Raw genomic sequence first — 72,089 nt, forward strand, 5'->3', positions numbered from 1 at the left:
GAAAAAGGTTGATAAACGCTGTGAGAATTGGTCTGCAGAGAGAATTTCGCCGCGATCCCAACTGTCTGTTATCAGCCTGCAGCCAGGGAGGAGAAATCAGCAGAGCTGCTTGCACTGAGTTTGTGTTTGAGGAAGTCCGTAGATTGGTCAATTTGGACCAATCAGCGGGGGCTTAACGTAACGGCTCCGCGGACGTAATGTAACGGCTCCAAGGATTGATCCATTTCGTTCCGGGTACGGTTGACATCATGCGTACCCGGAAGAATCAAATGGACAATGACGTATCTCCAACGAGGCGTTTTGGGGAGGTATTTTCTGTAGAGTTTTACTCGCTACAGGGTGTACTTTGAGGGTTTGTGACTCTACAGACCGTTTACATGCATAAAAACCTTCATAACACAGAAGGGGACGGGTAATAACCAGAAAAGCATGACATGGGACCTTTAAAAAAACGTGATTAATCTTCAAGCTCTGGGATTGGATGTTGGAGTGGCAGTGTACCAAGGTTACAACGAGCGTCAAACAGCTCTTTTAAATCGACCAAAACCACGGCAGACTATCCAAAACTGGATTTGAACGCCCCCCCCCCCCATTGTTACTTTGTAATTCTACTCCACTACAATTCAGAGGTTAACTTGGTAACTACATTTATTTTAGTGACTTTGCAGATTCTGATTAATGATGTGAAATATAAACAACCCTTAAAGCAGACTTTAGTTACACATGAGTAAAATTCAGGGAAGGTTATTGTCAAGTGCCAACAATCAGACAAGATATTTGATAGTTGGTGCTTGAAAAGACAAAACATTTATCTGCAGATCCCTATAAAGCATTGTTACGTCCCCCTTCAAGGGTAGAGGAAAGTGACATACACCAGTATGGAATTGGTACAGTTACAAGCATTTATTTATACCACAAGTTAACAGAAGGGCAGACAAGCAGCCAGGAGCAAACAAGCGTGGCCAAAAGGCACAAATATATCTAATGAGCCAACAAAAGGAGGACTCTAACAAAGGGAGGACTCTATTAAATGAGCCTACTTAACTACAAAGGAATATACATAATAAGCAAAATAGTAATCACTAGGCCACTAGGGTGGGTGGAGGGGGTCCGGAGGACGGGATTTTGGGCTGACAGCCCAGGAGCACAGCGGAGAACCCGGAAGGGATATCGGGCGGGCGGAGAACCCGGAAGGGATATCGGGCGGACGGCCCGTGGGCAAGCCAGAAGCCGAGAAGGGGGACTCGGGCGGACGGCCCGGGGGCAAGGCAGAGTCCAAGGTGGGGGTCTCGGGCGGACGGCCCGGGGGCAAGGCAGAGTCCATGGTGGGGCGAAGGCCACTGCGGGCGAATTCAGGGGGCCGAGCATGAGGACGAAGGCAGCGGCAGGAAGAGTCAGGGGGCCGGGCCCGAGGGCGAGGACCGCGGCAGGAAGAATCTGGGGGCCGGGCCCGAGGGCGAAGACCGCGGCACTCAGGGGGCCGGGCTCGAGGGCAAAGACCGTGGCTCTCAGGGGTCCGTGCTCGAGGGCGAAGACCAGACAGCTCCGGAGGCCGGGCAGGACCCGGTGTCGGCCGAACAGGAACCAGTGCCGGTGGGACAGGCTTCGGCAGGATCCCCCACAGAAGAGGACCAGGAGTTGGCAGGACCCCCGGCGAGACAGGTGATGGCGGGGCCTCCAACGGAACAGGACAAGGGGTTGGCAGGACCCCCCGGCAGAAAAGTTGTCGGCGGGACCCCCAGAGGAACAGGACATTGGATTGGCAGGACCCCCGGCAGGAGAGTAGTCGGCGGGACCTCCAACGGGACTGGACATAGAGCTGGCAGGACCCCCAGCGGAACCTCCAACGGCACAGGACATAGGGTTGGCAGGACCCCCGGCAGAAGAGTAGTCGGCGGGACCCCCAACGGGACAGGACATGGGATTGGCAGGACCCCCGGCAGGAGAGTAGTCGGCGGGACCCCCAACGGGACAGGACATAGGATTGGCAGGACCCCCGGCAGAAGAGTAGTCGGCGGGGCCTCCAACGGCACAGGACACAGGGTTGGCAGGACCCCCGGCAGAGGAGCAGAATATCTCTATTCTCTAAGTAACTAAGTTCATAAACTCAACAAGTACTATACTTGGGCACAATTTTGAGATATTTGTACTTTATTTAAGTATTTCAATGTTTTGCTACTTTGTTCTTCTACTCCACTACAGTTCAGAGGTACATGGTGTACTTTGACTCCACTACATGTATTTAATACCTTTAGTTACTTCACAGATCTGGATTAATTAAGTGAAATATAATCAAGTGTTAAATCAGACTTTAGTTCCACCTGGAGTAAATCCACAAGCTACCCTGCAGTATACAAAGTCATTCAAACTAGCTGCACCTTTAGCAGCTTTGAGAACACTTTCATGATCAATCATTATAAAACATACCATATCTATTATTCTGAATGGACCAATCTGCACAATGACTACTTTTACTGTCGCTACTTTCACTATATTTTGATGATAATACTTTTCTACTTTTACTTGAGGAACATTTTGAATGCAGGACTTTTACTGTAACAGAGTATTCCTACACTCCGGGACTATTACTTTTACTCAAGTACAAGATCTGAGTACTTCTACTTTTACTCAAGTACAATATATATACTTATACCACCTCTGTTTATAGCCTATGAAAAAAACTATTAGAAATAGAAGGCTAAAGCTAACGTTAGCAGATAGTGACAATGTATGCTAGCTAGCTAGCTCAACGATTCCTTAAATAATATTGCCACAGAAAAACTTTTCAGTTCACATCACGCTCTGCCGCTCCGACAGGGAGCTCTGCTCTGAACACCTGAACGGCCCCGTTCTAACAGCTGTTCACCAGCGGTCCAGTCTGTGCCACAGTGACTCAGGACGCACAGTTAATATTAACGAACGCACCCGTAGGAAATGTAGCTGCTGAAGCTAGACCATCATCTCGGAGCAGCAGAGCCTTATTATACATCCATGAGCAGAGCCGACAGGCAGGAAGACTCGTGCACACAGCTCGTACTTCATTATAATATATAAAAAAAGAACACCATGCGTGTCACGATGGCACATAACAGCTCACGGCCGCAGATTAAAAAAATAAAAATAAAAAAATAAAATAAAAAATGCAATGTAATGTAATGTAACTTCCGTTCCGCAAAATTAATAATTCATTAATTCATTAATTATGAATTATTAAAAATTATTTTAGCCATGAACAGGCACAATGATATGTAAGGAATGAAACTGACATTTCATTTTGGTGGAAAAACATGCACTTCACTGGGTCTTTAACGACATGTTTGGTGTTGAAAATGTCAAAAAAAAGTGAAAGAATGGGAGATAAATATCCCCAAATCTCAAAATGTTATTATATTTTGTGTGTGTTTGTGGTCCTCTTTCAGTTGAGACACTGTAGGTGAAGGATGCTTCAGGAAAAGACCAAACACTGGATGTATTGCCAATATGTTTTTTCGTGACACTGATATTAACGGGGAAACCCTGCAGGACTCAAATGCCTCGGCTGAAGTCGAATAGTCCATTTAGCTTAGGAACCTTCCTAACGGAGTGACCCGAAGTCCCTCAGTGGCAGCCATGATAAGTGCCGTTCGAATTCTCTAGAATGATAGGAAAGGAGGTTTCAAACTTCTTTTATAACCTCCTTTAGCTTAGGAACCACTGGACCTCCCTAACCGAAAGGAAAGGAGAAAATGCTGCCCCACAAGGCCTTGCAGCCGCAGAATTTGCCGTCACACAACAGTTGGCCCTTCACGGAAACAAACGATTATGACGGAGAAGTTATATCATGAAAGTTACGGTGCTTATTAAGCATTTTGAAGCGTATGTGGTAAGTTGCCAAAGTGCTTTGTTTTGAACGTTCATCAGTATTATAATCAAAAAGATAAAAATGAACATTAATTTTTACTGAAATTATCAAATAAAGTCAACATTTCACTGAGCTGTGTGGGGTTTGTTCAACTTTTAAAAATATGTTTAAAAGGTGATATACACAGTGATAGATGTTAAGGACTAACATTTATAATAAATACCTTTGTATTTATTTGAAGATATTTTCATACAATCATACGTATTGGGATCATTTGTATTAATGTGGACCGGAGGGAGAGGGTGACGAGCATAAATTTGACTTTCCTTTTTTATTTAAATTACAACTTTGGTCATGAAGAATATGTTTCTCTGTTGTCCACGTTCATAAAGCATAAAACAACAGCATCAGAGCACGGTGCAGAGTCTCTAGATGAGTTTACAGTAGTCCCTCGTTCTTAATAAACATCCATGTAGTCCGTTGTATAGAACACTGTAGTTTCCATAGTTTCACCACAGCAGCAGATGCACACAATGACGACCGCTGGCGCATCATAAACACGTTGGATAGTGAAAGTGCATTCGGATTCTCTAAAGTACCGAGTCTCTTCTCCTAAGTCCTTTTGAATTGTCCTATCCACTAACCCAGGGGTCGGCAACCCGCGGCCCTTTAAGCCCTCTGCTCTGGCTCCCTTGAGCTTAGACAAAAATCAGAAGGAAATAAAATAAAAGTATTTGTAGGACTATTTATATTTTGTTGCATGGTTGAAAATGTTTCGTATCTTGTATTTTGAGGTGATACTGTGACACATAAATAAAAAACAAAACGGTTTTAATTAGGTCAACTCAAATATGCGTCACATCCTGCTAAGGTCCCGCGCGAGCGCCTTTTCTTGGAGGCGAATAACCTCCGACCCCCGGCTCGAAGAGCGAACTATGGATAAATCAAAGAAAAGTACCGGAGGAACACAGGATTTAATTCTGTGCGGACAGAGTTATCTGCTTTCACAGCAAACGATGCTGGTTTACCGGTATGTTTGATATTTAGAGAGAAGTTGTCAACGGTGCTGCAGCCTTTACGTATCGAGGAACAACAAGGGAGAGGAAGACAGCTGACAATCTTCAGTCATAATTCAATGGGGTATGTAATTTATTTCAGAAAACACTTTTTGTTATATTCCATGAAATGCTCTTAACGTCCCGATAGCAATGAATATATTAAATGCTTTGACAATAAATAAATACAAAAATTAATCTCTGGAAGCCGTTGCGCTGTAAAAAGCACGACCAATCATTTTAGCCGGCCCGGCTAAAATAACTGGATGGCCTACCTGCCTGTCAGCCTTCCATCTGTGCACAAACTTATCTCGTGCCCTCATTGGTCATGTGCGCGTTCGTGTGTGTTGGAGGAGGGACTCTGTAAGAAAGTCTGAAGGAAGAGGCACATTTTTTCCGGTTGTGTATTTTCTAAATCTAGCGCACTTCAGCTGGTTTCTCTATTCTTACCTCCCCTACCTTTAACTCTTTTTAGGGTGCAGCTATATGTTTTATTTATTTCAAAGTGGGCCCATTTTAATAATATTTTTTTTCCCTTCAAATGTACAGAGGACTCCCCAAGTGCTGTGTTTAATTTATTTTAAAGTAGGCCTGTGTATTATTTTTAATTCTCCTTATAGGAGTTCTTTGTTTCTTATCAGAGGTTAACAGTTCTATATAATGTAATAAATAGCCTAATAAATGCAACAAAACTGTAGTTTTTGTCTGATATAACAATAAATACAACTGTATTAGCTATCAAGCTATGAAATATGTTTAGCAGCTCCAGACAAAAAAAAATCGGGGAAAAAGGAGCAAAATGGCTCTTTTGGTCAAAAAGGTTGCAGACCCCTGCACTAACCCTTAACCCTGTGACGTTTCACTCAGAGGTCAAGGAATAGGAGATAGGGTTAGAAGTTAGGAGCTGATTTTTAAACTATCCGACCGCAACCCTCGTCTCTGTTCTCATATGGGAGTGATTACCCATCAGCCCCGGGGGTAACGCTGCCTTACCTCTGCGGTTATTGCTAGAAAGGATCCGTCTTGTGTAATACTCTCGCGAGAGTACAGAAACGCATTAGTTACTTAAAAAAAGGGCTCCCATTAATGCCCTTATAGCCTTCATTTCAGTACTGTTATTGCATTGGAGAATAATATAATCTGTTGATCAAGAAATAGCAATAGAAATAGTAGAAATAGCCTGCATGTGTTCTACAACATACCGTTCAATGGCTTTATCAACTTTTCCCTGACTAGCAGTCCCTCGGTTAAAATCCAGCCGCTGTTGCTTAGGTGGAGTGGCGTCGGATGAGTCTGGGTCTGTGGTCTTAGCTAGGCTACTAGCTTCGTCCCAGCATGTTGTTTCTGCAGATGTTTCAACCGATTTGAATTGCTGTTTGGGCAGTAGATAGGATCTTTGACCCGCCAAGACACAACTTACATTTAACTAAAATGTTCTTTTCTTTGTGCTCCACAAAAGTGAAATAGTGAGAATACCTCCTCTGAGGTCTAAAGGTTGGCAAGTATGGTTTCCGTGCCGCTCCGATTACAACGAGAGTTACAACGAGAACGTGACGTCATATTTACAAAAGACGGATCCTTTCTAGCCAAAACCTTCCTCGGCACAAAAGGCAGCGTTACCCCCGGTCTGCACATTGTTTCTCTTTCAGAAACACAGAGGACTGTTTGTATGATGGGATCAAAGACACGCTGCAAACGGTGTCCGCCAAAAGTCGAGTCCAGTGTCTATGTAGTGTCATTTTTATTTGTTATAGCAACACAATGGGCAGTCCTTGCAAGATGACATGGACGCGGGAAGGGGGGGTGCTGAGGGGGCTGCAGCACCCCCATCTGTTGGCGGAGAGTTGTGACTGCAACGCCAAAAAGTTCACTAAAATCAATTCAAAAGTTTTATTTTGAGTTAGCATTTTAGTGTAAGCTAAGCAGTCTATAAAAAGCTTCACTATGTAAGAGAAAGTGATAATGCGGTGTGCTTCTTCTGTTGCTCTGCCGAGAGAGTAAGACCTACGTCATTTCCGGGCGGAAATTACGGCCCCACTCACTTTTGGGGGAAAACAACGTTTTTGCCAATCCGATCAGACATTTTTGAAAAACGTGGATTTTTGGATCTTCAAAGAGCCCGATTACAATGGCCAGATAGGCAAACATTTACATTAAATCATTGAAAATTGACGATCGGGCTCGATATATGGTTAAATTAAAATCAGTAAGTGAGGCCGTAATTTCGCCAGCTGTTACTCTCATGAGCGAGGAGGAAAATAATTGTTTTATCATGCCAAAAAGCTGCTTAGTCATTTATTGCACCTCAAACATTAAAACAAATCCAGATTTCAGTGTTTCTGTACTTCCTCTAAGAAAAAAGGACAGGAAAAGAAGAGCTCTGTGGCTTCAGGCTTGATCGCCATTCAAATGACAGCGTTGGTTTCCCCCAAAAGTGGGCGGGGCCGTAAAGTGACGTAGATGTTACTCTCATCTATGGACATCGATCGCCTACTGCTATATTTAACCATATATCGAGCCCAATCGTCGATTTCAAATGATTGAATGTAATTACATTTCCATTGTAATCGGGCTCTTTGAAGATCCAAAAATCCAAGGTTTTCTTACATTTCTTATCGGATTGGCAAAAAATTCAGAATTTGTATTGACCGCCATTCAAATGACAGCTTTGTTTTCCCCCAAAAGTGGGCGGAGCCGTACTTTTTGCCCGGAAGTGACGCATGTGTTACTCTCATGTATAGAAAAGAAGCTCGTCAGTGCAGACAAGATCAGGGATGGGAGTTTTGTGAAAGCAGGGTTTAACAACTGGTGAAAGGCAGGGGAAACATTTAGGGAGCATAAGAAGTCCCATCAACACACAGGCCGTCAACAAACTGGCAGCATTAAAACGAACACCGATGAATGCGCTGCTCTCACAAGCGGTTGCTAAAGACCAAATGACTGCATTTAATATGACGTTATTATACAGGGCTGCCCCTCCCTACACGCAGATCACGCAGACTGCGTGGGGCCTCACCTTGCGGATTGGGCCTCATTTTGCGGAGGCAGCCTCACATCTGAAGCGCAAACGCGGCGCACCTACAGTGTATGCACCACAGTTTCGCAGCTGCAAGGCTCCACTAGCACCCCGCACCCCCAACTCTGACTGACTTCCCACGTCCCTGCAAGATGAGCACTTTTTATATACCATCTCCGCTTCATCTTCAGCATCCTCTGGCCCAGCCTCTGTTGTCTTAGTTGTGTATTCCTCAAATACAGAGATTGACACTCATGAACTGTCACCTGTTAGCGCAATTTACATGATGCGGTTTAAACAAATTTAAATAATTGGTTTAAAAGGCATAATAATAATGACGACCGTCCGTTCTGTGATTCTCCAGAACACACAGATGGCCAGTCCGCCCATGTATAGCATATTATGAGAGATGAGCAGATCGTCACTGGGCTTTCAACTAAAGCAGGGGTGGGGAACCTCTGGCCCCCGGGCCGTACACGGCCCTCGAGACCATTTGGTATGGCCCTCGAGGTAATTTATAAACACACGCAACAAATGTAAGAAATCTAAAAAATGAAAAAAGCAAGTGCCTGTTTTTCCTGGCCAAGGTCAGGGTCCTTGAACACACCACAAGCCAAACGTGTCATCACGTGGTATATGTCTCGTCGGACAGGGGTGCAGTTCTGACGGAGAGCACCAGAACGTCGCTCCGACACTTCCAAAAATGTCAGTACCCATAAGGAGCCGTTCACATGCCGCAGTTTTTGCGTGGCTGTGTCTTTAGTTGAAAGCCCAGTGGCAATCTGTTCATCTGACATACTGATCATACAGTCAATAACTTTGTTGTTATTAGCATCTGGTTAGCTAGCTATGCTAACTAATATAAGAAGCTTTTTCTCCAACCAGTGAGGTAAAGGCACGTCTTTAAATGATCATTATAGTTATAAAAAAATAAGAGAATAATGTAAACAGGTATAAAAATGTACTATATGACAGTAAAAAAAAGTTGTTATTAATAAACAAGAATACAGTTTGAAAGGGGAGTGATTTGTAAAATATCCATAAAGAAAAATAGATCTGCTTCCAGTTCTGTTTCATACACGTGGTGGGTATTGTAATATTGAGATTTGTTCGTTGTTCTCGAGTCCAGGAGGAAGTTAAAAAGAGACAATGTAGTCTCGAAAAGGTTTAAATAGGTAATTTAATGAAAGTAACATGGTTTTGAAACAGACAGAGCAAATCAGGAACACTGCGCCATGTTCGGAGGAAGAGGAAGAAGAGAGAGCCCGATTCTATGTGGAACGAGCCTATATCCAATTCCTGGCCCCTTCTCTCATTGGCGACTCCGACGAAGGGGGTCCTCCCTCCACTCGTTCTTCTGTGTCTGATATCGTGTAAATAAGAGGATTTAGACGTTGTGTGTTCATTGTATAACTCCACACTTCTTTTCTCCTCGTATTCTCATTCATGACTTTTTATTTAATGCATTTTAACTGCTCTAATCATTGATAACGTGAAGCCGGAAGTGACGTCATGTAGACAACAGGGATGACTTTCAATAAAGCTTTTCAAAATAAAACTGTACATTCATTTAACATTCAGCAATAACGTTAGCCACAAGCTAATGCTAACCGGAAATGAAGTATTTTCAGAATACAGTTTTCTTAATCTAAATTACGTAATATAAACATTGATTTAAATTTTTTACAGATATCACTGATATGTGAAAGTGAAACTACCTACATAGGTAGCCTATCAAAACGGTCCAGCGCAGCGCCAGCCAGCCCCCCCACACCCCACTCCCAGGGAGTGGCCGGAACACATACAAATGTGGGCCGGTAGGATTTAGGCAAAAAATAAAAAAAGATGGCCAGTCCGTCCATGGATCACACCAGAAAAGACAATATCCTGGACAAATGCTTTGTAAATGTAGACCATCAATACTGAACTCTGATCATGATGTTGTGAATATGATACCAGTGTATAATACCAAACTGAAAAGAAGTAGACCGGAAAAGAAAGTAATAAGGAGATGGACAGATTAAAGTAGGGAACAGTTTTGATTGTCAGATTGGGAAATTTTTAAGGAAGGTTCACCAGATGAAATAACTACTGTTACCAACGACTATATCAACTTCACTGTAGAAATTGTTCCCACTAAAGAAATACAAATCTATCCAAATAATAAATCATATGTGACTAAGGACATTAAAAAAGTTATAAATACCAGGAAAATATCTTTAAAAAACAAATACGGAGCACTGAAACAGATAGAGAAACTGAAAGTCAAATTGAGGGAATCAAAACTGCAACACAGAGAGCTTTTGGAAAATGCTTTTAAAGCCAAAAACACCCAAAAAGTGTGGGACACCATGAAACCCATGACAGGAATGCGTGCACCGAAATTCTCCAAACCATAATACCTGCTTCCTCTGACAAAATTACCATCAGTGTTGAAAAGGTCAGAAAAAACATTTCAGTACAACAACACCAAGAAAGCGGCTGGGTCGGATGGGTGCAACCTGGGTCAGGTGTTTTGTTGCTGAAAAATGTTGCTACTGATCTGGCTCCAGTGCGTCAACCCATCTTTCAGGCTGCCATTGACACGCAAACCATCCCTCTGTCATGGAAAACTTCACACATAAAACCACCACCCTAAATTCCATGCCCAAAAGAACATAAGGACTATGGAACAATAGCACTCACCTCAGTGATTATGAAATCACTAGAACGAATTCTGCTCCGATTTCTTATCAGTACAACACAAGACAAACTTGATCCTTACCAATTTGCCTATAAACAAGGTTGCGGTACGGACAACCCAGTCTCACAAAAAAAAGTGTAATAACTACGTTGGTCCACAACGTAGGACGTAGTATTCCAACAAAAACGCCTCTGAAATTGTAGGATCCCTATGTTTTTTTTTTACCATTCATTCCAATGGCTGTGTCACGTGATCTTCAAATCTCTCCCTGCAGAAAAAAAAAACATGGCCGAACTTCGTTTTATTCTCGGTGGAAAATGCCTATTTTAAAGTTAGTTTGGCCATTAAAATGCGTTTTGATGTCATTTGATGCGAGACATATGAGTTGTTATTTCAGATTATGTGTGCAGTGGATTTACATGATCTTTAATTTGCTAGTTATTACGAAGATTACTTCAGGAAATTGTGTCCATACAACGTTTTCATTGTTACCAAGGTGGTTGCTAGGGACGCTGCTATCGATATCATTTCTGCTATGTTGTGTAACTGTTTAATGGTGTTATCTTTATTGCTACCCCCTTCCCCGTCATGTATAGTGTTGGTCCACAGCGCAAAATCCGCATCTAAAATTGTGGCATAGATACGTTATTTTCCCCTGTGCAATTCCAGTCTCAAATCTCACATCACATTGTCATAAAAAAATACCGGAAACAGACCGAAAACGTTTTTTAAAAATAAAATATTACTTTATTCCGAGTGTGCTTGCTTTTCTCTTTGAAAGTCATCACACAACGGCATTGTAATACACGGTTCGGCTGCATTAAATATTACATATCTGCCGTACTTCTCTATTTATAGAGCCCTGATGAGAAGACTTCTAGACAAACATGAGGAACTGCCGCCAAAACTGAAAACGTGACGTGGATCATAAATATATCAGCAATTAAACAACATCTTACATTTCTTTTCACACAATACGTGTCCTTTTAGTATCAACACTAATTCAAATGACTTTTATATTTGATCCAATTGGTAGATAGGCTGTATTTACACCATAAATGTGCACAGCTGATATAAAGGGACACCAAGTGGTTAAAGCATGTTATTGAATTTCATTATTTGTATTATTAGAAATTAATAGGATCCCTATAAAGTATATTCATTACTCGTTATTCTCTACTAATAGTTCATTAAAGACTGTATATAATGACTATTTTGCACATCCCATTCAAGATTTCAAGATTTTCTAAGGTTTATTGACATATCATATTCACAAACGGTGTAGTTATGCAGTGAATGAAAAACTTGGGTCGCAGGTTCCTCAATAGTGCATTACAAGACATCTATCAATATTTGTGCATACCTCCAACAATGTTAACTATGTTGAAGCACATATTTTAACTGATATTATACATAATATTATACTCTTATAAGATGTATGTAGATATTTCTTCTCCGGCCTTGTCAGGTATTGAACAATTAATCAATAAAGAACACAGAATTATTAAATATAAAACACAGAATTTGTGTGATTATACTAAATGATTTACAAATAAACACCACTGCATTTGTACAACTGTTACACATGCTGATGTAACGCAAATGTTTCCAACTTGGGATCAATAAAGTATATCTTATCTTAAGATGATTGATGGCTACTGCCATATTTGCAAAATTTGCCTCTGAACCTTGACAAGTGCATGTATCAGGCTTATCAATGAACAACAGGAGGTTGTCACAGACATAAGACCAGCTGTTAAATAAAGCTGTTCTGACCTTAGCTGGCATGTGGATATATATATATTAATGCTGCCCATTATGGGCACAAGCAATTTTCACCCATTTATTAATTATATGTTTTAAATTTGAGTGTTTCCTATCCCCTAAACCTCCAGGGATGTACACAGGTTAATACTGGCAACTTCTTATTATGGGAAATACGAAAACGTCTTTTAAAACTACAACTCCCAGAAGAGACGTGCCAGAGATAGAGAACATGTTGCAAAACAGAATAGCCAGCATGTGTAGTTCTGGGGACGGGGTGGGGGAGGGGGGGACAGGGTGGACCCGTTCAAATCCAGTTTTGGACAGTCTGCCGTGGTTCCATCCCATTTCAAGTGCTGTTCGACGCTCGGCGTAACCATCGGAGTACACTCTCCAATCACAGAGCTTGAGGACTATCACGGGGTTTGTCAAGCGAAGCGGAGAGAATACTTACTTCCGGGTGTAATATTCTCTAAAGCAAATGAGCTGCTCAGACCCTCGGTCCTGACGGACTCCAACTTGTGTTTATTAATGAAACTAATAAATAAACACAAGGAAAATTATGTGTTATTGTTGAGTAAATGGAGAATTGCACAGTGGAAAATAACGTATCTATGCCACAATTTTAGATGCGGATTTTGTTAAACTAATACGTTTGCGCTGTGGACCAACACTAGAAATTGACGGGGAAGGGGGTAGCAATAAAGAGAACACCATTAAACAGTTACCCAACATAACAGAAATAATATCGATAGCATGCAGCGTCCCACCTTGGTAACAATGAAAACGTTGTATAGACACTATTTCCTGAAGTAGTCTTCGTAATAACTAGCAAACTAAAGATCATGTACATCCACTGCACACATAATCTGAAATAACAACTCATATTTCTGATGAAATATCAAAACGCATTTTAATGGCCAAACTAACTTTAAAATAGGCATTTTCCACCGAGAATAAAACGAAGTTCGGCCATGTTTTTTTAGACATAGACGCCAGCTGTTGGAATGAATGGTGAAAAAAAACGTAGGGATCCTACAATTTCAGAGGCGTTTTTGTAGAAATACTACGTCCCAAGTTGTGGACCAACGTAGTATTTCTACAACTGGGTTGGTACGGAAGATGCTGTGTTTACTTCATGTGGCATGGTTCATATCATTGCTAAACATTTAGATAAACGTAACACCTATGCAAGAGCCCTCTTCCTAGACTTCTCATCAACATTCAACACAATACAAACAGACATCTTGGGGTCAAAAATTGCCAAAATGGAAGTAGGGGGCCACACCCAAATCTGCAGATTTCAGGCCCAAGCAGGGGCGGTTCTATGGGAGGGGGAGGCAGTGCCCCCCTTACACTGACCTCTGACCCCCCTGTGGCCCCCCTAAAAATGAAAAGTGAAAAAAATGAAAAATGTATTATTTATTACACGATTTATTGAATGACGGAATAAGCGGAAGTAACGTTATTCGTCATTCTAGTCGGACCCATTAGAGCGGTGCACTCAGGACCCATTAGAGTGGTGCACTCACTTTCACTGTCCGGCTGAAGCGCGCGAAAAACAAACACTTTTCATCTCGGATCATCAGAGGCTGTTGCATCCAAGAAAGACTGATTGAAACCTACGTTTCGAGAGACTATCACGATAATTGAAGATGAGTTAAACTATTGTATCCGTGTAATTGTAGATGTAAAGTAGAGATGTAACTGTTCATCGCCTTTATTTTTATATAAATATGATATGGTGTTAGTGCAAAAATTGTACTATAACTTAAGCTGAAGCTAACAGTAATAACTGTAAGATATATCTGAAATAAATAAGTGTACTGAAACAAAGACCAATAACTATATTGCATTGTTTTCTTATGCGCAATTACTTCATACTGTCTAGTTCTCTTTTTCGTCCTGTATTTATTGTGCCCCCTTCAGAAAATAACTGGCCCCCCAGTGGCCCCCCCAGTCAAATTGGTCTAGAACCGCCACTGGGCCCAAGGAAAAGTGTTGATCTGTGGAGACCTAAAAGCACGTACTGAAACCCATCCACACTCATACTCAGAGAGTGGTAACAAACATATATTTGGACAAAACTTTCCACGCAACACCACAAATCTTCCTCGCCATAATTCTGACCCTCAGATAAACAAGAATGGGAGAAACCTGCTCCAACTCTGTCAAAGCCTCGGTCTGTACATTGTTAACGGTCTTCTGCTCATCTCTTGGCCTGAGTACCGTATATTACATGATAACAAATTTGGACCCGCTCTCTCTCAGTTCATTTATAGTCAAACCTCTAACACCTCTATCTGATCACAGCCAAATTACTGTGTTCATGAACATAACAGAAACTAACAGTCCACAATCTGAGCCCAATAATCTGTTTAACATTAAAAAAAAATACAAATGGGCTCCAGACAGTGCAAAAGAGTTCCAGAAAGCTATCGGAAACGAACAAATTCAAAGACTCTATATGACCACAATGAAGAAGGCATAGACCTGGCAGTTAGAAAAATTAACCAAATCTTCACGAGAACAGCTCATACATCCCAACTGAAGAAATGCAGCAACAAGCCCCCAAAACAAAAATAAATCAACTGGTTTGATGAAGAATGCCAACAAAAAAAGAAAGAACTTAGGAAAATCTCGAACCAAAAACATAGAGATCCAAGCAACGCAGACGTACGGCTCCTTTACTGCGACATGCTCAAACAATACAAACGTACTATCAAAACCAAGAAGGCTCAGTACACACAAAAACAACCAACAATAATCGAGGAATCTTTAAACACAAACAGATTCTGGGAAAATTGGAAAAATCTAAATAAAAGTAAGCACGATGACCCAGTTATACAGAATGGAGACGTCTGGACCAATCACTTCAAAAGATCTGTATGGTAACATTCCTCTCAATTCTGACTCAGAACACAATAATGTAAAAGTTCAACAAATTAGAATTGGTCATCAAGAATTCCCAGAACCCTTTGGACTTTCTAATTACTGAACAGGAACTTGAAAAAAAGTTGATTAACCTAAAACCAAAAAAAGCAAGTGGGCTTGATGGCATATTGAATGAGATGCTAAAACACACAAGTAAAAAGATCAGATTGGCTATACTCAAACTTTTCAATTTGATCCTGATTGTAGGTTACTTCCCTGACAGCTGGAATCGTGGTCTCATAACACCCATTTTTAAAAACAGCGATAAATCTGATCCTAATAACAGGGCTCAACGCTAACTTTTAAAAGTGGTTGCCAGGCTGGCAACTAGGCATCAGATTTTGGTTGCCAAAACTGAAAATACGGTTGCCATTTTTAGTCATCTTATATTTTAAATAATTAAGATACTATACAGTTATAAATCAACTTAATAGTGAACATGTGACACAAAAGAATGTTCAAATACTTTTATTATTATTATTATTTGAAACTAAAGTGCAGTAAAACATGTCCACCCTCAATTGCTGGTATACAAAATACCAGTAGTGCAGCTGTTCTTCACAGATCACTAGTTTCTTGGTCATCCGTTTTCTCCCTTTCAAAGGTGGATCTTCTTGACCTTTGTGCTGATGCCCAGAATAGATCCATTGGCCCTTCAGCATTGAAGTCTTTGATTGGCCAGACTAATACATTTCTAATGTTCAATAAATGAAAACCATTCCCAGTTAAGAATTAGATATTAATTATGAATGCTGTAAATTACCTTTAATATGTCTAACTATATTTAACATGTTACCTTTTTATAGAAGTGATTATATTTGTATGCCAATATTTTCCTATGGTAAAGTTTTGTTTTGCACTTTTATTTTGGTAGTAATAAGATCGGCACTCTTATTTTGAAGGAACTTTTACCGAAAGTGAATGGAAAACGGAGCAGAATGTCCATATATTTTGCCTCTCAAGACTTTACACATTTCCTCTTTGCTTTTTGTTCGGGTTCACCTTAAGCTTTATCAGTTGAATCACTTTGAACATTTGTTTGAGATGTTGACAGGTTGGCCAAACTTTTTACCCCACAGTCAAACAACTTAATTTGCTTCGCCATTTTTTGTAAAACAAACACACGGCGCCCCGCTCACGCGAGTAAAAGTGCATCGTTTTATGGCTCTGTAATCACACCAATGCACGTGCAACTTAAGTATCAGGTTCCGACTGGTCACAACAATAATTAAATATCACTCTTAATACAACAAATATTTAACATTTATCTATTTTGGGGTGCACATTTAGCTTTTTGCTGTCCTTATTTCTTCATGTTAAAAAGTGTTTGCCACTGATGACAATCAAAAGCCAAGAAGTGGTTGTTCTGAATGGTTGCCAATGGCAACCGTTACTGTCGAGCCTTGCTAATAATTACAGAGGCATTTGTGTGAACGGTAACCTGGGGAAGGTCTTTTGTAGTATTATAAATTCCCGGCTTATAGACTTCCTTACGAAACGCAATGTCCTGAGCAAAAGCCCAATTGGATTCTTACCAAATCACCGCAAATCAGACCACATTTACACCCTACACACCATAGTGGACAAATATTTTAATCAAAATAAAAGCAAAATATTTGCCTGTTTCATTGATTTCCAAAAAGCATTTGACTCGATTTGGCATGTTGGTCTATTCAACAAACTACTTCAAAGCGGTATAGGGGGTAAAACATTTGACCTAATAAAATCTATGTACACAAACAACATATGCAGCATCAAGATCGGACACAAGAGAACCACCTTCATGTCTCAAGAACGGGGAGTAAGACAAGGACGCTGTTTATCACCGGCCCTGTTCAACATCTATATTAACGAACTGGCCACTATCTTAGAACAGTCCACAGCACCTGAGGCCTGTATTACGAAGCTGGTTCAACTTAACCTGGATATGTTTGAGTTAGCCGGTTGGCCTAATCCAAAACATACGCGCTCTTGCTAAACTGTACTACGACGCGGGTTATCAAGCGGATCGCTCAAGCCAGCCGTGTCCTATCTAGTTAGGTGCACATTCACATGAAAGGGGTGGTATTTGGAGCATTCGACCAATCACAAACATGGAGAAGTGAAAAGTCAACTATAATATTAGACATATGAAGAAATTAAACTTTAAAGATCCATGACTTAAACGCTTTATTCGGGATAAAAGCCACATAGCTGCACCTGCAAGGTGAATACAGCTGGTAAAAGAAAAAGTGTTTGAATGCGTACATTAACAGGTTTATGATATCACTGCCCCTTCTAAGACACGAGTGGATATGACTTTAATTACATTTGTCTCGAGTGTTTCGTCAACTTAATGTGTTGCTTAAAATAATACTTCTGCATATAGTAGGCCTATGTGACACTGTGAGTGTTGCACGGCCAGATACGGCTCAGCTGACTCAGATATGGAAATATATGATACATTATGATGTGATATGCCGCGGACTGTACCTAATGTTTCTCTGATCCGGTTACTTATGTTGTGGCAGATATTTAGGTAAGCTTTCTTAAAGCTAATGTTATAATAGTCAGATTGCTCTGAAGATGGGAGGTGATATTCTATTAATTTTCACGTTCACACAGTCGGTGATTTTTGCCGGCCGTCTTTCCTGCAACGGCAGCTTTTCTGTATTTCCTTTCTCCTGTAATATGACTTGATCGCTTTAAACTCCGCACACTGAGCTCTGATTGGTCAGCATGCAGTGCTTTCACTGAGTTGAGCTCTTAGCCTGCAACGTATCCTGCTCCGGGGCAGGTTAGCCGCACAGCATAAGTTACCATGGAGATCTAGCCTGCTAAAAAGAGAAACAGCTTCGTAGGACCGGAAACCCAGAGTTTTCCCTGAAGTTAGCCGGCTAAGCGAAAATCCTGCTTCGTAGTATACCCCACTGGTCCCGACCAGGTTAGCCGCACAGCATAAGTTACCATGGAGATCGAGCCTGCTAAAAAGAAAACCAGCTTCTTAGGAGAGGAAACCCCAAGTTTTCCCTGAAGTAAGCAAAAATCCTGCTTCGTAGTACAGGCCTCTGGGCTCACACTTCACAAAACAGGGATCAGATTCCTGCTGTATGCAGATGATTTAATCCTGTTAAGCCCGACAAAATAAGGACTTCAAAAGAGTTTAAACATACTTGAATGTTACTGTCAGACCTGGGCCCTGGCAATTAACCAGGGATCAACGCAAACCTTTAAAAGTGGTTGCCTGGCAACCAGGCATCAGCTTTTGGTTGCCAAAACTGAAAATACGGTTGCCATTTTTAGTCACCTTATATTTTAAATAATTAAGATACTATACAGTTATACATCAACTTAATAATGAAAATGTGACACAAAAGAATGTTCAAATGCTTTACAATAAGTAATTAACACAATTATTTGAAACCTAAGTGGTAGTAAACTTGTCCACCCCAATTGCTGGTATACAAAATACCAGTAGTGCAGCTGTTGTCATGTTCTTCACAGATCCCTCAAAAATGAATTGAGCAAGTCACTAGTTTCTTGGTCATCCGCTGTCTCCCTTTCAAATATGGGTTTTCTTGACCTTTGTGCTGACCCCCACCATAGATCCATTGGCCCTTCAGCATCGAAGTCTTGATTGTGGTTCTGTCATTGGCCAGACTATTACATTAATGTTAAATAAATGAAAACCATTCACAGTTAAGAATTAGATATTAATTATTAATGCTGTAGATTACCTTTAATATGTCTAACTATATTTGAAATGTGTTACCTTTTTATAGAAGTGATTATATTTGTATGCCAATATTTTCCTATGGTAAAGTTTCGTTTAGCACTTTTATTTTGGTAGTAATAAGATCAGGACTCTTAATTTGAAGGAACTTTTACCGGAAGGGAATGCACAACGGAGCAGAATGTACATATATATTTCGCCTCCCAAGACTTTACACATTTCCTCTTTGCTTTCGTTCGGGTTCATCTTGCGCTTTATCAGTTGAATCACTTTGAACATTCGTTTGAGAAGTTGAGGTGTTGGCCGAACTTTTTACCCCACAGTCAAACAACTTCATTTGCTTCGCCATTTTTTGTAAAACAAACACACGGCCCACGCGAGTAAACGTGCATCGCTTTCTGGCTCCGTAATCACACCAATGCACGTGCAACTTAAGTATCAGGTTCCGACTGGTCACAACAATAATTAAATATCACTCTTAATACAACAAATAATTAACATTTATCTACTTTGGGGTGCACATTTTGCTGTTTGCTGTCCTTATTTCTTTATGTAAAAACTGGTTGCCACTGATGGCAACCAAAAGCCAAGAAGTGGTTGACATTTTTTCTGAATGGTTGCCAATGGCAACCGTTACTGTCGAGCCCTGTTAACATAAAAAAGACAAAAACAATGATATTTCAAAAAAGGTCCAGATGTCAGGCAAACAATATTGACTTTACAATTGGGACACATACAATAGAACATTTCTCAGAATATAATTATTTAGGCCTGAAAATAAGTTCTACTTGAATGTTTTAATCAAGCTGTCAATGAACTGAGAGAGAAAGCATGCAGGGCGTTTTATGCAATGAAAAGACAAATTCACAATCAAATTCCAATTTTAATTTGGCTTAAATGACTTCAATCAGTAATACAACCCATCCTACTCTATGGAAGCAAAGTGTGTGGCCCACAAACAAACCAAACACTTGACAAATGGGAAAATCATCCAATAGAAAATGCTCACAATGAGTTTTGCAAACGCATCCTACAGGTTCACACGAGAACAACTAACAACTCCTGCAGAGCGGAATTAGGCACATTTCCATTATTAAAGTTCCCATGTCATGGCCATTTCCACTGATCATAATTCCATTGTTGAGGTATACTAAAATAGATTTATACTGTGCAATTTTCCAAACTCACATTGGTTTCGCATACAGCATCTCTGTAAAGTATGTGTATTCACCGGTATTCACTCTCTGTCCTAAACGGCTCGTTGGAGCTCTTGCCCCCCCTCCCTGTGAGTCCAGTGTGCTCCAATTGGTCAGCTCGGCCACTCTGTTCTGATTAGTCAACTACCAGAGAGGCTCTGCCAATGTCTAATAGTGCTTTTTTCAGCTCGCTCTGAGCGGAACATCAGTACAATGGCGTCAGTACAGCCGTATATTTTATACGCTAACTAACCGAACTGTACCTACAACTGTTGTTATAGCAGAGTAAGTTATTTTTACCTGAAATAAACTACTACTGTTTGATGAAAAATCAAATCATGGTTTGCTATATGTATGAATGATATGTTATAGGAGCAAATCATTCAGGGAAGAAAGGCTACTAAGTATTTCCATCAAAGTTTATTTTTAGAAATGTACAAAATGAACATGTGTAAATATACATATATACACTGTATATCATCCATTCCTCCCCTTATAAGCGTTTTCGGCCTGAGAGAGAGAAAGAGAGAGGCCGTGCAGCATTTCCTGACCCTCATCACATCCCAAGCCACAGCCGTTGACCGGTCTTGACATACAATCTCGAGTCCTATAGGTCCGATACCGAGACAAGAACGAGACCACATGCAGTCGATTGCGAGACAAGACCAATACCTTTTAAAAAAGTGGTCTGGAGACCGGTCTCGATTACTACAACACCAGCAAATATTCTCATACTTATGATTATTAATTATTTCCCTCTCTTCTGATACCAATACTGTGCCGATGAAAAAGTTTACCAGTAACACTCTCCAAACTACTGTAGGAGCGGAATAATTCGACCAATATAATGCTAGGATAATGCTATACAATGCTAACGGAGGCGAGATGTCCACGCGCTCTTAACGCGATAAGATCCACGCGCTTATCCAAACGCCGCCGCCACGTGAGCGCGTACTTTGAGCGCACCTCTGATACGTCGCCGTGATGTCTGACATCGTCGTGACGTCGCTTGTATTTTACGTCAACCCAATGAAAATTGATGGAGGCCTTGGCGCATGTTGAAACGTCAGTTCTCTGCTCAGTTAGCTTAGTTGTCCGTTCATTGGCAGAAATCACACCCCATATTTGTGCGTATTTACTTGCTTTGTCCTACGTACGCCACCTTCCCATGTGAACCCTATGCAAAGTTTTATAAATGAGGCCCCTGACCTGTTGTGAAGGTTGCAGAGACTCACAGCCCCGCTGATCACCCAAAGAGAGCTGCCGAGCCTATTTAATCTGTATTACAGCCAGACTATTCAGATTTGATCATTGTACAAAATGTGTTAATAAATTCAATTTTTGATGTTATAGCAATAGTTAAACAATAATACAGTAAACAATTGACACTGTAAATATTCTTGTTTGCCCGTGGTGAGATGACGAGGCTCCATTAAAAATAAACCTCTTTTGGTGAATTACTGAGTTTAGGCAAGTTAATAAAGTTTTAATGAAGGTGACTATAGCATATTCATATTTGTTAGTGTTTTCAAGTCAATTCGGCAAAAATATGATACATTAAATGATCGTGAGGATGATGATTCAATTATGATTAAAAATAGTTAGTGTGAGCCGGGCTTCATTTCCTCCCGTCGGATGTGATGAAAAAACAAACCGATAATTTTTGTAATTGTAACCTTGTAAACGTCAACGTGAATTAAACCACATTATTTGGTTAAATAAAAACATGGTGATGTTTTGTTAATGATTACATGTCTCTTATTCATGACAGTGGGAACTTAACAAAGGTCCGCTATAGTAATCAGATATAAATACCCCCTGTTGTACCTCGGCAGAGAAAGAAACTTTACAGCCGATTTTATCTTGTTTAAAAAATATCTAAATATGTGTGTCCCGGCCCATAAATGTAAATATGCCAATTTTCAGATAAAGCTTATATAAAATATGTTAACTTTTCACCTCCCATTTTGCTTTCAACCCATTAAAATAAGAATAAGTTATATCATTGTTAACCAGAGGCATGTTTTCTTGTTATTTTATGCATAGAAACAACCAGCTGTTCTGTGTTTGTGTTAGAAGTAAATTAGCTGTTTATTTCATATGAGTTCTAAAGTAACGTGTTATAGCAGAAAGTTTAATACAGCGTATTTCTGGGATATTCATTTAATGTCACCTGATATTCCATAAGATGTGTGTTACTGAATTGGGTCACACAGTTAGAGACAATGGTCGTTCTGAATTATCAATAGATGTATTCATTTAATTGTGAGTTGACTTCGAGGTTGGAGGAAGTTCAGAGAAGGCCTTAGGGTATAAGAACAGTTAACCTTTGTTAGTAAACTAATCCTAAAGATGTCATGAGACGAGGACGTTTAAACATATACGAGTATAGCTTTCAGAAAGATAAACATGTGACATTTGTGTGGTAGGCTGCAGAGGGAAAATGTGTGTATTCATTGCAGTGGCTATATAGGCTACTGTATGCTGTATGATTACTGCTCAACTTTACCTGTGTTTGTGTTTTATTGATTCCTCTCTGTTTTATTGTTTGATGTTGTGCGTGCTAAATTGACACAACATTTTGGAGTAGTTGGCTTAAACATATGTGTGTGCTTAAAGTCCATGTAATGTCCAAAATAAATGTTATTCTGTGTTAATAAATCGCTTCATCACTTTCCACTGTTTCATTTGACATATCAACATCAATGATTCTTTCCATAAATACCCCCCAAATAACATGAAATGTGTGCCACTTTCCCGTGTTATTCCGCTCCGGTAGCGAAAAGCTTGCCAGCCATTAACCCAGCTGTGTGACGTCACACGTGGCAAACACCAGCCTCGTCTGGATTGTTTGTTTTGTATCCTTCCGCTATTTCCGCTCAACATATGTGTAACCGGACCTCGCTAAACTTTTTTTATCTAACAATTCATGATGGGGAAGCGATGTGTAGTTGTGAGCTGTGAATGTTTCCTTATTGCTATAAACATTGATCATGGGTGCTGGAAGATTGTGCACAAGACTCGGGTCAGAATTAAGTTACTACAGGTGTTATGCCAGCTTGAGCTAAATGTCACCAGAGTACAGTGAACTTGCCTAGTGACTGAAATATATAAAAGTTGAAGTGAAATAAGTAAGGCCAAAAATGAATTACGTCTGAATATCTTTATTATTTTTACCACTTTTAATTATTTGTGGGCTCGCACATATACCAAAAAGACTAATGTACACTGCAATAAAGATAAAATGTTACAAGTGAAAAATTAACAAAAGAACCCTTTTTTATTTATCAAACAGTAAATGAATACAATCTTACAAATTTGTGATTTGGAAAATGTTGTTATATTTACATGTTTCTTTGGAAAAATAATATCGTAAATGATGTACTTTGTAAATTATTTACATCATGCGAAACCATTTTAACCAGTTCAGCTGCATGACTTATGTCAAATTACAGATTTGGCCATTGAAATCCCTGATAGCGGCCTCCCGGTTCAGGCTAAGTCTTCCGTATCTCGGTTACTGCACATGCAGGCAGCGGGACTCTGATTTTTGGGCCGAGTACACCCCAGCACCAACGTACAAACTGTCGATAAGCTGTATATCGATGCTTCCTAATGAAAAAAAAGTATACAGATTATAAATATATTTGGAGAAAAATAAAATGTTATGTAGTAGCCTACTATTATGTAGCAATGGTTACAAATTGGCTTATAACATGATATTTGTATTTTACTTGTACAAAATAAATATGAGGTTATACATGACTGCTTGACAGAATCATAGACCTCTTATATATTTCCTCACCTGTGTAGTTGTTTCTTTTCCCAAGCATACATTGAACTTGCATACACAGAAAAAATAAAAGCCAAGCTGTTTTTGACTGCTTGAAAGAGTTTAATGGTATCTTTAAAAGTGTACCATATCTGTAGCGACTAAAAGTATTATATGAAAGCAAAGCTGCAATAGGCAGTTGGGTCAATCAATATTTACTTACTGGTGTAGTGGGCCATCAACTGCTCTGTGTTGTTGTTTGTATTGAAGATACGCTATTTTCAGTGTCCAAACACTGAGACAGCCTTCTCTAAAGCCTGGGTGGCTAATAATGCACCTTGGTTTCTCGTCGGTGTCTTCTATCTGGCAGAGTCCTGCACGGGTCTGATTTTCAAGACCCGCTCCCGCCCCGTACCCGTGACGTGCAGTACCGAACCCGCCCCGCCGCACATATTGCCAATTAGTTCCGCAACCCGACCCGACCCGCCGGCACATGATCCGCAACCCGACCCGAACCCGCATATAAGCAGTGACAACGTGCAATTATTAACACACGCAGTTGCATATTTGGCTCAAAAAGCCTGGGATGTTGTTTATTTTCTCCATCTAGGATGACACCAAAAGCCTCCCAGACGTTGGATTTCGCTCTTGAGGAAGAGTTATTGAAAATGCTGTATTCTCCGCTAGAGAGCTTCACCTCAGCCATTCAGAATGTGGTGCGCTCAGCAGCAGATAGATGCACTGCAGAGGTTATGATTATGCTCGGTCCCGCGGAGGAGAGGTCTGAGGATTTAAACATTAAACTAAATTATTATTGTTTAAATATATTTATTATGCAACACCCGCAACCGGACCCGCATCATCTTTGTTTTACCCAGAAGCGAACCCGGAAAAAAGCGTTTGAAAAAATACCACCTGCAAATCACCTTTTTTGCGGGTCACCCGTCGGGTACCCGCGGATACCTGACCCGATTCAGGACTCTGCTATCTGGTCAGTAGGTTGCAAACTGTCTATTTGTTCCATCACCTGCCAGATCTCTCTGCAGCATACACATTCATCTGCAGTGGGCATGCTTTCACAGCATTGACATGTACACCTGAATATTGTACATAACATTAAAAAACAAAACAATATCTGCCGGACGTGTGAGGAACAGATGACAAATTAAGATCGACATTTAGTGCAGGTCGAATTAAATAAAACAGAATTTACCATTCAGTATTGCCGACTCGAGTCTCGCCGGCTGCGGAATCCGCTTCTCTTTCACAAGTTTCTGCCTCGTTGTTCGATTGCCGGGCAGGAGGCTCGTACTTATAAGGCAAGATGCCTTGAAGTGAAAGGCTAGCTGGTTCACTCTCTACTTCTGTAACTGAATCCAGATAACCCACCGAATCTGAGCTTGAATGATCGCTGTCGCTGTCGCTGTCTGAAGTTATCGCGTTGCTTGCCATTTGGACTGATTTGATCAAATGGCAATGTTTGCCACGTGTGACGTCACCGCTCGTTCGGGAGTGATCGGGGGCGTACTCGGCAAACTTCGGAACCAACATCGTTTTTTAACGTATATGTCATTTAATTATGACGAAACTTTAAACATTTTTATTTATTTTCATTCTGGTGATATCTAAACTACATGTTAAAAAACACCTGTGTTAGATGCATTACATGGCCTTTAATTACTCTGTATGAAGTAGGAGCAGTTTTCATGGCAGGAGACTAGAGATGTGGGAGATGCATAAAGTAACCTTTATTTTATATAGTGCTTGAATAAGTGCCTTGATATAATAAACATGTATAAGAAACCACTAGTAAAGCTGGTTTCGGCCCGACATATCTTAGGAGCGAATAGGCTTAGGAAAAAGAGGGAGTAGCGCCAGGTGCAAAGATAAAGATTGTTATGTTCACCCAATGTTGACTCCATGAAAACGGCGAATGAAAACGGCCTTGGACTTATCAGCGCCAGACTCCGAATTTCTCACGCTCTGTTCAGGAGTGGAAGACTCTGTTCCCGGGCAGCAATGGCTGACTCACTCTGATTCGCTGCCTAGGGCTCGCCCAGAAGTGAAACCGGACAATGGAAAACTACCAACTCACTGTCTAGGGCCCGCCCAGGAGTGAAGCAACCAATTAGAAATATGAAGGGAGGAGCAATCGACACAACTCCTCCCCCAGAAACTGTATATAAGCTGTCCAATATTCATGCTCGGGACTCTTGTTCTGACGGGCTGTCGTGGTATGTATATCACACGGTGGTAGGACTTGAGTCCAGAGTACTCTGTATTTTGTACTGTTGCAGAGTACTCTGTATTTTGTATTGTTGCTTTTACCATTAAACTCAGCTTATTGCTTATATCATAACTCGGTGTTCGAGTCCTTTCCTTGAAAAGACTACTCATCAACGGACAGCGCGGAGCAGAGGTGAACCTTCCAACCACTCGATTGGGTGGTGCTCCAACGGTTCCAATGTGTGAAACTTTGATACTGTGCAAAATTGAAACCTTTTTATGTTTTGAGTTTTGCATTTGGGTTCATTTCTCGGGAGTTTTGGTCGTGACACACTGGCTGTAGTAGGTTGGCTTTTGAAAGGCCCTGGGTGTAGGTGATTAGCGGCTTATTTATTTTTCCATTTCATCACCATTCATATCTGTACAACCATATCTTTTATGATTACATATTTTAGTCATCCACAAAGTTGATCACAAGAGCACACATTTTTGTATGGCTTCCAAATTTAAAAATAATCATGCAGGCCTAGCGTTTGCATGCAATGTAATATGTGAAATGATTGGATGTATTATGGTTTCCATATTGGTCAGCCGTCTTAAATTATCAAAAAGAAGAGTTACTTAACTTGTCAGCTGTGCTTGAACGATCAATTATGTTATAATTATTAAATAATAAATATAATAAACTGTATTTCAATTCCACCCAATTATGATTGATATGATATTTCCTCTAACTGCTCTGTATTGATGGACTTAAAACACAAAAAAACATATTGATAATGTCATATATGCTTTATGAATAGATGTTCTTACTGAAATTATTTCTTTCTCAATAGAAATCTGGGGAAGTCGGGGCTAAGGGTGTCCTGTCTTGGATTAGGTGAGTATGGCACATTCATGCATGCCCATAATGACATTAAGACCCTTAAAGAGCAACTTGCAGGTTGAATAAATGTGAATGTGAATAAATGTGTAGGAAAATGATGAATACACTAGATTTTCCCAAAAATATACAGAAATATACACTACAGTGGGATCTTGCGTCGTTTTTGTAAGACATTTTTACTACTGCATAAAAAAGCCTCCCCACGTGACCTCCCGCGTGTGACGTAACATGGGGGAGAGCGGCCGGTCTAACGTATGAATAAACATGGATCACAATGCTAGTTTTGACACAGAAGAGGTTGAAAATATATATTGGAATGCATATGATTATAATTATGAGCCTGCAAGAGACCAGGAGCAGCCAAGGATTAGAAGAAATAACGGCCAGCGGCGAGAAATGTAGCTGTGGTGTGAGGAGAACCAGTGGAGAACAGGGCAGCTGTCTTGGTGAGTGACTGGCATTAGCTGAAGTTAATGTTAGCTAACGTCAGTCACATCTAGACTTGCCACCCGTTCCTTGAAATACGTATTTGTTACGTAATTGGGAATTAAATGTTGCGTTCCGTATTGAACCAATACGGAACGCAGTTTGTCCCGTATTTTCACAATATGTCCCATGCACGTCTGTCACACACACACGTGAACACTGAACTAACAATAATGAACAAAATAAAAGACAGGAAATATTAAAAACAGCAAAATATGTTGGCGGGAGGTGCGCAAGACCTTCCGCGGACTCTCCTCTCTGCTCTGCCTCTGTGCCAAATCCTGTCTGTCTGCTTGTCAGCCCGGCCCGGCCCCTTTGCGCTGCCTGTCGTCGTTACGCTCGCTACGTTACGTCATTACGCCGCTCTGTCGCGGCGTGATTTTTAAAAACAAATGCAAGATGTCTTCAGATACGCCACCTCGTCCTCAAAAGAGGAAACACCGACAACAGAAATACAGACGAGAATGGGAAGAGGCAAACCAGTGGCTTGATAGGGTCCCTGAAGATGACTACAAGGCAAATTGCAAAGCATGTCGCAGAACATTTTCAGTGTCGCACGGTGGGCTGTCTGATGTCAAACAGCACGCAGCCGGGGATCTCCACTCAAGAAATATCAGAACACAAAGGAGCCAAGCACCAGTGTCACAGTTCTTCATAGCTGAAACATCTCCTGAGATTGATTCGGTATGATATGGGACCAGGGGTGGGTAGAGTCTCTACCCACCCTACCCTCCCATATCATACCGATATGATTTTAAAGTCTATTAAATAAACGTGTATTTAATATTATCAATATAGAATGAAATGTAACCATAAAGAACATCTCTGATTCAGAATCAGAACTCTTATGTTGTTATGCTAATGCTGCTCATTTGAAATTATTCCTAATAGATTAACAGCAAATAAATACTGTGAATAAATAGGCCTACTGTGAATAAATACGATTGATTGATTGATTGATAAATAAAATAAATAGTGACAACAATATGAAAGTAATAATCTGACATCATCCCATTCCCCCCTCTAGATTACTGCAGCTGAGGTGACACAGGTATACCACACATACATAACCTCAGCTACAACAGTGCTGACTGTGGACACAAGCTCAATCAAAAGACTCTATCTGATTCCAAAATGGTGAAGAAGATGACTTTGGGGAGAACAAAGCAAGAGGCACTGGTGAAAGACATCCTGGCCCCGAAGGCAGTGGGTGATGTTCTCAAGATCTTAACATCACCACCCCTCCCATTCTCCATACAGACCGATGCTTCCAATAAAGGGAACAGGAAGATGTTTCCCCTTGCTGTCCAGTACTTCACTCCAGAGTCTGGTGTCACCAACAAAATGCTGGACTTCATAGAGAATCCAGATGAGTCAGCTGCTGGGATTGTAGCTCTCCTGGAACAATCCCTTGAGAAATTTGGCTTGTCAATGGATCAAGTGACTGCATTCAGTGCTGACAACACAAATGTCAATTATGGTATTCACAACTCTGTTTTCACCAACCGGAAGAGAAAACAAAACGATCTGCTGCGAGGAAACTGCCATGCCCACATAGTGCACAACACAGTGAAGCACCCCCTTGACAAGCTTACTGTAGATGTGGAGAATGTTGTGCTGAAGGTCTATGGCCACTTCTCCATTTCAGCAAAAAGAAGAGAGTCACTCAAAGAATTTTGTGAGTTTTGTGACGTTGAATTCCAAGAGATCCTACGACATGTGACAACCAGGTGGCTCTCCCTCAATCCAGCCATCCATCGGCTGATTCAGACCTGGACTGCACTGAAGTCGTACTTCATCAGTCTAGGAGACGAGTGTCCCAAGCAAGTGCAAGCTTTGTTAAAGCTTAACAGAGACTCAACTGTGGAAGATGAAGACATTGTGGAGATTTACCTTCTTTTCTGCAACAATATACTCTCCCTCTTTGAGGAAGTAGTAAAGAGCCTGGAGAGCAATAGAACCACCTGTGTTGAGTTGTATTCCATCATGGATGAATTCAGGCAAAAGCTCATACAGAGACGAGACGACCAGTTCTATGGGTACCTAACAAGGCAAAAGCTGCAGCGCCTCCTCCCTCATGACGCACACATGGCAAGGGCCGAATTCACTGCATTCCTCAATACAGCCATTTCATATGTTGAGAAATGGTTCGACTTCTCCGAAGAGAACTGGCTCTTCTCACTGCAGCCTCTCTTACTCCAACATGGCAACCTGACCTTTAATCAAATTGAGAAGGTGGCTACCAAACTCAACCTCATCAATAAATTGAAGATGAATGAGCTTTACGATGAGTGCACCACAGCCAATACAATCCTGAGGAGGCTCAGAGAAGAATATTCTGATGCATGGAAGTCCAAGGGTGTGGCTGCGAGGTGGATGGCTGTGTTTAAAGAAGTGGATGTGCCCAACATGCTCTCCATCATGAGACACATCCTGAGCATCCCAGCATCCACTGGATACGTGGAAAGGATCTTCTCCAGAATGACCAACAAGTGGAGTGACTGCAGGAGCAGGTGCTGAGTGGAGCTCATCAGGAGTGAGCTCCTCATTACTCTGAACTTTGAGCAGACCTGTCCAGAGTTCCACACCACAGCTCTGAAAGACAAGGAGCTGCTCAGTGCTGCAAGAAGTAACAAGAAGTACTCCTGGAAGAAGAAGTGGAAGAGAGGGGACTGTTTAAACCTGTTCTAACAAAAAAAAGGACATAAAGGAGTTGAGGGAAGCTATGCACTTTATTTTTTATCTGTTTATTAGTTTTATGTTATGCACTTTCTTTAGGCGTATCTTGACTCCACTGGTGGCTCCCAGTTATGAAGCAGAGGGTATGCGGCCAGGTTCAGACTTGGCTCAGGGAGTGATGTTATCAATCTTTTCATTTGTCATTTTGTTCAATCAGATAATCATAACAGGTTCACAAAAGTGTTTCATTTTAAGATGATTCGTAAAAGAGTCCTCAGGCAGGCTTTGTTACAGCTGTTACAGCACTTTATATGCATATAATACAGACTAGCATATGCTCAAGTTCAGCCTAGGTCAGTCTAATCACCCGTAACAAGTTTACAAGTGTGTTTCATTTCATTGTTTTCTGCCTTAAGTTTAATTGTTCCCAAATGTTACACTTAAAGCACATTCTATTGTAGCTTATTTAATTTAGGTGCTGTTCTGTTTCAGTTAACGTGCCCTATGCAGGCAGGCTTTGTTTAATTTACTATGGCTATGCTCAGGTTCAAATGTTACACTTAAAGCACATTCTATTGTAGCTTATTTAATTTAGGTGCTGTTCTCAGGTTCAGGCTAGTTCAGCCTATGCACAGTATGTATTTAAACATACAAGTTTACAAGTTCATTGCTAATAAAGCACTTTAAACTAAGTATGACTACAGTAAATGCTTTCTTGACTACCCCTTCCTTACTGACCACCAAGTGACCCCAGGGCCCAGAGGCTATTATGGTATGTGAAATCATGTCAATTATTTAAATCAAAGCATTTTGGTTCATATAAAAAATAGATATATTTCTATGCATTTCAGGAGTTTCGGACACCCGCGCGGCGTGAGGGGTGTTCCTTATTTCTATTTCTGAAAGGTGGCAACCCTAGTCACATCACAACATTGTAAAGTTAGCTATCATATATCAGGCTATAACTAAAGTAGTATTGAAAATATAGTAACGTTACTGGCAGGACTGTTGATACTGATCCATAACAGAAACTAATGTGCAAGTATCAGCCGTATCTCGCGTTACCTAATGCAACTCCACACTACGTCTACGGTGCTGTGTACCACAGGGGAGAAAGAGAGAGGAGCGAAGGGGGGAGAGAGATTTAATACGGTTTCCTGATAAACGTTTTGTTTGATAGGCTTCAGCTGTGGAGAGTATGTGCTGCAGGGAGGTGGATGCACCTTGCATGTGCACCCAGGAACGAAAGCTAGCTCCGGTCCTTTTCCTGTTAGGGAAACTGTGGACTTGATGTCCTGACAGGCTGGAGTTTGTGCAACTTGCACAAACTCCAGCTCACCATGATTACAAATGGTGAAATGCAAAGTAAAATTACCGTCTTACTACCGCGGATTGGGCAGAGAACGAGTCCAAGAAAGTTGCTCCCCCATGTTACGTAATATGACGCGTTTGACGTTAAAAAGAAAAGCAGTTTTTACTAGTGTTAGAAATTTTAAATCAATGTTTTGATGGTATAATGTAGCTTAAACATACCGTCAGTTTAAATGCTCTTTTATACTGAAAAACCAGAAATTCTTGTGCACAAGCAGTAAAAATCCTTCATCTACGGTTAGCATTTAGCATGTGGCTAATATACGATTTCCTAAAGAGGTGAATTGAGTAGCGAAATGACATGGAGTGGTGAAAACCGAAACCTACTGATTTAACACTAGAACTATAGATGTCGAGATACTACCATGCTGAATATTAAATGAAAGTACAGTTTATTTGAATACACTATTGTTTACAGACGAGAGTAGCATGTGACAACATCCGGTATGACCGGAAACCAAACCAGCCGTGAAGCATTTTCTGTATGTTTTACAGTATTGATTACAGCGTTTAGAATGTGTTACATGAAAAGTGATGAAAGAGAAGATGAGGAGAAAAGGCGTGTTAAGCATATGTTGAAGGTGAAAAGTACCAATCCTCTGTTTAAATGCAACAACGTACATTAGAGGCGAGGCGAGCCGGCTGGCGGGGAGGAGCCAGCAGAGGATATATAACGGCACCGAACGGGGGATTCGGGCTTCTCTTCTTGCTCAGGAGAGCCAGATCACAGCTGTTTTCTGCCGGAACAATATTCTGTCTGTAACACTACCGCGCCTTTTTTAATTAAAGTATCCCATTTGAATCTTTTCAGAGACTCCATTTAGTCTAATTTTAAAGCTTCTCTCCTGGACGCGAGAATAAAGAACATATTTAACAATTGGTGACCCTGACGTGATCTCGTTTCACCGGGAGAGCAGTTGCAGTTTTCAAAGGAGCTTGAACAATGCTGGCAGACATACACTCAGGCCCATACAGACAGGTAAAGAAGTACCTGTTTATTCAAAATCTTCAATAGATTACATAGTGAACAATAGGAGTGTGTGTCTGTCTGGTAAGTTGGACTCCTGAGAAAGACTGCCTAAATTTAAGTCAAAACAAGCCTAAATTGATAAACATTGGTATCCTACCACACGTGGCGTTGCTTTGTCACAGGCAGGTTGAGTTCAATTTATTTTGTTCTATTTAACCCTGCATGCTATTCGTTTGTCTGTTATTACATGTCGGCTAGAGGCCAATCACTTCTATAAGTGTCTTTTGTTGCGTTGTAAGTTAACGTGAATGGTTTTAGGCCATTAAGCAGTCGGGACTGCTTGAGGCAAAGACACAGCCAAAGTTTGAAGCTAAGGTTATTGAAGTGAGTGTTTTGTGTTAACAACAGTGTGAGGCTGTTTTAAAAAAGTCCTTTTTCAAGGAAAAGGCCTAAGGAGTTTGAAGCTTTCAGTGGTTACTTTATTTCTGTTTTCAAAAAGACATTGCGTTGTGGATTACGGCAGGAAGTGCAACATTCGTGCGTTAGATAGACGATATTCTTCTGATTGTGTTTGGATAGCGTCCCATTTTGTCCCATAAATAGCGTGTTTAAATAGAAGAGATGACCATACTGACTCTTAAAGTCAAAACATTTACGTACATGGGTAGAGGGCTATGACGTAAGGGTATAAGGCCCATTTATCATTGTAAACTAAATAGAAATGTTATTTTAAACTACAGTGTTGTGTGTTGAATTTACTAGACAAAATATCACCCCACCATTATTTCAACTCCAGGTGTTTTCTCAAATCCCTTTGTTCTTCAGGTCAAAGGTTGGAAAACCAGTTGCCATCTTGTCTTGACCTCATGTTCACAGTGAACCACACGGCAGTCGCCATTTCATGAAATGCTAATTGAAGTACTCTGTTTGCTTTAACACACTGAGGCTAGGCATTCCATCTTCTAAAGAACATCATACTTCTTGTTAGAGTTAGAACTATTGGAAGTACTTCTGCTGGAAAATGTGTATTGGCGGTTTTGTGAATATTCTTGTTTGCAAATGTGTTTTGGCGGTTATGTGCTGTGTTTAACCATAGTGTAATGTTCTTCCTATTTTAAAGATATTTTTAAGGAAAATAAGTTTCTCCTTGTTAAAAACAAGTCAGTTTTGCAACAGCTATTCCCTAGTGGATTAAGCTGGAAATTAAAATAGCGCACTCTGGTGGTAGTACAGAATTATTACACAAATAGAAGAAACACCATAACATTGTGAAGTATAATTTGAAGTGTTATAAATAAACACATGCTTGATCGCCAAGATAGAATTGCAAGTGGTTTCTAATTATAAGAGAGGAAAATTTACATAATACTTTTTCAAACACCAATTTATTGAAGCTAACACAAGTAGTGACATTAGCATAATTTCATACATTTCAGTATGAACTGTACACAGGAGATTTGGATTTGAACCATATTCATATTTCAAAGTCAAAACCATACACGGTACAACTTTATTTTAACATTTCATATTTTAAATTTGCATAATTTTTATATAATAATTAACCTTATTAATATTTTACCTATAAAAAAAAAAAATAAAAAAAAAATTCTATAATAAAAAAAATAATAATAATAAAACCTTGAGCAATTTAAAAAAATAAAAAGATTTAAAGTTCGGACGAACAGCAACGAAGGTGCTAGTCAGAAGATTAGTGCTTCATCTTTGATAAGTTAATAAATAATTAGAGAACATGTCACCAAAACAAACTAAGTTGAGACTAGACGCAGAGCCAGGCTCAACAGCAGATATCAAGGGAAGGATAAAAATCAGATCAGATGCTATAACAGTTCCAAATCTTAGACAAAAGATGGAACCACATGGAGAAACCGTTGGAACAATGGCAAACGAGAGGACTGTATCCAGCTGATGATCAACCAGCACCAACGAAAGCCCATAGAAAAGCAGTAATTGACCATGAAAATTGAGAATACCTGCGAGAACAACAAGCATGGATCAAAGCCGGACAATCCCCTTGGTATGGACCTGCTAAAAGCGCTATAAACAGAGCTGAAAAAAGAAAATCTAGAGTTACAAGTCTGGTACTCCATCTAAAATATGTCAGCCAAGAATCAACGAACAGCATGTATGTGGCTCAAGGAGCAGAGCTCACAGCAAAGGAAGATAAGAAAGAAAAGACAGAAGAAGCTCCAGTAATCCAACCTTCAAAGCTCCTTCCAAGCCTGACAGATGCGCCTCCTCCCTACATGACAGCAGAATACAGTTTCTTTCAACCCCCAATACAAGCTCCAACTCTAGGTGTTTTAGGAGGAGTATTGGAGTTGGACGGTCTCCCCACAGCTAAACGTGTCAAATACTTGGAGTATGAGGTAAAACTCCTATCTGGTGAGCTCAACAGAAGATTGGAAGAACTAGGCAGAAGAATGGAAGAGGAGCTCAACAGAAATATGGAAGAACTCAGCAAACGTATGGAAGCACAACTCAAAAGAAGAGAAGGCGAAGGTTTCCAGACACCACAACCGTAACTGAAGCTGGAAGACTCAAGAACTGCTCAACACTCATGCTACTGCTGATAGCAGCTGGAGAAGGAGGATTGAAATACCAATCATGGACTCACAGAGACATGGAAGCATTAGCGGCAAAACTACCTCCACTTACACAAGGAGGTCAGAAGTGGGTGAATGATCTGGAGAAATACACAGTCCAAGACCACCTGTGCTTGGGAGACATGAGGGCACTGCTTGGACGGATAGAAGGAAGACTAGAGGCAAGAGCAGTGGATTCCAAGGCCAAATGCACCAACTCTCCAGATTACATTTTCTTCAACAAAGTCAGGTCGAGGTATTGGGCTGCCATTCGTCAAATCTACCCAACAACACAGAGTTTACATGCCCTCAACAGCCTGAGAAAAGAACCGGGGGAAGACATGTATGCCTTCCTGAAGAGATGTGAAGGAGTGTGGGAGGACTGCACTGGAGAACGACATGACGTTTCACCGTCTGTCGTAATGCTGTGGAAGAACGCGGTCATTAACGCCCCTTCCCCAATCAGTGCAGGCAAGCCTGGGAGATGTGGTGGCATTAGACGCTATACCCATTGAAGAATGGAGACAACATCTAATTTACCACGATATGAAATACCAAGCAACCCAGAGGGAAAAAGACGAAGAAATTAAAACATTACAACTAAGACTCTTGAAGATACAAATGGCTGAGAAAGATACCGAAGCTAATAAAAACAAGAAAGCGGCAAGGCAAATGGCAGCTACATCAGAGAAGGCAGGGCAGATTCCTCCAACAATTCAAGCTCAGGAAGAACCAGAGAATGCAGGGCAGACATCTCAAACAGTTGAATCTCAGATAGTGCCAGAGAATCAGATGGAGAACCAACAACCAGGAGGTTTCCGAGGAGGCAGAGGCAGAGGAAAAGTTCTCAGGTTCGAGGGATGCTACATATGCAATCAGCTGGGCCATTGGGCTAGAGATTGTCCACAACAACAACTGAAATACCCACCACATGCACCAAACAACGGCCCACCATGCAGTGATGACGACGGAGGCAGGGGGTCCCAGAGATGTCAAAGACGTACAGGATTTCCAAACATGAACCAAATGCCACTGACAGCCTGGTATCAACCACAACAATGCGGAAGCTTAGAGGACCAGACCATCAGGTGATGCATCTTCAGCACTAGAGTATTTGGAAATCCAGCTACATAGAGCCACATATGTCACCACAGGAGGGAGAGGTTGAATGTTATTTAAAAGATAGTGAGTAGAATATTGCATTTACACATAGAGCATCCACAGATTAGAAGTAGCAGAGTAGAACATTTAGCAGACTATTTTTGTAATTATGAGAAGGAAAATACATTAGGAGTGATGTTGTTCCCCCACACAGAAAACTATTGTGTCCACACAACTAGTGAGGTCAAGAAGACGGGCTTCCACCCAAAATATGCAAGGGGCGGCGAAACACCTGACGTGAAGCTGTCCAGACCTGAAAACAGAAACTCGATTCTGCTGTGGTGAAGTCTGGCTACAAAGGGAGGTGTTCCAATAGGGTCGCTTGTCTCAAACCAGTGATGAAGTCAACAAGAACCCAGCAGAACTAGAGAATGACTGTTAGCGGGAGAACTGTGACGGAGCGACAGAGACTGGCCCAACATTTTCTAGCCAGTAAGTAGATAGACCCCGTCAGAAGACCGGGGCTGTGTTTAAAGGGGAACTTCATTTATTCTTAGCCAGAAGTGCAGTTTTTAATCAAACAATTATGTGATTTATGGAGTCAGATTACATTTTTCTCATAAACACAATTTTATAATCGGTCTGAAGTATCTGTTTTAAGGCATGAGCTGCAGATTAAATAACATAACACTGATTAAGAGCTTGGATGAAGAAGTTGTAGGGTTTTTACAACAGTTTCAAGAATCAGTCTTTATTTATTTATTCTTGAGTAACTTTACTGATTTATAGTGTAGTGCGTAAGGCAATATCTCATTTGAGTGAGGGGCACCAGCCCTTCATGCAGGTCACTCTCTGTTAGAATAGTTCATATTTTCCCTCCAGTTTGGAGAAAGATTATTTTATCATATGTTAGTTCAGCAGTGTCAACCAATCCTCTAATCCTAGAATTATTGAGACGCATTAGCGACACCAGGGGTATTGTTTTTCGCAGCAACGATGATGCATAATACCATGACAAAAGCCATTATTGAAACAAGAAACTATTAGAAGTGCTAATGGAAAATCTTTTGTGAATATGCATTTATGACATCAGAAAGCCATACATCATATGATATTTTTGTACGCTTTGTGGGTACACGGAGAATTTATATTTATTTAATGCAACGTTATGGGTTTTACATGTCCTGTTCATAATACGGTAATCATTGCAATATTAATTGAGCATTTTATGCTCAAAGGAGGGAGTGTCATGATTATACAGATATGTTGATTTCAGTGACGTTGTAGTTAATAAATAATAACATGTAGTCAACAAGAGGTATGCCGAAGCTCGGGCCTTCTCCAAGGAGGGAGTGGTCCAGTTTTAGATATTAGACAAATAGAAGTGGATGAATATGTCAGAACTCTGAGTAATATTATGCAAGTTTTGTGTACACAGCAGGCTAGGAAAACTACAGAGATACCAGAAGAGACTCCTGTTCGGCCAGGTAATTGGGTGAGTTGTGAAAAGTTGTAACAAACTTCACACGCGCTCCGGTTTAAAGGTAAAGAAAAAGGAGCAAATTGACACCACCTGACACATTGTCACCCTTCACTGGCAACTTCCAGAACATTATTGGGAGTTAGGACTGATTTGGCAGAGCTGGAACAAAACAATAAATAGAAATAAGATAAAGATAGAAACAGCTCAAAAGACAAATTGTCTATAGATTTTTATAGATTGTACATTAATGTGAAAACCTATTTTTTGTTTTACATCTGAAAAAGAGTCAAATTGTTTGTATGTTATTTTTGTACTCACTATTTCAATTCTGTAACGGACACAACCAGGGATAAAATAGAGATGATGACAAGAACAAAGCCAAACCAATTGTGGGGTCCCCTAGGGATAAGAGTCAGAATAGCATTGTTGATTGTGCTCATTACACTTGGCACCTTGTTGGTTGGATGGGGAGTACAATAACAAGTAAAACATGGAACCATTAGTTCACTCATAGAGAATGCCCACATCACTAACAAGACTCCAGCTGTGTTTCAGAGACTTTCACTTATCCCCAGAGCCAACAGATCAGCTGAGCAACAAGAGGAGGAGTTAGAAATACTCGGTCCCAAACAAGAGGCGGTTATAATCAAGATGATTCACCCCCCTATATGCAGTTCTTGTATCAAATGATGAGACGGATTTAAGTGATCGGGATATATAAGCGATAGGGATTTACAGATTAGGGGAATCTCCAAATATACTGGATCCATGTTTTAGTCCGTACCAGAAACACCCCCTGTTAAGCTATGAACAACCGACCGGTGACCTGAGCACAATTATTGAAAATGAGTGTTAGACACAGGCTACTAATCCACAAGTACAGCTTTGTATGTACAAACTCTATGAACAAGATTCCCCAGCAGATAGTGGCGACATTGCAGATATGTCCACTCACAAAAGTTACTACGGTTCTAAATAACAGTGGGATTAAAGTGATGGAGAAAATATGGAGACGTTCTTTTATAATGTGTGAAATATGTGGTGCTTGAAACATATAGGTATTTAAATTTATAGAAGAAAATGGTCTCCTGAAAGAGTTAATTGGAGTAAACATGTTACAGTGGGTGAAAGCAATGTTTAGGGATATGGTAAAATTATTAGTAGACATGAATTGTGTTTAGATGACATTTAACAACTAAGATGGATAGTATGGTTAGGAAAATAGAGTGGAAAAGGTTGGAATTATTTTACCTCAGTGTGTTAGAATTAACTATAGATAATGTGTCCCGAGATCTCTCTCTCTCTATCTATCCGCCTGTCAGAACGCTACGACCCCAACTTCCAAGCAGACAAAAGACCTCACCACGGAAGACTCCTCCTCCTCCATCGAACAGACAGAGAAGCAGAGCTGAACCATCTCCACCTGAGGAATCCAGAACTACAGGTGACATAAAAAGGCACTCTCATCCATAGCCGTGGGAACATGTTTCAAATGGGGGGTGCTGTGGGGATGACACCAGGGCCGGTTTTGACCAATTTGCTGCACTAGGCAAGATTTTAGCTGGCAATGAAAAACCTCTACAAAAGACTAATACACTACAAAAAGAGAAACGAATTGATATGGTGGACAGCTTATATAAAAAGGCTTCAAATGTATTTAGTATTGCATGAACATGTTGAATTGGGGGGTGGACTTCAGATCCTCTAAGGGGGTCCGGGGGTATCCCCCCGGGAAGATTTTTTTAACATTTTAAAGTAAAATACTTCAATCTGGTGCACTTTGAGCGCCCAATTACTAGAGACTGATCTAGGGGATACAACTCTAAACACCCATGTGAAAAAGATCGGTTTGTATGTGAACATAACCAATAACCTACCATAGCCAATAACAAATAAATGTAGGCTAACTTGTTTTATTTTTGTGTTTCATTTATATCTTATTTTACCAGTTAACATTTATTTATGCATATTTTTAAATCTCTCCAGTTTTAAACAATATTTTTGGTTTACTGTCCTATAGTATACATTGGAATGATTTCAAACCTGTTTTTATTTATCCTAATAATTATAAAGGTGTCCCTTTGAAGTATTTGCTTACATAAATTGTGATCAAAACGTTTGAGACCCACTGAGATAACTTAGACTAAAGTGAACTATCTAAACCCTCAGAGTCCTTTACCTCACTGAGCCTCTCAGTCTGACAGGACAGAACTCTCTCTCCACGTTATTGTAGAAACAGCTTCTTATATCCGTTAGCGCAGCAGAAGCTAACAACAATCCCCGCCGGTACATCTTGTGGAAGTGCAGATCCTCTGTCCTCCACCAGGGGGTGCTGCAGCACCCTCAGCACCCCTACTTCCCACGGACCTGCTCTCATCGGTCCCCCACAGGACATGAAGTTCCAAGCTGAGCCACAAGATTTGGGCACAAGAGCAGAGTGTGGGACATGAGAGCGGAATACGCCCTCCATGCAACCAGTAGAGACTGTAAAGGAGGAGATGAAATGCAAAGCAGATGGGACACTGAAAAGAGTTACAGCGGAAGGATCCAAGAGCAGATGGACTGAGGAAAAGGTGGACTGAGGAGAGGAAAGGACGGAGGAGAGGAAAGAACGGAGGAGTTGGCATGGTCCGGCAGAACGTGAGGGGGTCGTGGCTTGACAACCAGAGGGGGAGAGAAGGAAAACGGGAGTGAGTGAGTTTACACATAAACACACTTATTCACCAACGAGAAATACGTAAAGAAAAATATTTATTAGCCATGAATTAATCAATTGGTGAATTTATAAAGAGGAAACTATTAAATAACCCTAAAAACACACTGAGGGTAGAACATATTATTCAATCTTTTCATCATATGAACAAATTATTCTTTAAGAGATTTTTATTCATGTGTGAATTCGGGGAAGATTTAATTTGTTACAGTGTAGACCTACAGTTTAAAGGGATGGTTTTAGTAACCACTCTATAAAAACAGACAAATCTTTATTTGTATGGAAAATGTTAAAGGTAGAGCTAGTACCAAGCCAAAGATAGTATTCCAATCTAGAGTATTGATTTCTCCATTGTAGCATGGTTATTACCTCAGGATAACTGTTAAGGAGGAAATAACATTTGTTTGTCGTCCAAGATGTAGAGTTTTAAAAAGACACTGGGCAAAGAGCGATAGCAAAGTTTAATTTTTTTTAAACTAATGTAGTTGGGAGCAATACATGCGGGGCCTTGGGTCACTCATTGTGATGGTGCATATTTGTTACAACAAATATCGTTCAGGGAGAAGGGGTCGCTCAACCCACCCTGCAGATGTTTTAAATCTTATTTGCAGCTTCACAGGGAGCGCACGGCACCAGAGTATGATTTTTAAAAGACACAATTTAATCAGGGATGACCTGACATTTAGAGATGTTATTTAAAGGAGAAACATATCTGCCATAAGTGTAAATTCCTGAATTAAACTACAAACCATTAATGAAATGACTTCTGTTTTTAAAATCCTTGTTAAAGGAGGAAGTAATTATCACATGCTCGGCACCCAAGGTTCCACACACTGTTAAAGGGGTTAGCATAGCTATTTAAGTAAACCAGAATTGAAAATAAATGAGTATAATGAGTTATTGATATTCCACGAGTTTTCACACCATTTCAGGGACTTTATCACTGCATTAGAACAGACCACCCAAAGTTACTGAGTAGGAACTTTTAAGTGATGAAATTCTACAACTGTTGTAACTGACCAAAATCTTCTCCCAGAAATGACTGTCTAGAATGCCGTACCCCAGAATAGAACGTACAACGGCCCCTTCTAGAGAACATATTACTTTCATACCTTAAATGTTATGAAAGGAGGGAGGCTACATTTCTCATGAGGAGACAGTTACAAATGCTAGCAGAACAAGACGAGCCACCCCGTATACAGATGTTGATGACAATGATGAGTTAGTTTAAATGATATGGATGTTCGGAGATGAGATTGATCAATGAATGTCCAGCCGATGTGATTCTTTAAATGATATCATGTGAAGAAGTGAGCAAAATTAAAATGGAGTGAATCCATTTCAATTTACTTCATAATATTCCAAGATAGTATATTTTTATTATTCCAATTAATTTTACACTATTCTAAGATAGTCCATTTTATTTGACTTTATTATTTTATACTATTCTAATATGGTAGATTTCATGTTGTATAAATCATTGCTATTCTAAAATGGTTTGTTTCTTTTCACTTTGTAAAAACAAGTGCCTTAACACTGAGCGTGGTATGAGAACGGTTTCTGTGAAAGGAGGGACGAAGAAATGTTCTGATACCAAGCCATTGCTGCTATTTTGAAGAATGATATTGAATGCAAACACTAGAAGTTATACACAAGGGAAAACTTTTATGTTTGAGCACAGGCAAATAATTTATTTCGTATTTTTGTAAAGTTAAGCCTATTGAAGCATTCCATTTTGATTGCATGTTTGTAATATGAGATATGTACTATGCGAAGTTCGGATGAAGAACTCATTGTTTTTCAGTATTATACACACCTTTTAGGTGTGTAAGGAGGGACTGTGAAAAGTGAAAAGGTGAAAAGTACCAATCCTCTGTTTAAATGCAACAACGGACATTAGAGGCGAGGCGAGCCGGCTGGCGGGGAGGAGCCAGCAGAGGATATATAACGGCACCGAACAGGGGATTCGGGCTTCTCTTCTTGCTCAGGAGAGCCAGATCACAGCTGTTTTCTGCCGGAACAATATTCTGTCTGTAACACTACCGCGCCTTTTTTAATTAAAGTATCCCATTTGAATCTTTTCAGAGACTCCATTTAGTCTCATTTTAAAGCTTCTCTCCTGGACGCGAGAATAAAGAACATATTTAACAGTAGCAGAGTTCAAAACGGCTCCTTTCCCTCTGAATTCCTGCCCTTATGTCTTGTAAAACATATAAAATCCTGTATTAACTGTTTTAATTGTAATTTTCCGGCAAGGTTAAGCATAAATATATATTTTTTAAAACCCTGCAAGTTGCTGTAATATCTACAGAAAAACATTGAGACCAAAGAATTTAATCGGCACCTAATAAATGTAAGCGTTTTCATTATTTCGAGTCAACATTTATGAGCCATTGTTTATGTACACTTTTTTGTCTACTTTTTCAAATGTCTGTAGCTGTATTTTTATTTATCTTTCTGCTTTTTGTTCACTATTTTACCACTAAACTAAAATGTATATAACAATTATTGTATTTTTGCAGGACATTTTCAAATAAATCACAAATTGCTGTACAATACATGTATGATAAGCTCTAAACATGAGGTGTAAAACATGTTAAAATTGTTTAAAACGATAAAAAATTGTTTTAAGAAGAGATTTAGAAAGTAGGGTGTTGGTTGTCAAAAAGTTCACCAAAAAGTTGGGTTATGGTCATAGGCTACCAATATTGCATTTTTTTCAACAAGCGTTCTCATATCATGAACACAACTACTGAATGAAAAACTTGGGTCACAGGTTCTTCAACAATTCAATTACAAGACATAAAACATGTTTTAAAAAAAAAACAATAATACAAATCGTGCAAACTCTGGTATTTAGGGTATTTAGCAGTATCATGGTCTGTGGGATGAAATTGTTTCCCCCTGGAAGTCAATCTTTCGCTCTGTTAACTTTTTCAAACTCTTACATTTTCATAGTAAATGGTGAATGTCAAAATACCATGCAGTGATGATGCAAAATTACGATGATTAATGTTTATTCAAGCATACAAAATGTCATTCGCAGACTAGAGAGTAAACGACTTCAGTTTAAAAGACAATAAATGAGTGAGTAAGAGTGGGAGTTCTTTTGGACAAAGATTAAATCATTTTATACATACCCTTTGAAAATAGTGTCAATCTAAAAAAATTATGATATTTCGCAGATGTAACTTCCCTTTTAGTTACCCAACTCAATTGATATATTACTTATACATAACCACTTGTACAGAACATATCTAATCAATATAATTATGATTCATAGAAAGGAAGCCCACACACACACACACACACACACACACACACACACACACACACACACACACAAACACACACACACACACACACACACACACACACACACACACACACACCGTGTAATATTTAATTGTTTTGCAGGCACGTCGGTTACCTTTGGAGGCCAAATAAAGGATGAGGTAGGAGAGAATACCTGCACACCTACACAATCTCATTTAGTCTATATAAACATTTAAAATGTCACTGTTTGTGTCGCTTTTAGCAGTGATCTTTTTGAAGTAGATTTTTTTTCAATCAGGCTCATTCACATATAAGGGGGGGGCATTTAATGCAAATTGTACCCATATTACTTAAATGAGTTCTGTACAAATAGCACAGTTGTATTTAGATGATTTGTGATTGGCATCACAGTTAACGTTTGCAGGAGCTTTGAGAATGTTCTGTATTGATTTGTAGAAGCAGTATTGACCAATAATATTAGAGCAAGGTTTGCATGAAGGTGAACAGTCTCTTGTCTTAACACTCCTGTTATCCTCAGATTTACTTTACACCCTTTACAGTGGTAGACATTAATTGTAAAAGTCCCCATTGTCACCACTGGCCCAAGATAATTTGTCCACTCTAATAATGAAGAAAATTAACACATTTGTTGCAGTAGTAATTTATTTACAAACTACATTACTACTATAATACAACATTTAAATCGCCAGTTCTTCCTTATTTTCCTCCTCGTCGGTTGATTTTGCCGTCCTCTTGATAACCAGGCTGTAAATCCTTGGCGTCTGGCTCTTGATCCCGACTGCCACCACTGCAAAACAGCTCTCTTAGCGTCAAAGGTATCCAGACTAGGCCCTTCAATGGTCAGAAACATGAGACGGGTGAGATTTTGGGTCGACAGTGAGGACCTCCAGTCGCTCTTCACCCTCTTCATGCAAGAGAAGCCTCTCTCACATGCTGCGGTACTGACGGCCATTGTTAGGTAGATCTGGGCAAAGATGCCTAGGTTCTTAAACTTTACCTGTAGATCACCTCTCTGGAGTATTTCTAGGAGAGTGTCTCTGAGGGACCCATGCCGCATTCTTGCCCAGATTTGATAGAGCCTGTACTCTCCCAACACCTCAGTGACTGTGGTCCCCTCACGCACCAGGATGCTCTGGTAATGGTGGCACAGGGACTCAATATGTGCTCTTCCATGGAGAACACAGGCTTCTTTGGACTCATCTGAGTTGTCCAGTTTTGGACACACATTATGATCAAGAGCTTAGAATCATTGCACAATGCTCTCGGTAGAGCAGGTCTCCCAGACGGCTCTCAATATGTTTGGCAAGCATGTCTGTAATTCTCTTCCTGTCTGTAGCCAGTGTGTCTGTGGTGGTTTTGAGCTCTACTCCTCTATAGGTGCTATTCATTGCATCATCTAAAATCTTCCTTTGCTGCTCTCCGGGCTCCAGACACAGCTCTGTAAGGCCAATGACGCAGGCCTCAATGTACTGCACTGCCTGCCCTGGCGTCAGATTATCCTGCTGAAACTGGAGGCAGCAGGAAGTGCATGAACTGGACATTGGTGTGGCTTTTGAGGTAGTGGAGGATGGTCTTTGCCCTTCCCATCACTGCAGGTGAAGTTCAGGGTGTCCTCTCTGGGCTGACCTGGTCCTCGGAGGGGGCCACAAAGATTGTATAGCTATTACACAGGATCTGTGTTGCCTTGTGGGTGTAGGGCATTGCTCAGAGACCCCCTTCAGGTTTGTAGGCTTGAGGACCTTCTCCTCCATTGCATCTGCCAGCATCCTCAGCTCCCTCAGTGCCTTTGGAGAGTAGCGGTATTGCTAATGCAAATATTGCAGCAGCTACTTCAGCCTCTGATTCTCTTTTATTGAATCCACCATACCTAATTCCAGCCTGTGTGCCACACTGTGTATAGCAAGCAGGTGTCCAATCTCAGCCGCACATCAGCGCATAGGAAAACCACCTTTTCCTTCCAGTTATCCAGACCTGCTTTTTCAAACACTGTCTGTCAGGAAGGACTGAACCACTCCTCTCTTCTTATTGAAGAACTTGACATAAACAATCTCGTTCTCAACGTTCCCAGTATCAGTTGCCCCGTCAATCATCACACTGATTTAGCCTGCATTCTTTAGGTCAGAAAGCAGTTGCTTCCTCTCCACATTGTAAATATCAATTGTGAATGTGTAGGTTAAAAAAGGGAAATTCATTAGTAATGAAGGAATTGTAAAAAGTTAATTAAAATAGTAAATTCTGAATTTATTAATGTATTTATTAGGGCCGGGACTCGATTAAAAAAAATAATCTAATTAATTAAAGGCTTTGTAATTAATTAATCGCAATTAATCGCATTTTTAATCACATATAAATATTTGACCTGAGAACAGTGAGAAGCAATTTTTTTCACATGGATTTTAGTATACCATTGAATAATGAGTGACTGAATACATAAGCTTAAGCAACAAAACATTGTTTATTTTGTTCAAGGTGGTACACTGGCCATAAAGTGTAGCAATAGCATATTTAGGAATATAGTACATTTCAGAGATTCAGGTAGCCTATAGGTAGGTAGACCTTCTGTAAACTATAACACTTTGTTTTTTAAGTAAAACACAATACTTTCAAGTACATTCAGAACATTGGAAACCCTGACTATTAGAAAACATCTCTCTGTTGCTTCAGAGGCCATAACAGACTTTGTTGATTTACCAACAGTTGATTTAAAAAATCTAATACATTTCAGTCCAACTCTCTCAATAACCTTGGCCGAAACAATAAACAGTTCAACATAAAGTGCCAGTTGCACCAACAACATAATAAATAGTTCAACATAAAGTGTACTGTACCATTTAAAATAAAATTAAAAAGTGCCAGTGATTGACCTCAATCCCTCCTATTCTTCCAATATCCTGATGAAAAATAAAATCTCTCTGTTGCATAGGCCACTCTGTTTGATCAACGCGAATTGGGTGTGGGTCCTTGTGCTCCGAGTCGGGCTAACGTCCACGCTAGCTTCCATGTTAGCTGCTATAGGTTTTGCATTGAGGTGATACTTGAGGCTTGATGTGCTGCGGTGATATGCAAATTCCTTTTTGCATGATTTGCAAACAACCGTGCTCTTATCGACGCTTCCATCCGTCCGTTTTTTAAAACAAAATGTCCCATCCACGGGGCCAACCAAAGCGGTCTCATCAGCTTCTTCGTTCGACTATTGTTCACTGTGGTTTGTTGTTGTCTGAAGTCATGAACGTTAGTTGGTGCTCCAGTATAATCGGTACCCCTGAAACTCATCCAGTGAGAAACGTTCCGCGGTACAAAAATAAGTGCGATTAAAATGCGTAAATCTTTTTAACGCGTTCATTTTTGTGTAATTAATTAATCTTAATTAACGCGTTAAAGTCCCGGCCCTAGTATTTATGATTCTCACCTTAAACATGCCTTGTCTGACAAGTAACAGTTGGTCATGTTGCACTGAAATAATTGATACTTTGGACTAACTTCAAAATGTTTCGCTAATTTGTTACAGCACATTTCTTTTTAGTTTATTCCAACTTAATTCTTTGACCTACATTTTTTTATTTCAGTCAAGTAAAAAATATTGTTTCTGTCTAATATATATATTTACATTCACACAAAGTGATAAGATGATTCATTTTGAAGACCGCACTACATTTATTACTTTGTAATACCTTAATTTTTCCTTTTGGACTAACCTCATATTCATATTAGATCTAAGTAGAGTTTTTATGTTTGTGAATTATTATTTTTTTTAAACTTTCTTTTATTACAAAGCAAAAACTTTAATGTACATCAATACAATACTGTGTTTTGTTTACTGTAAACAAATTACATTTGACTTATAACACTTTGTTTAGCTCAGTTCACATAAAGACAGGAATATTCTCTTCAAAAGACCTTAACATTTATTGGGATGTCTTTAAAATATACATCACCTATTCTGTTTTATAAAATATAAATACATCAATAAATTAATACAATTAATTGAGTAAATTATGCAACCAATTTGCACTTATGTAAAAAATAAATAAAAGTAAATCAAGATCACTTTGACTTTTTTTAACAAAACTCTCCTGTAGCCTTGACCAAATACATCACAAATATGAATATGAACATGTTAAACTAGCTTGCATATCTCTCCTTTAAAATGTAAATATGTAATGCGTTTAAACCTGGCTGCCTTTTAATAAAAGACTAGAACGTATGCATGACATCTTGTTTTTCTTTATATTTTTAAACACTTCAACAATATTTTCTGCAGCTCTTAATTACAACTTCAGATAAACATGTATTAGCCATTAAGAAGGGTTTAAGTAGCATTACCATAATCTGTGAAGTCACATTCTTTTTTAACTTTAAATGAAACATACAGAGGCCAAAACAATTAAGCAACGAAAAATGCAGTTCAATCCCTAGCATTGCAATCTTTGAACAAGGTTGGCCTTTTGTGACAGTTCAATAATTTCAACCAGATACGAGTTCTTGTAGAGACTGAGCTGGAGGGTGTGGACAAGATGTCAGTATTCTCTGATTGAGCAGACACAGCTTCTTCACAGACGGTAAAGATGTATTCTTGGACACCATCAGGTATTGGGATGACCTTAATAGTTGTCAAATCTTCAAGGTCAGCAGTGGATGTCAGGTTGACTAGTCCATATCCAATGTCTCTGTCTTGATATTGCATTCTAAAACGTCCACCTATAGAGTGCCACAGTGACACGTCCTAGAACCCGGAAGTAAGTCAGCATTTTACCACTTCTGGTTCCTTCGACAAAAAAGCAATTCAATTTCTCCATAGGATTTTGGAAAATAGCTCGAAATAAGGTCTGTGGTTGACACACATTTAAGAGACGGATTACGTTTTGTTCAGCCGGATAATATCCACATGTCTACCCTACTTTTATAATTTTCGAATCATAAATCTATTGATCATAAATCTATCAATTAGATTTATGATCCGGCTGAACAAAACGTGATCCGTCTCTTAAATGTGTGTCAACCACAGACCTTATTTCCAGCTATTTTCCAAAATCCTATGGAGAAATTGTATTGCTTTTTTGTCTAGGGAACCGGAAAGAGTTTACTTCCGGGTTTCAAGACGCGTCACTGTGGCACTCTATTTCACACACTTTCCTGACTTCATCAGTAAGCTGCGCCATTGTCTCTGGAATTCCATTAGGCAGAACTAGCTTCCTGGTGTCATCGGGATTCAGAAGAATTTGTAACTGGGCTGGCATTTTCACGGTCATGTCGGGCAACCCAAAAGGAACTAGAAAAAACAAGAACATAAACAATGATATTAGTAATAGTGCAATGATACACTGACAACTGAATGTCAGTGTATGTCTCACAATAGTGACATGCCTGGAATGACAGAGCAAATTATTGCCACCAGAAGCTCTTGTTCAATAAACATACAGATGTGAGGATTGACTTTACATGCAACAATATTAATGAAGTGCAGTCTTGTATTTTTTATTTACTTGTACAATACATACTTGTTCTCATTTAATTGTAGTATTTTAAATTACCTTACTTAACATTTGGGTATCTAACTAGATATATTATCACTTGAGATTAGAGTAGAGTAACGCAGCGTCCACACGGCAGCGTGTGTTGAAGCTAAATTCTATCACGTCAATCTCCCGCCCGGACACACAAGCACGCGGTGTGATTGGCTAGAGCTTGTACTGGCATATAATTTGATTGGCTGACGCTTCCGTCGAAGCTTGAAAAGTTGAACCTTTCTCAACTTTTGAAGCGAGCAACGGAGGCAAAGTGAAGCGACGGAAGAACAAAGCAGTTCAGCAAAGCGTGACGTCAAAGTGAATGGGAAGCTGCGTTGAAGCTTCAACCAGGGTTCAAGTTATAAACTGAGCTCTATGGGGTCTTTAAACAACAACAACACACACACAAACTTAAATATGAAAAGGTACGCACACACATAATCTTGGCTCGCGCAGCACGCTCACAGGCATAGATTGCGCAACCTTGGAAGTGCAGTGCAAGCATATTGTCATTCAAGAGATGCGTAGTTCTTTTGGAGCCTATTCACCTCGTTAGCATAAATAATACTCATTACATTGACACATGCATTATTTTTGATTAAAATAATGGTTGTTGGTAATGTATTAGCGACCCACACAGATGTATGATTTCACTGCGTCCGTTGGCTCCCACATAACTCGAACCCAGGCTTCAACGCACGCCGCCCTGTGCACGGGCCGTAAGTCTCCATTTTGGGTTTTTCAATCCTTTTTAAACATACACGAAAACTACTTGCAGTTCATTTTGGAACTTACCAAATCAGCATACATTGCATATTTCCTTACCTACGGAGGAAGAAGAGCCGCTGTCAAGCTTTCTTGGTGATGTTGGTGGTGTGAAGAGTCCATGTGAGGTCCTCAGTGATGTGGACCCCAAGGAACCTGAAATTGCTGACTCTCTCCACCGCAGTCCCATTGATGGCGATGGGGGCGTGTCCCTCTCCCTTCTGCTTCCTGTAATCCACAATCAGCTCCTTTGTTTTGCTGACGTTGAGATGGAGGTTGGTATCCTGGCACCAAGATGTCAGTTTTCCGACTTCCTCTCAAGGTGTATGTAGCAGCTATCTCGTCCTGTCATGCGGGATTTGGCGGCAGACCAGTCTTTAGCCAACCGCTTATGAAGTGTTTTTTGCAGGGGATCAGGAGACAGCGCCCAGTGGTGCATGTTTCCACCCCACAATGGGAACTTCCATCGGTGCTCAAGGCTTTGGTTACAGAACCGTTTGAGCCTCTGGAGCTCTCCTCCCTGAAGGCGCTATCATTGAAAGAGATAGAAGCAAAACGAAACAGCTTTGCTGCTTGCTTTGACTTCTGCCAAGAGTCTGTATGCGAACTGATCGCTCTATCGGTGCACCCGAGTTGCCTTCTGGTTCGTGGTGACCGTAGCAGGGCGACACTCAGACCGACACTCAGTCCGAACCCCTCCTCTATTCCCAAGAACCTAAAGAGTTCTTCCAGGTCCAGGGTTATACAGCTAGGCGGCTTTAGTCGTCCACCTATGCACGGCGGCGTCTCGATTTACGCCAGGCCCGTTCATAAGGTAAGTATCTCTTAGACATGTCTGGCTCCTTTTTTATCGTCGGTGCTTGCTGGGGCAACACAGGACTGGTGAAAGGAGGAGGGCTGTGTGTCAATAAGCTGTATCTGACCCCCAGGGACATAATGCACTTATGTTGTCTCATGCTCCTTAGGGACCTGGGAAACGTGGTGCGCAGTAAGCCCCATACAGGGCTGGAAGACCTTCCCCACTACGGTCCATGCACACTCTACAAGAGGTAAGCGTGTGTGAGTGTGGGGGACATGGTGCACTTATGTTCTCCCCATGCTCCTTAGGGACCTGGGAAACGTAGTGCGCAGTGTATAGTCACTTGTGCTGGCACCTGCAGGGTGGAGCTATGGGCTTGTTCAGACCAATTAGGCTCTACCCAGCCAAGTAAGCTGCGGCCCCGACTTCTCCAATGTCACAACCGGATGATAGGAAGTTGGGGTGCGGTGGCTGTTAACCAAAGGCCGGTCAGGGGCAGTGTGATGGGTAGATGTTGTAGGGCGACAGGGTACCCACTGTACCCATATAGTCCAGTAGAGGGCGAAGCCTGAGATTGAATGGGGGGTTACGTATTGTAACCCTAGTTCTATAAGCACAGGCGGAGCCCTCTACCTAGGGGCCCTGTCTTTCCTATGCTGCTCGCTGAAGAGTGTGTAGGATGACAGTCAGGAGGTGTAGCTGCCTTATATGCGCGCGCATTCAAGTAGGCTCGTCCTGATTTGCCGGCTACGTTTATACAATTTCAGTGTGTGAACGCTCGCGTATCATTGATGAAGTAGTACCCATAGGGTTCAGTAGAGGGCTCCGTCTGTGCTTATAGAACTAGGGTTACAATACATAACCACCCATTTTAATTTATTATCTTTTGACTAAATGCTTTTGGAATAATAGGCTGGTATATTTTAATGTTGTACAATAATGAGTTATTCCAACCTCTACTAGTCAGGAAACCCCAAATCCTTCAACCAATACTAGCTATTGATATTGTAACTTCTTTAAAACGATACATTTAGTTATTTATGATATTTTACCAAGTCTTAATCAAGAATTCCTTCTGAGACTTCATTAATTGGCTCTCATAACTGCATTTGTGAGGTATTGCCCGAAGAAATTGCTTGGTGTAAATCAAGTCAATATGATTTACCATTATTTGTAAGAAAATGTATTACAATAATTATGAACTCCTTCTAATAGCTATTTTGTTTGTCATGTTTTTTAAACTTGTGCATCTTAACTTAAGTGCCAGTTATTATCAACCCTATTTAATAATAATATATTTATTTTGTTAGTGCTTTTACAGGTGCTCAAAGACGCTTTACAGATATAGTGAAAAGAAAAGATTAAAAAAAAAAAGTGGATTTAGGATTTAAGTATATGAATAGTTGTATTAATAGAGATTAACATTAATAATTGATCATATCTATACTTGCTCATAGAGAGAACCTCAACAACCCTCAACATGGGCTCAGGCTTATGGCTATACATTAAATCAGGAATTTTAGAACAAGTATATTACCGGATATCTACAAATTCATTCGATTTTCAATACCTGTAACAAATGGCATGATGTTGGAATCAGTATATGTCAAGATATCTCACTCAGATCTAAAAAGAATACCTGGTGCAGGCCGTAGCACTGGCGTTATGGATGTTTGCCTAGGGCGCCAGATCTGAGGTTACCTCCTGAAACCCCAGCTTCTATGAGTATTGGCGAAGCCCTCTAAGGCTATCGCTATTGGGTAATCCCCCTGCGCACCCGCGAAGCACTGAAACACTTGTAGTCCACGCCCGCCCGTCCGCAAGGTGGGCCCCACCCTCGGGCTCCCTTCCGGTATAAATAGGAAGGAAACCCGACAATCTGCTCCCATACAAAATAACTTTTCTTTAGCTATTCCTGGAGCCAGTGGGGCCCAGCACTTAGAGGGCTTCGCCAATACGCATAGAAGCTGGGGTTAAGTAGGTAACCTCAGTTCTATTTCGTATATGGCTTCGCCCTCTAAGGCTATCGCTATTGGGTTAAGAGCGAAGCAAGATGTAGTCTGCGCCCCAATGGGTCCGCCCGGTACTAGAAGACACACCTGCTCAGATAATAGCCCATGCCTATTGTGCCATGCGTAATGGCGCATCACAGTCCCTGGAAAATAGCATAACATGAATATTCTCCAAGGGGGACGAAGGCTGGGAACAATACATACCCGCCGCTGTGAGAAGTAGAGACGAAGGTCATACTTTGTCCAGCGACAAAAGAGGGGGAACAGCAGCTCTTTGCGTGTAGACAGGTAGAGCGCACAGCTGGATCCCTGACGTCACTCACTCTGACAACGCATTCCGTACAAAATGTGTCAGAGCAAAAAGAACATCCCTCTCATAAGAGGGAAAAAGGGGCCGCTCTCCGTGTGCCGAAGCAGGCGAGAGGCGCAAAGCTGGGTCCCTGATGTCACTCACTCTGACAGGACACTCAGTACAGGGTGTGTCAGAGAGCAATGAGACATCTCTCAAATACAATTGAATAAATGAACAGGGGGAAGACCAAGATGCAGCAGTGCAAATGTCTTCCACTGACATTCCTCCGTGCAAAGCCGTGGAGGAGGAAATTCCTCTGGTGGAGTGCGCACTGATGTTCTCCAGGGGATCCACCCCAGAGGAGACATATGCCTGTGACACAGCTTCAAACAGCCGGTGTGACAGCCGTTGTGCAGATAGAGGCTGCCCTAACGAGCGCTCTCTATAATGCAAAAACAGGCGCTGAGAACGGCGCAAGGCAGCCGTGCGCGCCACATAGCAGGACATCGCGCGCACAGGACAGAGGAGATGAGACGTGGCTTCTTCCTCCGACCTGTGAGGAGGGGGGAATAAGCCAGTGATCACTCTTGACCTAAAAGAGTTGTGATGACCTTAGGCATGAAGCCGGGTTAGGGCGTAAAACAGCTGGACTGCCATCTCCTTGGATCCGGAGACATGACGGAGCCAAAGAGAGAGCAGACAAATCACTCACCCTTCTCGCTGCTTCTAGAGCCAAAAGTAGTACTACTTTGGCTGATAACAGTTTAAGGGGAACCTGATCAGGTTGAAATGGGGCTTTGCTTTAGTGCGCGTAACACCAAAGCCAAATCCCACTGAGGCGCCAGTGTGCGTGACACAGGTCTGAGTCTCCATACACGGCCGCTGCATTCTGCAAGCCCCAACACATGTCTGATTGTACAGCGACAGGGCGAAGTGCTGGAATCCTTCCCAACCGGAGAACAGCTCCAGCACATTTACCTCTGACACACGGGGTCGGTGCGCGGGCGAATTAACCACCTCTGGAGACTCCTCCTGTGGGCGAGTCCCAGGGGGATCCCCACGTGACCAGCTGAGGTCATGCTGAGCAGCTGTATCACGGAGAGGGCCTGCGGGATGTGACACGCCGGAGAGGGAGCTGTCAGTTCCTCCACTCGCTGCTACGAGAGCCGCGCTCTGCTGGCTGAGTTTAATTCCACTCCCAGATAAATGGATATCTGAGAAGAAGAGGACAGCTCTTCTTCAAATTCATTATGAAAACCTGGGCTTTGACAGATGCGATACGAGATGTAACGTCTGTAAAGCGACTTCCTCCCTGGAGCAAGCCAGCAATAGCAGGTCGTCCAGATAAAACCACATCCTGGCGAGCACATTCCAGCATCTGTTTGATCGTCAGCATGTGTTTCTCTCTTTTTGGAACACTGACAGATCAAGGATGGGTCTCACTCCCCCGTTTTTTTTCCCGTGATTTAGAAAATAACGGGAAAACACCCTGATTTTCCTCCCTTTTGGAAAAAATGCCTTTTTCAACAGGAGTTCCTGCAGCGCTGAATGGAGCGCAAGACACTGTTCCTGGGATGACAGGAGTGTTTCTTGTATCCCATGGAACTGTGGGGTGGAGAGGCTTCTCTGAGATATGCTGTAATGGTCGTCATGGTGACAATCCACACCCTCGCCCTCGCTGCTCGCGCTTCTTGAGGCGAAAAGGGCTGCGAGGGAATCTCCACATGCTGCATTTCACTCTGGCTCTCATCATGAGGCGCGTACCCGCCCAGGGGATGAGAAGTGGTGTGTGCAGTGCTGTCCACACGAGGCGTTATAACGGTGCTCGTGGATTTATTATGACCATGTGTAGGAGGCATATCTGGGACAGAGGAATGCCGCGAGCTCTGCAGTTTATAAACCAATAGGTTAAAACAGCAGGCTTCTGGAGCGAATGAACCACCTCTGGAGACTCCACCTGTGGGGGAGATCCAGGGGGATCCCCACGTGACCAGCTGATGCCAACGCCGAGCAGCTGCGTCACGGAGAGGGCTGTGCGGGTTTGTGACACGCCAGAGGAGAGCTGTCAGTTTCTCCACTCACTGCCGCGAGAGCCGCGCTCTGCTGACTGAGTTTAATTCCACTATCAGATAAACGATTGTCTGAGAGGGAAGAGGACAGCTTTTCTTCCAATTCATCATGAAACCCAGGCTTTGACAGATGCGATACGAATGTAACGTCTGTAAAGCAACTTCCTCCTGTTGGAGCACCATCCAATCGAGTGGTGGGAAGGTTCACCTCTGCTCCTCGCGTCCCTTGATGAGCTGGTTCACAAAAGAAGGAACTCAAAGCACCAGGATAAAGGTTATACAATAATCTGTTTTAAATGTAAGAAACAACAATACAAAATACAGAGTACCTTGCAACAGTACAAAATACAGAGCACTCCGGGCTGAATTCGATCACCGTGTGATAATGCGTATCACGACAGCCAGTCAGAAGACAGCCCCGTGCATAAGAATATTATAATATTTATAAACACAAGTGGGGAGGAGTTGTGTCGGGTGCTCCTCCCTAGGGGTCATCTTATTGGGAGATACAAAAACGATAGCCTGTCGCAGCGAATCAGCGCGAGCCAGCCAGGAGACCCGGAAACAAGAGTCTCTTAAGTTTGAGGTAAAGCAGACACATTAGGTGCCTGGTACGAACCTCTCTGAATAACAAGTTTGTTATCTTGTATCTGGCAGCCTGCACAAACACACACACATTCTGCATATACTTCCTTCTCTCCCACATCTCTAGTCTCCTGCCATGCAAACTGCTTCTATTTCATACAGAGTAATTAAGCACACACATATGTTTAAGCCAACTACTCCAAAATGTTGTGGCAATTTAGCACTCACAACATGAAAGAATAAAACAGAGAGGAATCAAATAAAACACAAACACAGGTATAGTTGAGCAGTAATCATACAGCACATATAGCCACTGCAATGAACACACACATCTTATCATGCAGCCCACCACACAAATGTCACATGTTTTTCTGTCTGAAAGCTATACTTGTATATGTTTTTAAACGTCCTCGTCTAATGACATCTTTAGGATTAGTTAACTAACAAAGGTTAACTGTTCTTATACCCTAAGGCCTTCTCTGAACTTCCTCCCACCTCAAAGTCAGTTCACTTAGAATGAATACATCTATTGATAATTCAGACAGACCATTGTCTCTCTAACTGTGTGACCCAATCGTCTCATGCTCTTTAGGAGTCTTGCAGGATATGAATTATCCAATTAACAAACTATATATACGTCTGCACATGAGCGCACATACATTTTCAACACACCAACATCCTTATCGTTTCTTAGCTAATGCATGCTGGATATGAATTATCCAATTAACAAGACTTTAACTGTATTATATCTGAGGAAGCCCTCTCTTGGAGTTCCTCTGTTAATTGCAAAGACCATTGATAATTAGCAAAGAGACTCATGGGCCTCTTCTAATATCTGGAAACTGTAATTAAAGTATAGTTACAGTATATTGAGAAGGTCCAAGACTTGACATTACATTTTCCTCCTTTTATTAATTTAAGTTTCCAGATCATACAAAAAACTCTTACAGATAACATACTGAGTTCCGCCCTTGAAAGCCCAAAATGACTTTCTGAAAAATACTTATCAACGGGTAAACATTTTACTTAAGGCAGAAATCACAGGTTGTACTGTACCTTACCTACTCACAAATAGCCAAAAAAACACCTTCTGATTATAACACAAAAGTGGAAGAAAAGACCATTTGCGCTAATCTACTTCTACAAAATTGACTCGCCCATTCAAGTTTAACACACATCCTATATATCAGGTGACATTAAAATGAATATACCAGAAATACGCTGTATTCAACTTTCTGCTATAGCACGTTACTTTACTCCCTGGAGCGAGCCAGCAAATAGCAGGTCGTCCAGAGGAAAACACACTCTCAACCCTCCTCTGTGTAGTGGCTCCAGCCTTCTATACACAAAAGATGCGAGGAGCCAGGAAATATCCGAACGCTATTTCCTGTGTTTCGGGATGATGGGTACGTGGAAGTATGCATTCCTTCAGGTGGAAGTGAACCAGTCGTCCTGGTGAACACATTCCAGCACCGGATTTTCTTCCCCTTGAGGAACCCTGGAAATAGCCTCTTTCAACAGGAGTTCCTGCAGCTCTGATTGGAGTGCAAGACATAGCTTCTGGGAGGACAGGAGTGTTTCCTGTATCCCATTGAACTGTGGGGGGGGAGAGGCAAACTGCAGGACGTATCCTCTGCTGATCAGCCTGCTCATCCATCTGTCCATCAGACACACGCGCTGCCACTCTGAGAAAAACTCTGAGAGCGGGCGCACGTGCTTGAGATGTGTTTTTGGTCATCATGGTGACGAGCCACGCCAGAGCCCCTGTCGCCGCTTCCCGTGAGGCAACCCAAGGTGTGCTTGGACCGAAAGGGCTGCGAGGGAGCCTCCACACGCTGCGTTTCACTCCGGCTCTCATCATGAGGCGCGTACACGCTCAGGGGATGAGTGGACGTGTGTGCAGTGCTGTTCACATGAGGCGTTATAACGGCGCTCATGGATTTATTATGACCGTGTGTACGAGGCGTATCTCGGACAGAGGAATACCGCGAGCTCTGCAGTTTATTAATCGATAGGTTAAAACCGGCAGGCTCCTGCAGCGAACCCTGCTGGCTAGTAACCAATAAGGCATAGGCAGCTGGCTTACGCAGGGGGGATATGTGAGAAAAACTTGTTACTGATGACTCAGTACAAAAAGTTGGAAAATGAACACACTTTATTCACAACCCCCAGAACGTCAGAACCGGCTCTGCTTCCTCGGAGGCTCTCGTGGAGCAGACCAGGAGCGGGGGAGCCTCACTCCCCTTTGACTCGCCGCCGGGAGACGCTGTCTCTGGGGTGGCGGGGGAGTGGAGACGTGGGACGTGCAGCCTCCGCAGGGCGAGCCTGAGCGTCTCTCCTCCTGCCGCTGTGGCCGAGTTGGACGCTGCAGCTGCTGCGGACGTTGGTGCTGCTGTGACCGCCCAGCGGCTGGAGCCAGCTAACGTGCTGGCGGATGTCGTCCGCCTGCTTTTGCTGCCGTCCACGTACTCGAAAGCTTGGACGGGCCAATCATCCACCTCGGCCCCCGCGGCGAGAGCGTTCGCTCTTCGCTCCCTATCGGCCGAGGGGATACGGGCACAGTGTGAGCATGCGACCTGCTGACTGAGAGCCGCGTCAGTGTGCTCTGGCCCCAGGCAGGATTCGCACATCGTGTTCTGGTCGTAGCTCATGATGTATCCTGAGCCACATGAGGGACAATCTCGTACACAGTTGTTGCTCATAATTGACTTTGTTTAGTGTCTCTGTGCTTCAGTAACGCTGGCTGAAGAAAAGAGGGAGCAAATTGTCGGGTCTCCTTCCTAATTATACCGGAAGGGAGCCCGAGGGTGGGGCCCACCTTGCGGGTGGGCGTGGACTACACGTGTTTCAGTGCTGCGCGGGTGTGCAGGGGGATTACCCAAAAGCGATAGCCTTAGAGGGCGAAGCCATATACGAAATAGAACCGGGGGGCGCTGCGCTGGTAGCTCTGGGAGGGAAAAAAATCATTTTTGACCGTTGGTGCTCATCCTAATTTTCGGCCTTGATGTAACAACATTCATAATGAAGTAAATGTAACATCCTTTTCACCCCGGTTACACTTTTAATTTGCCCTGTACGATGGCCGCTGTAAGTGATGAAAATGGGGGATGTTGGCTTATCTGGCGCCCGCTGCTCACATCCAAAGTGCGAGTGAGCGTGGGAGCGAGCGAGGGAGAGAGGGAGTGTGCACCGGTACCGGTGCTGTTGTTATTAGAATCTGGTGCTAGCTGCTCTAACGGATATAATAAGTAGATGTTTCTACAATAATGTGGAAGGAGAGTCCTCTCCAGTCACTGAGAGGCTGATAACTACAGCTCAGTGAGGTAAAGGACTCTGAGTGTTTAGACAGTTCACTTTCTAAGTTATCTCAGTGGGTCTCAAACGGTTTGATCACAATTTAACACATATTTCCAAGGCACTCCTTTATAATTATTGAGATAATCAGGTTTGAAATCATTCCAATGTATACTACAGGACAGTAACCAAAAATATTGTTTAAAACTGGAGAGATAAAAAAATATGCATAAATAAATACATGTTAACTAGGTAAAATAAGATAAACAACAAAAATAAAATAAGTTACATTTATTTGTTATTGGCTATGGTAGGTTATTGGTTATGTAAACATACTTATTTGATTATTAGATATAATAATTAGATTTAGCTAAAATCTGACCTAGGGCAGCAAATTGTCTAGAGCCGGCCCTGACCTGGTGGTCCTCCAACGAAAACTCTTGGATCACCAAAGTCATTGTGATTCATCCTCTGGTACAGGTACAAAGTGTTGAACATACCAAGCCCAAATCTGTCACTGCCAGTCCAATAGCTGTGCCACCGTCATAGTTTTAAAGCCTTTCTTATAAAGGTTATATAGTGAAGCATTCCTCATACAACTGCTTGCATTCTGAACAACCTTTATACTTGTAAGCAAAAAAGGCTTTTCAAAGGAAAGAGGGAGAGAAAACACAACAGATTTAAACTTTGCTCATCTTTATAATCTCCTCAAAATCTCATTGCTTTTGAAGGTAGCAGAGGAGCTGATGACACTGGCATATGAAAATGGGATCAATTTGTTCGACACAGCTGAAGTTTATAGTGCTGGAAAGTAAGTATGATTCATCAAGTACATATATATATAAAAAAAAGAGTTTTCGAGATACATTTTGATCAATCATTCCAATCTACATAACCTCCTTTCCAGTCCAGAGGCCTTATTAGTGCACATGAAGCCATTTAATACTGAATGATCAGTCAGGGCAAAACCACATACCTCTCATTTCTAAAGCGTGACAAATGTATGAAAAATGTATAGTGACAAATGCATACAGTATAATTGCTTTACTGTGGACCTATGTGTCGCCTGTCAGCTCAACATGATGCCGTTTAAACAATATAATAATAAAGGGTGGTGCCGGCCGTCAGCGTACCGATCCGGCCTTTCTGCATGACTGTCACTCAAATGTGGGACAAATAATAAAAATGCTGTGTGTGCAGTCTCGCACAACGCGGGACACCAGAGGCCTGTACTACGAAGCTGGTTCAACCTAACCTATATGTTTGAGTTAGCCGGTTGACCTAATCCAAAACATACGCGCAGGACCGTTTCTTCCTATAGACGGACTATGCAGATGCATAGGGCCCCCGCGGCCACTAGGGGGCCCCCAAGCTGAAAGTATATATTTTTGTATTCATCCAAAAAGCAAAAAAAGTATAATTCATACACACAAAGATGAACAAAATTAGCGGGAGGGCAAAAGCATAGCTTATGGAAAGCAGCCGTGCATCATCCTAATACAACATCAGCATTATTGCGTCAAAAATGTATAGAAATGAAGGAGTACAAATAAATAAAGAAAACAGGAGAAAAAATTCGATAAAAGTTAGGGCAGGAAAACAATAAATGCATATATATATATATATATATATATACGAAAACTAGATATAGGGTCATTTTCTGCACATGTCAATAGCAGTTTCAACTATCTTTTTTTGGAAATGAAAATACTATATATATAGATATGTACACATGTACTTGGCAAATGAATAATAATATATGCATAATTGCATATAAACATTGTGAAAAATTATTTTCAAGTGACTTTTTTTACATTCATATGTTCACGCTGTGGTTTGGAACTGCTTTTGAATGTTATTAGGCATTTTGTTATGGAAAATGTTTTACATAATCAGTACTGTTTTAAACTGTACTACGTCAACACATTTTAATAGATTGAGTTTTTTTAAATATGGGAGTTGTGTGTTCATATTTACCAACACCATAGACTATTCCTAATACTTTTTTTTGGGATGTTATTATTTTTTGTAGATTTGTTGAGTACGTGTTTTCCCATATTTCGGAGCATTAGTAAAGGTAAAGGAGAAATAGACTGTTATAAAGAGTATTTTTTCTTCAAGAATGTTCTTAGTATGATACAAAAATACCTGTTGTTTTTGACAGTTTAGCCTGTACATAATTTATATGGTGCTTCCAATTGAGTTTTTCGTCAACAAAAAAAAAATGTACATGCACCAACTTTTTCTATCTCTGTATTGCAAATCCGTATAATGCAGTCATTTCTACTCTCAGACTTTGTATTGAATAACATGTAATTTGTTTTGGCCACATTAAGGGATAATTTATTAACTGCAAACCAGTTAAATAGTATTTCTAATTCTTTATTCACAATTTTAACAAGATCGCCAAGATTATGATGGGAGCAGAGAATTCAAAGTTCAGGTTCAGCCTCTATATATTTGGGGAGAATTCAAATGAGCCGCCTTTATTGGTAGACAGCCAAGCCCCCTCCTGTGTTCGGTGAAGCATTATATGCTTAAAAATTCAATGTAGGATATAAACACGACTAAACTGCAATGATAGCAAAGCTGCGGCTTGTGTTCTCATTCATAGCACCCCGTTCGATGTCTCACTATGGGATGCGCCTCAACGCGTATGCAAACAGAAGCATCAATCTCATTACGCCAATTCTGATTGGCTGGTGATCTTGACGTCTACGTCAGGGAATCCACCCACCCTATAAGTAGCTTGTGCTACGACGCAGCGTCATTCAAACACCTCTTCTCGCTTCGGAGGACATCTCAAAATATCAGTAGCCGGGCCAGCTTAACTGTCCACAGACTGCACCCAAGCTAACATTCGGTCGACGGGCGCTTGCCGGTTACTTTTTGCTTTGCAGAAGATTGAAGGAATTGTTAACACACCAGTTAATATTGTGTCAAGCTGGGGCTCCCAACTGGACCTCACCGTGGTCCCACCCGCGGAGGATGTCCTGGAGCTGGACTATACGGAGGAGGATGAAGAGGATACCTCTGAGTTCCTCTTATCCGACTCGGATGAGCACGAAGATGACATCTTCGTTTCATCTGCTCAGGCTGCAAAGCCGGAGGCGATGTTCGCTCCCCCGGTCGAAAGCACTCCAGCTTCGCCCTGCCTCAGTATGGACTTGCAGGCCGTGTGCCAACGCGCTGCGTCCAGGCTGGACATCCCCTGGCCTGAAGTGGCCAAGGAGACCTCCAGATCTCGCTATGAGGGGAAGACCTTGCCCCAAGCAGCGAGGATGAAGAGGCAGCTTCTCCCAGTCTTTCCAGAGAAGCTGGACGAGGTGTCGGTCTCGTGGAGAGACCGGCCTTTCAGCAACAAGGCCCCAATCCAGGGTGCCTCCTCTTTGGACTGTGACGGTATGGAGAAACTCGGCCTGCTCCGCATGCCGCCCATGGAGCCGCTGATGGCAGCCTACCTCCAACCGCGGCTGGCTTCGGCACCGAGCAGGGACCCCACGCTAAAGGCAGACCGCTTCCAGTCAGCAATGACCGAACAAGCCTATAGAGCCGCAGCTTTGTCCGCCAGGGCGCTCAATGTCTCCTCGCTGCTGACTGCCTACCAGGCGGAGCTCTGCGAGGACATGACGGTCAAACCTGAGCCTGCCGTGTGGGACGAAATCGCAGCGATCACGGACATTTGCCTCCGTGTGCAGCGCTGTGCAGTCCAAGCCACGGGCAAAGCACTGGGGATAATGGTTGTACTGGAGAGAGCCAGGTGGCTTAACCTGACGAACCTTCCAGACCGGGAAAAAGAAGACGTCTTGGACATGCCTAATGTTCCCGAGGACATATTTGGCTCCGCTCTAGCTTCGATGCAGCAGCGGCGTGAGTCCAAAAAGAAGGAGGATGAGGCTCTCCAGCTTTGTCTTCCTCGAAGGGTCCAGTCGCCGCCTTCAACAGCCCCGAGGCAGTCCTTCGCTCAGGCTGCCTCACGTCCTGCCCGTTTCAAGGTCCCGAAACAGCAGAGGTCACAGCTCGCCCCGGGTCTCCAGCCCGGACACGAGGCGAGGACGAGCTGGCCAAGAAAGTCTCCGGTTCCGGCAGCAGTCGCTCAGGCACAGCCGGTCCAGACTTTCAGCCACCAGGCGAGGAAGAAGAAAAGGGCGTTCTGACAGCCTCCTGTCCTCTCCTCGATAAAGGAGCTGGGAGTTCCCTGTTCTCCAGCTCCAGAACACGTTCCAGTGTTGGATGCTCATGTGTTTCCGGGGTGCAACCATGTCCCCATCTTCCCGCCGCCTCGAGTGATGTCAGAACGTCATCCTCAAGTTCGCGCCATGAGGGAAATGGACTTAACATCAAAGACAGCGAGTTCCGCTGCCTGTTTAAGTCCACAAACACATGTCATCACTATTGTTGTTTAATAAATAATTGTCCACTGTCGTTTCCAGGCTTAAAGCCAAGGGCGCAGTCAATAAAAATGTAAAGAAAAACAATAAAAACAATAAACAGTCTGAAGTCTACCCCCCTTCTAAGAGTGGCTGCTGCCTCTCTCAGAAGGCGGACGATGGACGGGACTTCACCACCACGCGCTTGCGCAGTGTCAACCGGGGTTGTCAACCTTGGGTACCACTGTGTTCAGACACTAGAGGGCCCCCTAACACAAAAAATAAAGACACAGAGGGCAGACGACAGGGATGTGACATCTCCACTTGCTTTGAGAAGCGAAAAGTGGAGGATGCTCACAGAATAGCACAGGGTTACAGACTCCAATTCGCTGTCACCCCCCTCACTCAATGCATTCTGCATTCGCAAGCCCGGGGAGAGTCGGCACGTATTCTGGAGCAAGAGATTCTCTCGCTACTAGAAAAAAAGGCTATATATATAGTACCCTCCGAACAGAGTCGGAGCGGCTTTTATTCCAAGTATTTCCTCGTTCCCAAACGGGGAGGGAACGGAATTCGGCCTATACTAGATTTGAAGGCTCTGAACAAATATCTCAAAAGATACAAATTCAGAATGCTCACTCAAACATCTCTGTTGCGTCTCGTGCGCCAAAACGATTGATTCACATCACTCGACCTGAAAGACACGTATTTCCACATCCCAGTATATTATCCACACAGGAAATATCTGAGGTTCGCTTTTCAGGGTGTCTGTTACGAGTACAGAGTACTTCCCTTCGGTCTGTCTCTCAGCCCACGAGTGTTTGTACGGTGTACGGAAGCCGCGATAGCGCCGTTAAGACAACAGGGTATTCGCCTGGCAAGTTATCTGGACGATTGGCTCCTTCTCGCACAGTCGGAGCAAGAGGCTATTACGCAGACGAATGTCCTCGTAAAACACCTGCTCGACCAGGGTTTTGTAATCAACACAGAAAAGAGCATGTTGTCCCCAGCCAAGACTGTACTCTTCCTGGGCCTACGCCTGAATTCGGTGCCCTTTACAGCCCGCCTGTCAGCAGAGAGAGTGAAAGCCTTCAGGGCTTGCCTCGCTCATTTCCAGCCACGCAAATATGTTCTCTTCAGATCATGTCTGCGGTTACTGGGGCTCATGGCGTCAGTCATCCTGGTGGTACGACTGGGACGCTTACACATGAGGGAGTTTCAGCGCTGGGTAGCTGCCCTCAGACTGACCCCGCGCGTAAAGGCGCGCGGAGAATGATGGTCACTATGAATTGCGTAATGGCACTGCGCCACTGGCTGCACCCGACTTTTCTAGTACGGGGCGTGCCTATGGGTGCTGTCCTATCGCGGAAGGTGGTCACCACAGACACATGTCTGACGGGCTGGGGGGGTATATAAGTCGACCTGTGAGGGGTCTCTGGAGCAGAGATCTCCAACGGTCACAGATAAATTATCTGGAGCTTTTAGCGGTGTTCCTCACCCTGAAACGCTTTCTGTCTTTTCTCAGAGGACATCATGTCCTCGTGAGGACAGACAACACGACCACAATATCGTATATAACCCGCCAAGGGGGTTTGCGTTCTCTCCAGTTACACATGCTGGCACGCAAACTGATCTTATGGAGCTGCGGACGTCTCCTCTCTCTGAGAGCGACGCACGTACCAGGAGTGATGAACCTCGGGGCAGATCTGCTGTCCAGAGGTGCACCACTATATGCAGACTGGACTCCACATCCAATAATTGTGAGTCAGCTGTGGGTGCGTTACAGCCGGGCCGCGGTGGATCTGTTCGCATCAAAAGAAAACGCTCAATGTCAGCTGTTCTTTTCAATGCGCGATTTAAACGCACCGTTAGGCGTGGACGCGCTCGCGCACGTTTGGACCCCGGTCCTTCTGTACGCGTTCCCACCCCTGGCTCTGATACCCCCAACTCTGGCCAGAGTGAGAGAACAACGCCACACACTGATCCTAATAACTCCACACTGGCCTGTAATGTACTGGCTGGCGGAGATATATCAGCTGCTGTGTGGGCAGCCCTGGCAGCTCCCGCTATGCAGGGACATACTGTCTCAGGCAGAGGGGGGGGGGGCGATTTTTCACCCACACCCAGAGCGCTTGGCACTATTGGCCTGGCCCGTGAGTGGTATAACCTGAATACAGTGGGACTCCCTCAGAAGGTGATAAACACTATTCAGAGTGCAAGAGCTTCCTCCACCAGGTCCCTCTATGACTGTAAGTGGAGGGTGTTTGAGGAGTGATGCCTTCAAAAGGGACACATCTCTTTTCTATGTCCTGTCGGGGTGATTCTATCATTTCTACAGGACCTGATTGATAAACACAGAGCTTTCTCTACGATCAAAGTGTACCTGGCTGCTATTGCTGCATGCCATGTGGGATTTGAGGGAAAGACGGCTAGCCAACATCCTTTGGTCTGCCGTTTTATGAAAGGGGCTCGCAGGCTCCTCCCTGTTTCCAGGTCACTGGTGCCCTTATGGGACTTGGCAGTGGTTTTGGATGGGCTCACTCGACCTCCATTTGAACCCCTGGAAGAAGCTGAGATGAAACACCTGTCACTGAAGACAGTGTTGTTACTGGCTCTGGCATCTGCCAAGCGAGTCAGTGACCTTTATGCGCTCTCTGTACATCCTTCATGCACTCAGTTTGCCCCTGGGCAAACGAGAGTGTTGCTGAAGCCCAACCATTCCTTTGTACCTAAGTTGGTTGGCTCATGTACCCCCATTGACATTGAGGCATTTCCTCCGCCACTGTGTTCCTCTGAGCAACAGCGGCCGAATTTGCTGTGCCCAGTCCATGCTTTACACACCTATATGGACAGGTCAAAAGAGTTTCGATGCAATGACCAACTTTTTTATCCTGGGCTAACCCTCATAAGGGCAAGCCTGTTACCAGGCAACGACTCTCCCACTGGATTGTGGAAGTGATTGCTCTGGCTTATACGAGTCAGGGTTTGCAGGCACCAACGGGCCTGCGTGCTCATTCTACTCGTGGACTGGCTACATCCTGGGCTTTGTTCAAGGGTGTTTCCATCCAAGACATTTGTGCAGCAGCGAGCTGGTCCTCACCGCTCACTTTTGTCCGCTTTTACAGGCTAGATGTCTCTGCTCCAAGTGTGGCCCGCGCAGTGCTGGGCCCCGTGTTGAGACAGGGTTCTACCTGTTAAGTTCTGGTTTTTTGGTGATTATCGAGATAAGCATGTCTAGCAATACGGGAGTTTCAATATCCCATAGTGAGACATTGAACGGAGTGTTATGAATGAGAACTATAGGTTACTTACGTAACCCCAGTTCTCAGAGTGACATGAAGTGAGATGTCTCACCAGACGGCCCTTCTTGCTAAGGCGAAGCGAGAAGAGGTGCTTATTTTGAATGACGCTGCGTCGTAGCGCAAGCTACTTATAGGGTGGGTGGATTCCCTGACGTAGACGTCAAGATCACCAGCCAATCAGGATTGGCGTAACGAGATTGATGCTTCTGTTTGCATACGCGTTGAGGCGCATCCCATAGTGAGACATCTCACTTCATGTTACTCTGAGAACTGGGGTTACGTAAGTAACCTATAGTTTTTGGGGTAATAAAGTCCAAATCATCGTTGGGCTGTCAGCCAAGGAGTGACGTCTGAGGAAGATGAGAAATGTAAATAAAACATTGTTGAGAAAATGCTGCATCTCTTGCATTTATTGACGTAGAGGAGCCTTATTGTTTACCTTTTTAATATAATTGTTTGTAATTTTCCATTGCTTGGTTTTCGTGAAATTAGCCTGTTTTCCTATTAAAGTGTAACAGATTGATGAATCTCCACAGATCATCTTAAAGGCTACGGAATCCCCCCATTGTAGTTAAACAACTGTAAAAACTAGGGCCCCCAAACAGCATCTTGCATAGGGCCCCCAAAAAGCTAGAAACGGCCCTGCATACGCGTTCTCGTTAAACTGTACTACAACGCGGGTTATCAAGTGGATCGCTCAAGCCAGCCGTGTCCTATCTAGTTAGGTGCGTGTTCACATGAAAGGGGTGGTATTTGGAGCATTCGACCAATCACAAAAATGGACAAGCGTACTGACAGCGCAGCGCGTCATACTTCCCGAATGAAAAGTCAACTATATAATTAGACAAATATCAACACGTTAAACTTTAAACATCCATAGCTGCACCTGCAAGGTGAAAACAGCTGGTAAAAGAAAAAGTGTTTGAATGCGTACATTAACAGGTGTATGATATCACTGCATTTTCCGACGCTCCCCAAACACATCACATCTCCGGCACAAATCACGGATGTGATGACAGATTTCATTGCGAGGTTGAAAGAGAACTTTGCTGCTCGATTGGATGGGCTTGCTCTGCCCACAGAGGTGATGTGCTTTGCCAGAGACCCCTTCACTGTTGCAATAGAGGGGGAGGTATCAACCAGAGCAAAGGAAGTGGTCCCCTGCATCGACAAGGGGAAATATACACTGGAACTATTAATTATTGGCATGCAGCGCACTAACGGGCCAGCGAAGTTTTGGGGTGATGTCAAAAAACAGCAGTTCCCTAACGTTCACAAAGTAGCGATCTGTGTGCTCAGTATGTTTGGATCAACATACACATGTGAATCAAGCTTTTCACACATGAACTCAATCAAAAGTAGCACTCGCTGCTCTCTGACTGACAGCACTCTTCACCAATCTCTTAGGATTGCATTTGACATCCTATGAGCCAAAAGTCACTGCTCTTGTTCAAAACAAAAAATCTCCCTTCTCCCGTTGAGAAAGTCAGCGATGACAAATCACAAATGAGGTGATAGTAAGCACCTAGTTTACTATAGTAGTCGTGTAGTGTAGTATTCATTCATATGTTAGTTACCCATATCCGTTGTTATGGGTTTGTGCACTGAAGGGTTTGACAGTTCTTTCTGTATTCATTTAAATGCACTTTGTAATGTGTCTGCGTCAAATATGACCAAAACGTATGATTTTTTTGTTATTACTTGAAAAGTGAAAAAATAGTATTGCTAAAGTACTACCTCTTTGTGTTGCATTGGATCTCTTTAGCTGTTTTCTTTGTATGTGAGGAAATTTATTAAGACTGCTATTATTGAATTCAGTTAAATGCACTTTGTGATGTGCCTGGTTCAAAAAAAATAACCTGAATATTTGACTTCTAAAGCAAGCAAATGTAATGCTACAACTGTGCACTTTTTTTTCATCCATCCATCCATCTTCTCCCGCTTATCCGTGGTCGGGTCGCGGAGGTAGCAGTTCCAGCAGAGAGCCCCAAACTTTCTTTTCCCTGGCCACATCAACCAGCTCTGACTGGGGGATCCCAAGGCGCTCCCAGGCCAGAGAAGAGATATAATCCCTCCATCTGGTTCTAGGTCTACCCCTTGGTCTCTTCCCAGCTGGACGTGCCTGGAACACCTCCCTAGGGAGGCGCCCAGGTGGCATCCTAACTAGGTGCCCGAACCACCTCAACTGGCTCCTTTCGACGCGAAGGAGGAGCGGTTCAACTCCGAGTCCCTCCCGGATGACCGAACTTCTCACCTTATCCCTAAGGGAGACACCAGCCACCCTGCGGAGAAAACCCATCTCGGCCGCTTGTACCCGCGATCTCGTTCTTTCGGTCATGACCCATCCTTCATGACCATAGGTGAGGGTAGGAACGAAAATGGCCCGGTAGACAGAGAGCTTTGCCTTTTGGCTCAGCTCCCTTTTCGTCACAACGGTGCGGTAAAGAGACTGCAGTACCGCTCCCGCTGCTCCGATTCTCCGACCCATCTCACGCTCCATTGTTCCCTCACTCGAGAACAAGACCCCGAGATACTTGAACTCCTTCACTTGGGGTAAGGACTCATTCCCTACTTGGAGTGGACAGTCCATCGGTTTCCTGCTGAGAACCATGGCCTCAGATTTGGAGGTGCTGATCCTCATCCCAGCCGCTTCACACTCGGTTGCGAACCGATCCAGTGAGTGCTGAAGGTCGCAGACCGATGAAGCCATCAGAACCACATCATCTGCAAAAAGCAGTGGTGCAATCCTTAGTCCACCGAACTGCAGACCCCCTCCCCCACGACTACGCCTCGAAATCCGATCCATGTATATTACAAACAGGATTGGTGACAAAGCGCAGCCCTGGCGGAGGCCAACCCTCACCTGAAATGGGTCCGACTTACTGCCGAGGACCCGGACACAGCTCTCGCTTTGGGAGTACAGAGATTGGATGGCCCTGAGTAGAGACCCCCTCACCCCATACTCCCGCAGCACCTCCCACAGTGACTCCCTTGGAACCCGGTCATATGCCTTCTCCAAGTCTACAAAACACATGTAGACTGGATAAGCATACTCCCAGGCACCCTCCAGGATCCTTGCGAGAGTAAAAAGCTGATCCGTCGTTCCACGACCAGGACGGAATCCGCATTGTTCCTCCTCAATCTGAGGTTCGACAATCGGCCTGACCCTCCTTTCGAGTACCTTAGAGTAAACTTTCCCGGGGAGGCTGAGTAGTGTGATGCCTCGGTAATTGGCACACACCCTCTGATCCCCCTTTTTGAAAAGGGGAACCACCACTCCGGTCTGCCACTCCTTCGGTACTGTTTCCGACTTCCACGCAACGTTGATGAGACGTGTCAACCATGACAGTCCCTCAACACCCAGAGCCTTCAGCATTTCTGGGCGGATCTCCTCCACCCCCGGGGCTTTGCCACTGTGAAGTTGTTTGACGACCTCAGTGACCTCCCCCCGGGAGATTGGTGTCGATCCCCCTTCATACTCCAGCTCTGCCTCTAACATAGAGGGCGGAGTTGTCGGGTTCAGGAGTTCCTCAAAGTGCTCCTTCCAACGCCCTAACACTCCATCAGTTGAGGTCAACAACGTCCCATCCTTACTGTACACAGCTTGGATGGTTCCCTGCTTCCCCCTCCTGAGGTGTCGGACAGTTTTCCAGAACAACTTTGGTGCCGCCCGAAAGTCTTTTTCCATGTCTTCTCCGAACTTCTCCCACACCCGCTGCTTTGCCTCGGCCACGGCTGAGGCTGCTGCCCTTCGGGCCTGTCGGTACCTTGCAACTGCCTCGGGAGTCCCCCGGGATAACAAATCCCTGAAGGCCTCCTTCTTCAGTCGGACGGCTTCCCTGACCACCGGTGTCCACCAGGAGGTTCGAGGGTTACCGCCCCTTGAGGCACCTAGGACCTTGAGACCACAGCTCCCCGCCGCGGCTTCGGCAATAGAGGCTTTGAACACCGACCACTCTGGTTCAATGTCCCCAACCTCCACAGGAATGCCCGAAAAGCTCCGCCGGAGGTGTGAGTTGAAGGCCTCCTGAACTTGGGCCTCCTCCAGACGTTCCCAGTTCACCCAAACTACACGTTTGGGCTTACCAGGTCTATCCAAAGGCTTCCCCCGCCACTCGACCCAACTCACCACCAGATGGTGATCAGTTGACAACTCCGCCCCTCTCTTTACCCGAGTGTCCAAAACATACGGCCTCAGGTCCGATGATACGATAACCAAATCGATCATGGACCTTCTGCCTAGGGTGCTCTGGTACCACGTACACTTATGAGCATCCTTATGTTCGAACATGGTGTTTGTTATGGCCAATCCATGACTAGCACAGAAGTCCAGTAACAAACCACCACTCCGGTTCAGATCAGGGGGGCCGTTCCTCCCAATCACTCCCCTCCAAGTGTCTCCATCATTGCCCACATGTGCGTTGAAGTCTCCCAGCAAGATTAAAGAGTCCCCTTCAGGAGCCCCATACAGGACTCTTTCCAGGGTCTCCAAGAAGGCCGTATACTCTGAACTGCTGTTGGGTGCATAAGTACACACAACAGTCAGAGTTTTCCCCCCCATAACCCGCAGGCGTAGGGAGGCAACCCTCTCGTCCACTGGGGTAGACTCCAACAACGAAGCACCCAACCGGGGACTTGTGAGTATCCCCACACCCGCCCGGCGCCTCACACCTTGAGCAACTCCGGAGAAGAATAGAGTCCAACCCCTATCCAGAAGTAAGGTTCCAGAGCCGACGCTGTGCGTAGAGGTGAGCCCAACCAGATCCAACTGGTAACGCTCCACCTCCCGCACAAGCTCCGACTCCTTCCCCCCCAGAGAGGTGACGTTCCACGTCCCCAAAGCCAGCTTCTGTCGCCCGGGTCTGGTCCGTCGAGACCCTCTGCCTTCACTGCCACCCTTCTGGCAGCGCACCCGACCCCATTGCTGTTTCCCGTAGGTGGTGGGCCCGCGGGACGGAGAAGCGGAGGTGTTGCCCACGTTGCCTTTTCGGGCTGTGCCCGGCCGGGCTCCGTGGCAAGCCCGGCCACCAGACGCTCGCCGACGAGTCCTCCTTCTGGGCCTGGCTCCAGAAGGGGACCCCGGGCTTCCTCCGGGCCGGGTATCCTCACTTCGTGTGTCGTCTTTCATGAGGTCTTTTGAACCAATCTTAGTCTGGCCCCTTGCCTGAGACCAATTTGCCATGGGAGACCCTACCAGGAACACAAGGTTCCAGACAACACAGCCCCCAGGTTCATCAGGGCACACAAACCTCTCTACCACGGTAAGGTGCTGGTTCTTCAGAGTTCTTCATCTTTTTTTTCAGATT

The sequence above is a fragment of the Notothenia rossii genome, assembly GCF_949606895.1.
Source record: "Notothenia rossii genome assembly, chromosome: 4".
NCBI lineage: Eukaryota > Metazoa > Chordata > Actinopteri > Perciformes > Nototheniidae > Notothenia > Notothenia rossii.